Consider the following 72089-nt stretch of genomic DNA (forward strand, 5'->3'; position numbering starts at 1 on the left):
CTGCCATTGTTGTAACAGGGGAACCAGGACAATGACCAGATCCTGACACAATTTTTGGATTGCTGCTGCTACTACATCCCTGTCTGGGATAGAAGCTGGTAAGGCCGATTTGAAAAATCGGCATGGGGAAATGTCCTGAAACTCCAGCTTGTACCAGTGGGACACAATTTGTAAGACCCACGGGTCCAGGCCAGATTGAACCCAAATCTATGGGGTAGGAAATTGGAAAAAATCCTGCCGCGCCCTCTGGACTGCTGCAAAAGGTAGGTAAAAGGAGATGTCACACAATCTCCAGAAACGCAAATGTACAGAAAAAGAGATATTACCACCTAAACGCGCTGTCCAATCAAATTAAAAGCACCAACATAAACATAAATGGGAATATCCCAGCGATGAGGAGTAAATGTTCAATGTCCCAATTGATGAGAAAAAAGAAGAAAGTCTCTAGTCTTGAGAGGAAAAATTAAACATAAGGAGATTCTTAAAAACGGAGGATTCCACGGGGTACACACCGTACTCACGTGGACAAGGGAAGTCAAATGTTCGTGGAGGGTTTTTTTCACATCGAAGATCCACTGGCGGGATGTCTCTATAGGAGAAGTTCTTCAAGCACGAATACCCAATTTCCTTAACTTCTATATATTAAGGTGATGTCAAATCCTCTCAGTGGTCGTCATACAGGGCCCTTCTGAAGGATGGATCCTCAGTGTATCACAGGTTTATAGAAAATAAATAGAGAGACCATATAGTGTAATACGTTTAGATGTATCATATACAGAAAAAGGATTCAATAAGCATAAATCCTCCCTCATTCACAATTATCGTTAGCGATTGTCCTTCAGATAGATATATCCGTGATTATGCCGGATTAGATTACACAACTGGTCAATATAGTGCCGCACAATATATTTTATATTTGATTGGACAGCGCGTTTAGGTGGTAATATCTCTTTTTCTGAACCCAAATCTGACTGAAGAGTCTCAGACGTGCCCCCACCTGAGCGGACTCCCGCAAGGGAGCCCCAGCGTCATGCTGAAGATTTGGCAGAAGCAGAGGTTGACTTCTGCTCCTGTGATCCTGTAGACGCTGTGGACTTTTTTCCATTTCCCCTTCCTTTACCTGCAAAGAAAGGGGAACCTTTGGCCTTTTTGTATTTATTAGGCCGAAAGGACTGCATCTGAGAATGATGTGTCTTTTTAGCCGGCGGAGGAGCATTGGGCAAGAATGTCAACTTACCTGCGGTAGCCGCAGAAACCAAGGCATCCAGCGCGTCTCAAAACAGGGCCTCGCCCTTGTACGGGAGAGCCTCCATATTCCTTTTGGAATCTGCATCAGCATTCCATTGGCGAATCCACAACGCCCTACGTGCTGAAATCACCATGGTAGCGGCTCTTGATCCCAAGAGACCAATATCTTTCATGGCTTCTAGCATATATGCAGCAGCGTCCTTGATATGACCTAACTTTAGGAGTATCTCGTCTCTATTGTGTCAATGTCTGAGGACAGGTTTTCTGACCACTTTTCAATAGCACTACTCACCCACGAACAGGCAATGGTAGGCCTGAGTAGTGTCCCATTGGTTACATAAATAGATTTCAACGTAGTCTCCAACTTGCGGTCTGCTGGCTCATTCAGTGAAGCCGTCCCAGGCGCAGGGAGAATCACCTTCTTAGTTAACCTTGACAGGGCACTGTCTACGACAGGAGGTGACTCCCACCTTTTCCTGTCTTCTGCAGGAAAAGGGTAAGCTACCTGAATCCTTTTGGGAATCTGAAATTTCTTTTCAAGGTTAGCCCAAACTCCCTCAAAGAGTGTGTTCAGCTTATGAGATGGAGGGAAAGTTATTAAATTTTCTTTTCTTTATAAAAGTAAGCCTTCTCCTGTGGTAAAGGAGGGGGCTCTGTAACTTCTAACACCTCCTTTATAGCAATAATCATGTACTGAATGTTTTTTGCTAACTTTGGATCTATTCCACTGGAATCACTAGTGTCGACACAGGAGTCGGAGTCTGTGTCGGTATCAGTTTGTACTACATGTGCAAATGATCTTTTATGTAACCCAGAGGGGTCCCCTGTGGATGAAAAGGCAGAAGTACTAAAAATCACATCTTCGACTGATTTTCTCCAGTTTTCTGCATGAGACTCAGACTTATCCAATCTTTTACTGATATGATTCACACTATCTCGCAATTCTTTCACCCATCAGGCTCATGGTGTGCCGGCTGCGCCACCACATTACAACTCTGTGTCCCTAAAATGGCTCCCTCAGGGGAAGAGCTCCCTGCCTCAGACATGTCACACACGTGCACAAACACACCACAGACACTCCGGGGCTTATAGGGGACAGACCCACAGTAAAATCTGTCAGAAGGACACAGAAAGAGTTGCCAGTTCACAACTCAGTGCTAATGACCAAAATCCCTGTGTATATAAAATGTGCACAGCGACCTGTAGCGCTTTTATACTGCCAATTTGACAAAACAGCACCCAATTACACTGTGCCCCCCCCCCCTTATTTACACCCTGATACTTGGTTCAGAAGTGGAGGAGGACCAGCGTTTCTTCCCCTGCAGCATGTACTGGAGAAAATGGCGCTGAGCAGTGTGCTGGCTGACTGAGGAGGAAGCCCCGCCCCCTGCAATGGCGCGTTTCCCCTCAGAAATTATGAGGTATTTTTTATACTGGCGGGGATGTAGGATAGTGCCACGGCATAATATACTACTTTTTGGCAGTTCAGAGTAGGTTTTCATGCTGCCCAGGGCGCCCCCGCGCCCTGCACCCTGATTTGCGCTGTGTATGGATAGCATGTCCGCGCAGCATTCCCGCTCGCTGTGCAGAACCTTTAGCCGCCACGATGACCGGAGGTCCCTCTGGCAGATCTCCGGTATTATACTCACGCGTCTTCTGACTGCTGGCTCTGTTAGGGGGGTGACGGCGTGCTGTGGGAGTGAGCGCATAGCCGCAGCTAGTGTTCAGTACCCTTCAGGAGCTAATGGTGTCCTGTCAGCAAGAAGCAGAGCCATGAAACTCTTTAGGAAGTTGGTACCTACTTCTTCCCCTTAAGTCCCACGAATCAGGGAGACTGATGCCAGCAGTCTCCCTGAAAATAAAAAACCTAACAAAGTCTTTTAGTGAAACTCAGTAGAGCTCCACTGGAGTGCAACCAATCTGCCTGGTCACATTTTCTAAACTGAGGTCTGGAGGAGGGGCATAGAGGGAGGAGCCAGTTCACACTCTAGAAAAGTCTTAAAGTGCCCATGGTCCACTGAAGTGGACCCCAGCATCCTCTAGGACGTATGAGAAAATCTGACTATTTTGCTCTTTAGATGGCCAAATAAATGTTGATTTATCTCTTTATTGGGACCTCATACGCAAATGCACACAGCAAACTTAGAGGCCCATATGTCAGGAAATATTTGTGGCATATTCCCCAAAAACACAGTATATGCCAAAGATATCCGATGGGTTGTCAGATAAAATGTCTGTCCACCTAATAGGCATGATATCTGACCTTTAGATGTTCAGAGGGTTGCAAAAATAAATAGAGCACATGTAAATCATATTTATCTACTTTCTGAAAACGTGGAAAGTGCAGGGAGTATAATAACATGATTTTTACCAACATGACTCCAACTCTGATACTCTGTGCTGTGGTTCTCACTACTGTGCAGCTGGAGCGGCACATGATAATGTGATTGGCAGCCATTGACTGGTTATTCAAGGCCCCACACAGCGCGAAAAGGAAAGTGGTCATGAATTGGTATGTTGTCTTTACTGGATTGCGGGAGTGCTCGCTGAAATTCAGCAATATTCTGGACATACTATGAGAGTAGTCAAATCTTTTGTACAGTTTGTTTGAACTGTGCAGCAGGATGGTAATGGGGTAGAAATGTCTAGGAATTTGATAATTAGCGTGATGAGGTGAGTACCATCTCCGTGCCTCTAGCTCCCACCACTGTTTATGTACAGAGTGCAAGAGCTGCATGCAAGTACCACGGGAGACTGATCATCAAAAACTAAGGGGTCTATTTACTAAGCCTTGGATAGAGATAAAGTCGCCGAAGATAAAGTACCAGGCCAGCCAATCGTCTACTAACAGCCATGTCACAGGCTGTGTTTGAAAAATGACAGTTTGGAGCCGATTGGCTGGTACTTCATCTCCAGCGACTTTATCTCCCTCCAAAGCTTAGTAAATAGACCCCTAAGTGGCATTTAAGGGTTTAACAGATTGTGTATGTGAGAGTTGGGGGGTACAGTATGTGACAACACAGCTTGTGACTGAGCCATATGTTGAAATACAGATTATAGATGGATTTCTATCATTCCAACAGTCACTATAAACCACGTACAATTGCCATTTGTACCAAAATAGTCTATTCCACGTTTATACAAAGGAGGAAGAATGAACTGCAAAGCACTCGCCATAAGCAACCCGTTTATCTGTATTGGAACTGAAATGTTCCGTCAGTCATAGAAGTTCAAGCAAGGGCAAAGCTGCCCACGACCATCATGGCTGCCCTGACTGTTTCCACCGAGTTCCGTTTCCGTCTGTTCGCGTCACCCGTTTCCTGCCTTCTTCCACGATCTCCGAGGCTGGGCCGGTACCAGACGGGCTGCAGACATGGCGCTGTATAACTTTAAGAAGATCATGGTGGTGCCGTCCGCCAAGGTGAGTTCTCGGGGCTCAGCCAAACGCGGACATCCCCTGCCTCCGGGGGTACCCCAGCTGCAGCTACACGTGTCCACAGGGCCAGGGTGACAGACACGTGGGCATACCTCCCAACATGACCCTCTCCAGAGGGACACAATACTCTGCTTCAGGACTTTTCTCTTAATTTATAATTGCTGACACCTGTGTTGAACAGGTTGGTGGAAAAGAAAGGTGTTTCAGCACAGGTGAGGGCAATCTTACACTAAGAGGGAAGTCCAGGAGCAGAGCATTCTGTCCCTCCTGAAGAGGGTCATGTTGGGAGGTATGCGTGGGGATCTAGCAGCACTCGGTTGCAAGTTTAGACTCATGGGACCCCTGAATTAGCATAATTAAACTTGTTCATAACAAGTTTATACCTCACTCGTCACAGGTTATTATTCCCATTAGATGTCCACATGGAGGTTCTGAACTTGAGAGAGATATATAGATATATACACACACACACACACGTACCTCCCAATTGTCCCGATTTTTGGGGGACAGTCACGTTTTATGGGCACTGTCCCACCCGTGACCCACAGTGTCCCGTAGATGGGAAGGGGCATTTGGGAAGCTTCTGTCACTCTGCTCTGCATAAGCAGAGCAGCAGTAAATAGACACAGGAGGCGTGGCTTGTAATCACAGCATCACCGCAAAGCCATGCCCCTTCCCACAAAGCCACACCCCTTCTTGGGAGTGCGCACGGCTTTGCCGCTCATTTTCCCCGAAACTGAGTAGATAAAAGTTGGGATATATAATCACTTAGTGGGTTTTCATGTATTTAAATGGAATAGTTAAGCTTGGTACGCACTAGACAATGTGTAACGATGCAATGGTCGTCCTGATTTCCCTTGAACCTCTGGACAAACTATATTGTGTGCACACGCAGTGCAATCTTACAAATGACCGAATGATATAATGTGCATTACTAAAGGTGCATACATACTGTGTGTTATTTTAGTCAATATCGCTCATTTTCCCCCTTCTAAGCAATATTGACTAAAATATTGTACAGTGTGTATGCTGCAAACGACGGCCGATGCATGTTCCTGGGGGTTGTTAACGACCCCGTCTGTCGGCCGTACATGCATGTCAATTTTAGCAGGCAAAACTGCATGTACGGATCGGCTGCAGCGTGACGTCACTGAGCGATATCGTTTGCGGTATCGCTCAGTATGTACGTGTACTGTCGGATGGCCCGGGAGGGAAGGGAACACACTGGGGGTAATTCCAAGTTGATCGCAGCAGGATTTTTGTTAGCAATTGGGCAAAACCATGTGCACTGCAGGGGAGGCAGATATAACGTGCAGAGAGAGTTAGATTTGGGTTTGGTGTGTTCAATCTGCAATCTAAATTGCAGTGTAAAAATAAAGCAGCCAGTATTTACCCTGCACAGAAATAAAATAACACACCCAAATCTAATGGGCCCTACACATTAGGCGATGTGCCACCGAGGTGCCCGACGGCCGATACGGGCGACCCAGTGACGGGGGGAGTGAAGTTCCTTCACTCCCCCCGTCACCCGGCTCCATAGACGTGCAGGCAAATATGGACGATCTCGTCCATATTGGCCTGCATGCACAGCCGACATGTCACCAGCGATGAACGAGCGCGGGGCCGCGCATCGTTCATTGCTGGTAACTCCACACTGCACGATATGAACGAGATCGTTCATATCGTGCAGTGATATCGGCATGTGTGTAGGGCCTATAACTCTTTCTGCACATGTTGTATCTGCCTCCCCTGCAGTGCACATGGTTTTGCCCAATTGCTATCAAAAATCCTGCTGAGATCAACTTGGAATTACCCCCACTGTGCGATATCGCTCATGGAGTATATCGCATGTGTATGTGTACCCACCTTCAGTTGTTAATGATATATATGTATATAATATATTGGGTAGTGCGTACACACTGAACGATTTGCTCAAAATCATTCACGATATCTTCTGATCTGACTGCACTACAGTAAGATGAGAAGATGCAAGGAACGACCCACAGGAGCGCTTGTGGATGAGTTATCGTTCCGAGTAGTCTCAAAAAGACAAATCGCCTGATCTATAGGCTAGTCTAGTGTGTACCCAGCTTTACTTGGTGTATATGAAGCGGTCTTATTTAGTTGTATTTGTAAAGTTTTCCTCACGTTGCACTTCGTTCATGCTGGTTTCAGATCATTTACTACAAGTTGTAGTTGATGTAGAGGCTGTCACTATTTGATGACTGATCCACTTTGTGATCCTAGGTATCCAGGTATATATCCTGTAGTTCCCATGCCAGTAAACAGTGACAATCCATTAACTTTTATTTGCAACTTTTGAATGAAAAATTTTATTGAGACTTCTACCTTCTGTAATGCTGTGTTTGTTTATAAGTTATACATTGGTTGTAAATATAGCATTGATTCTGTGTTTTGGTTTCATATATATTCAGGTTTTCACTGCTAATTTATTTTTGGTGATAATGCTTAATCATCATATAAGAAATGAAAGTGATCACCATAGTTTAAAGTAGGGAATGCCCTCTTTAAAATGGGGAGTTGGGGCATGATATCGTAGCTTTTTTAGAGCATGCCCACCTGCTAATGTCAACTTTTGGTTGCTTATTGAAACCATTTAAAGGGCTCACTTCAATTCAGTGCGGATTGCATAGTGCCAGGAGTGAGCAACCGGTTCTATTCAATTCAGTGCGCTGTTATGTTGGGGAAGGACGGTTCTCGCAGGGTGTTTTGCTGCGAGAACCAGCATTCTACGTCTAAAGTGCCCATCGCAATGCTGTTTCTGCTGCGCTAAGGGCAGAAATCAGCATCACGCCAGCGCTTTTGTCGGATTTCTGCTCGCACCCCTGTAGGAGTGCTAGAAAAAATCCTCTCATTGGGTGTCACAGCGCGCTGAATTGAATAGCACCGGGAGCTATTTCCCAGCACTTTTCAATCTGTACTGAATTGAATCGAGCATAAAGAGTTTTTACTCTGTAGTTTTAAAAAAAGAAGCGTGGACTTGTTTTGTGCCAGGGATAAGGTAATTATCTCCATAACCAGTGATCGCGCTGAGCCCAATAAAAAGTGGGTCCCACGGACCCCTCACTTTTGAAAATTGGGGTCCTATCTTCCTTTTCTGGGTCCCATCGGAATGAAGGTTCATATTAATCTTATTAATTATTCAAATATAAAAACAGACTTGATTTAGACACTACAAAAGTATTGCGAGGGGGAGGAGGGGGTGACAATGCTGCTGGGCTGTGTAGCATACAGGACACTCTGCCCCAGAGCTGTAACTAGACATTTCAGTGCCCTTTGGCAGAAAGTAAATTGGTGCTTCCCCTGCCATACTTCAAACCAAGGACAGTGCGCACCAAAAATTTAGGGGTGTGGCTTCATGGGGAAAGAGCATGGCCACATAACAGTACCAATTCACATTACACCACACAGGTAGAGCACGTTATATACACATTGCACCAGGTAGAGCACGTTATACAGATTGCGCCAGATAGAACACCCTATACACATCGCACCAGGTAGAGCACGTTACACACATTGCACCAGGTAGAGCACGTTATACAGATTGCGCCAGTTAGAACACCCTATACACATTGCACCAGGTAGAGCACGTTACACACATTGCACCAGGTAGAGCACGTTACACACATTGCACCAGGTAGAGCACGTTACACACATTGCACCAGGTAGAGCACGTTACACACATTGCACCAGGTAGAGCACGTTACACACATTGCACCAGGTAGAGCACGTTACACACATTGCACCAGGTAGAGCACGTTACACACATTGCACCAGGTAGAGCACGTTGCACCAGGTAGAGCACGTTACACACACTGCACTAGGTAGAGCACGTTACACACACGGCGCCAGGTAGAGCTCGTTACACACACTGCGCCAGGTAGAGCACGTTACACACACTGCGCCAGGTAGAGCACGTTACACACACTGCGCCAGGTAGAGCACGTTACACACACTGCGCCAGGTAGAGCACGTTACACACACTGCGCCAGGTAGAGCACGTTACACACACTGCGCCAGGTAGAGCACGTTACACACATTGCGCCAGGTAGAGCACGTTATACACACATTGCACCAGGTAGAGCACGTTATACAGACTGCGCCAGGTAGCGCACGTTATACAAACTGCACCAAGTAGAGCACGTTATACACACTGCGCCAGGTAGAGCACGTTATACACACTGCGCCAGGTAGAGCACGTTATACAGATTGCGCCAGTTACAACACGTTATACACACTGCACCAGGTAGAGCACGCTATACAGATTGCGCCAGGTAGAACACGTTATATAGACAGAGCCAGGTAGAACACGTTATACACGCTGCGCCAGGTAGAGCACGTTACACACACTGCGCCAGGTAGAGCACGTTATATAGATTGCGCCAGGTAGAACACGTTATATAGATTGCGCCAGGTAGAACACGTTATATAGATTGCGCCAGGTAGAACACGTTATATAGATTGTGCCAGGTAGAACACGTTATACACACTGCGCCAGGTAGAGCACGTTATACACACTGCGCCAGGTAGAGCACGTCATACACACTGCGCCAGGTAGAGCACGTTATACAGATTGCGCCAGTTACAACACGTTATACACACTGCACCAGGTAGAGCACGCTATACAGATTGCGCCAGGTAGAACACGTTATATAGACAGAGCCAGGTAGAACACGTTATACACGCTGCGCCAGGTAGAGCACGTTACACACACTGCGCCAGGTAGAGCACGTTATATAGATTGCGCCAGGTAGAACACGTTATATAGATTGCGCCAGGTAGAACACGTTATATAGATTGTGCCAGGTAGAACACGTTATACACACTGCACCAGGTAGAGCACGTTACACACATTGCACCAGGTAGAGCACATTACACACATTGCGCCAGTTAGTGTTCTATACACATTGCGCCAGGTAGAGCATGTTATACACGTTTTATATGGTACTAGGGAGTAGCGACAGAGGTAACAGGGAATAGGGACAGAAAGAGGCACCAGGGGGTAGGGACAGAAGTAGCAAGGAGTAGGCACAGAGAGAGGCACCAGGGGGTAGGCACAGAGAGAGGCACCAGGGGGTAGGCACAGAGAGAGGCACCAGGGGGTAGGCACAGAGAGAGGCACCAGGGGGTGGGGACGGAGGCACCAGGAGGTAGGAACAGAGGCACCAGGGGGTAGGGACAGAGAGGCAGGAGAGAGTGCAGCCAGAAACCCCACCACCACAACAACACCCTCCAGGGACCAGGCCCCCACCGCTTACCATGGACACTGCCAGCAGCAGCGTAGTCAGGCCGGGGGGTATAGTCCGTGGATCTGCATGAGGCCACACCGCCGCCAGCCTGGAGTCAGAGGATGCGGCCAGGGTGAGCGGAAAATGCGGAGGGGGCGGCCGCATGGGTGAGGAGGTAGAAGAAGTGAATCAACGGAGAGAGCGGCGGCGGCATCCAGCCGGGGGAACAGGGGACCGAACTGCCCCCACCTCAGGTACAGCAGCTGACTCAGCTGTTAATCAGGGGGGAAGGAGGGGAGGGCGGGAGATCACACTCTTCATGGTCTCTGCCTCTTCCAAGTTCCTCCCTCCGTTCCGTCCCTTCCACCGGACTGATTGACAGCACAGGACAGAACAGCGCTGCGGCTCACAGCGCGTCCTGAGGGACCCAGCGGTTTTTTATTTTTGTGTCCCCAACATCAATTCCTGGGTAAAATACGCGCTATAGCGCGTTTTTGCCATCACTGCATAACCCTGCTATATTCACTGCTCGTGTGTGTTAGGTGTGATACCACAACGTGAAAATGATGCTGTTGTAGTTCTCCTAATGCAGCTCCTACATAAATACCTACGGACAATGATGGGTGGGTTTACTAATAACCCTCTGACTGTAGGGTAAGATTAGTCTTTCGCAGGTTCTATTGTCTGAGGGTTAATTTTTAAAGAATTGCAGAAATAATACTATAAAGTCTATTAATACATTTCATGCATTAACAACCAGTTGCACAACCAGCGACAACAGTGATTTGCTTCTTATGTCTGTGAAATATGTTGGGGTGATATAGCCGTAACTGAAGTGTAGATTATTGATCTAGTGGACAGCTCATGTATGAATCTGTCAGTAAAGAAAACCAAAATGTTGCAAACACAGTTCTGTGTTCTTATTTGACTGACTTGTAACAAATGGTTCTAGAAATACTCAACAGGCAGCATACAAGAGCCACGGAGCAATGTAACAAACCTCATGCAGTGAAAAGATGCTCTTATACTGAATTAACCCCACCCAGGAGATGTCAGCACTGTGTAGCGCTTTATACTGTACATGTATCTTGCAGGACTTCATAGACATCACTTTGTCAAAGACCCAGAGGAAGACCCCAACAGTTATTCACAAACATTATCAGATCAACAGGATTCGACATTTTTATATGAGGAAAGTCAAATTCACTCAGCAAAATTACCACGATCGACTTTCTCAGATTCTCACAGACTTCCCGAAATTGGATGTAAGTCAACACATTTTTGAATACGGTCATGAAACAAAATATATATATTTTTTGTTTGAAAATATTATGAGTATGATTGATTTTTACCTGGGGTTACAGCACCGCACCCCACCCTGCACTCAGAAATGCTAACCTGATGCAGTTGGGCTCTTGTGACGTGGGTTTTACTCAAGCTGCCACCACGCAGAGCATTGAATAGTACTCTTGCGATCAGTGGATTCTTATATCACCGTTATTACAAACATGTAGCTGGGTCTTTCCAGGCACGTGAAATTTTAAGATTTACAGAGATACACTGATAAAATTTTAGGATTTATTGAGAAATATCTCCAGAGTTAAGTTATACAGAAAAACAGGTACAATTATAAAATGCACAGGTGGATTTCAAGTAAATAAAAAGAAATAAAGTCAGAACAACCTAACCTAATCTTATGCTGAGGTTTCAGTATATCTGAGTGGAGGGAGGCCACAGAAAGGAAGAAAATGGGATCACTCCTAGCATGAAAGTGAACAATTGATGCAGCTTTCTTCTACTTATTACCTGGCAGCCACTCCAAGAGACAGCAACTTCCCTTGGGTTTTAACTCTTTTGCTGCTGGATATTAATGAATCAGTCACTCACTTCCAAATAACTGTATCCCAGTAGATTGGGGGGAGGGGGGGGGGGGTGTTGGGGCAGCCCTGATTGATACAAAGGTCCAATTAAGGGACGTTCCTATAACATTTTAGGGTTTTCACTTCTTGACCTGGTCTGAAAGATCTGGTTACTTGGGGAGTGAAGCGTGCAGCTTTAGCACAAAACTTTTTAAGACTTGTACGAGATTATCTGTTATGTGACTCCAAAGAAGAGCAAAAACTATTTTCCTCCAGGTGACGCAGTAATTTATAAAATATTTGTTTTGGGAGCACTATAATACCTATACTGGTCATGGCCAGGTTATTAGTCATCGGACAGAGAGCACCGCTTACCCAGGGCACACAGTATGCATACAGTCATAATATGTGACTTTGAGGTATCGCCGTAACCCATGGCAACGCCACACCTGGTTTTGGAGATACTTTTTACGTAGACGCTATGGAGTCGGAAGGTTGTCACATGGAAGCTGATTTGATGAGCTCTATATTCTAAGTTATTTTCAAATTCGAAAACCTGAGGCATATTAAGGAGTTTTAGATATTTGTAGCAAAATTAGAACTTTTGATTTTCCACAATGTATATGAATACTGTCTGGTTTTCTCCACAGGACGTGCATCCATTTTATGCAGATTTAATGAATGTCCTTTATGATAAGGACCATTACAAACTGGCATTGGGACAAATAAACATTGCCAAGAACCTAGTTGACAAGTGAGTTTTGTGTTCCTTGCTTTTATATTTTCTTGTATATAAAGCTTCTCTTTACACTTATCTGACTTGTTTTATATTGTATTCCAGTGTGTCCAAGGATTATGTGAGGCTGATGAAATACGGAGATTCTTTGTACCGTTGTAAACAGTTAAAGCGGGCGGCTTTGGGGCGTATGTGTACGATAATTAAAAGGCAGAAGCAGAGCCTGGAATATTTGGAGCAAGGTATTTAAATGCATTTTGTACCCATGCACTAATCATATTCAGTATATATAGTGTAGTATCACATGAGAATTGTGACACTGGTATCTTCATAGAATGCAAGCCTTAGACAATAGATTATTGTTACAGCGGGTGTACCAGGAATGGCAGACTTGTAATAATACTATATAGTACACCTTGCTCGCTGGTTAAAAATGCACTTTCAGAGCTGACATTCAGTGCAGTCTATGAAGTCAGATCTGTATTGTAGTCTAGGCTTGACCTTGTTCTAAAATATTTGCATGTTGAAGTGTAGTAATCTAATTTATTTTGGTAAAGGGCTGAGCTATAGCAGCGAATGGGCAATTAGCTGCCCCAAAGAAGCACATTCCCATAGGAGAAAAACAATTAACTGATCTAGTTGTGAACATTTGTTTTCTTTTCACAGTACGCCAACATCTGTCTCGTTTGCCAACGATCGACCCCAACACGCGCACTCTGCTCCTCTGCGGCTATCCAAATGTTGGGAAATCCAGCTTTATAAATAAGGTTTGCTTCATTCTAATCTGGAGTCTTTCCTGTGACTGCTAGTTCTGGGAGGCATTTTGTACAACATAAGCACAATAATGTGTAAAATAAGTAGATATGAAAGTATGTGACCTGAAGGCCACATTACTGAAAAATTTATATCCTTGCAAAATATCTATTATATGGTGACTACCATCTCTCTCCACTCCAATCTGTCCTCCTTGCTGCTGCCCGGCTCTTCTACCTCCCCTCTCCTACAAGCCTAACACTGGCTTCCTTTTTCCTTCAGAACCCAATTCAAGCTTCTCACACTCACAAAGCCCTCACCCTTTCCTGTTCCATTTACATCTTGGACCTCATTTTGCCTCACATTCCCGCCTACCCTCGTTTCTCCACAAATGAATGCTACCTTTCCTGCTAACTGATTACTTCCTCCCATTCTCACCTCCAAGATTTTGCCCTTGCTGCTCCCTGCCTCTGGAATGCTCTACATCAGGCCTGTGGCTCTCCAGCTGATGTGAAACTATACATTCCAGCATGCCCTGCCACAGTTTTAGCATTTCCTAATTGTAAAACTGCAGGGCATGCTGGGACTTGTAGTTTTAGAACAGCTGGAGAGCCATAGGCCAGGCATGCTCTACATCTCCCCATCAGACTCTTCACCTCTCTACAAAACTTCAAATGGTCACTCAAGACCCACTTCATCTTCAAACCCAGCCATCTCTCAAACTAACCCCATTCTCACTGTCTTCCCCCTCTGTGTCACCCCTGTCTGTCTGCTGCCCCTGCTTTTAGAGAGTGCAAGTTCTCCCAAGCAGGGCCTTCTTCCCTCATGCTTTAGCTTCCCTTACTTATACTGTCAGCTACTCCATACTTCCGTTCAATGGCACATAACCATTGGTTTCTGCCACCCCGCTGCTTATTTCAATGCTATGACTACTGTCGCAGCAATGTTTATAAACCATGTTTGTTTATCTACTTTGTTAGGCACTGCAGAACCCTTGTGGAGCCAAATAAAGGATGATAATAAAATATTGGCAGGTTTTTTAATATTTTTTGCTAATTTCCGATAATGCTGGACTACATTTATTAGGAGCAGCAATTAAAGAGATGTAATCAGTTAAATTGGGGTGAAAAAAAAAAATACTGGTGGTCTTAACTTTAAATATATCAATAAAAAAGTTCAGGTCTTTTAAGCCATTGGTAGATGTAGGTGTATTGTTGGGGTTTTTTGTGTAAAATGTTTAGTAATGAGCATTGTATTGTGTAACTGCACCGTTATTGGATGTATAGAGGATATAGAGTATATTATGCCAGATTATAGTATACGGCCTGAACACATTTATTTTTTTTCATTATTAAGACACCTAGGACTTGTTTTGAGTTGATCAGTATATAGCACGTTCTGTTTTTCAGGTGACCAGGGCAGATGTTGAGGTGCAGCCCTATGCATTCACTACAAAGTCATTATTCGTAGGACACATGGATTACAAATACCTCCGCTGGCAGGTTAGTAATTCCTATGGCAGATCACATAATAAGAATTTACTTACCGATAATTCTATTTCTCATAGTCCGTAGTGGATGCTGGGGACTCCGTAAGGACCATGGGGAATAGCGGCTCCGCAGGAGACTGGGCACATCTAAAGAAAGCTTTAGGACTATCTGGTGTGACTGGCTCCTCCCCCTATGACCCTCCTCCAAGCCTCAGTTAGGATACTGTGCCCGGACGAGCGTACACAATAAGGAAGGATTTTGAATCCCGGGTAAGACTCATACCAGCCACACCAATCACACCGTATAACCTGTGATCTGAACCCAGTTAACAGCATGATAATAGAGGAGCCTCTGAAAGATGGCTCACAACAATAATAACCCGATTTTTGTAACAATAACTATGTACAAGTATTGCAGACAATCCGCACTTGGGATGGGCGCCCAGCATCCACTACGGACTATGAGAAATAGAATTATCGGTAAGTAAATTCTTATTTTGTCTAACGTCCTAAGTGGATGCTGGGGACTCCGTAAGGACCATGGGGATTATACCAAAGCTCCCAAACGGGCGGGAGAGTGCGGATGACTCTGCAGCACCAAATGAGAGAACTCCAGGTCCTCCTCAGCCAGGATATCAATTTTGTAGAATTTTACAAACGTATTTGCTCCTGACCAAGTAGCTGCTCTGCAAAGTTGTAAAGCCGAGACCCCTCGGGCAGCCGCCCAAGATGAGCCCACCTTCCTTGTGGAGTGGGCATTTACAGATTTTTGGCTGTGGCAGGCCTGCCACAGAATGTGCAAGCTGAATTGTACTACAAATCCAACGAGCAATAGTCTGCTTAGAAGCAGGAGCACCCAGCTTGTTGGGTGCACACAGGATAAACAGCGAGTCAGATTTCCTGACTCCAGCCGTCCTGGAAACATATATTTTCAGGGCACTGACAACGTCTAGCAACTTGGAGGCCTCCAAGTCCCTAGTAGCCGCAGGCACCACCAATAGGTTGGTTCAGGTGAGACGCTGAAACCACCTTGGGGAGAAACTGAGGACGAGTCCTCAATTCCGCCCTGTCCGAATGGAAAATCAGATAAGGGCTTTTTCAGGATAAAGCCGCCAATTCTGACACGCGCCTGGCCCAGGCCAGGGCCAACAGCATGACCACTTTCCATGTGAGATATTTTAACTCCACAGATTTAAGTGGTTCAAACCAATGTGACTTTTGGAACCCAAAACTACATTGAGATCCCAAAGTGCCACTGGAGGCACAAAAGGAGGCTGTATATGCAGTACCCCTTTTACAAACGTCTGAACTTCAGGGACTGAAGCTAGTTCTTTTTGGAAGAAAATTGACAGGGCCGAAATTTGAACCTTAATGGACCCCAATTTCAGGCCCATAGACACTCCTGTTTGCAGGAAATGTAGGAATCGACCCAGTTGAATTTCCTCCGTCTGGCCTTACTGGCCTCGCACCACGCAACATATTTTCGCCAATTGCGGTGATAATGTTTTTGCGGTTACATCCTTCCTGGCTTTGATCAGGATAGGGATGACTTCATCCGGAATGCCTTTTTTCCTTCAGGATCCGGCGTTCAACCGCCATGCCGTCAAACGCAGCCGCGGTAAGTCTTGGAACAGACAGGGTCCTTGCTGGAGCAGGTCCCTTCTTAGAGGTAGAGGCCACGGATCCTCCGTGAGCATCTCTTGAAGTTCCGGTTACCAAGTCCTTCTTGGCCAATCCGGAACCACGAATATAGTGCTTACTCCTCTCCATCTTATCAATCTCAGTACCTTGGGTATGAGAGGCAGAGGAGGGAACACATACCCTGACTGGTACACCCACCGTGTTACCAGAGCGTCTACAGCTTATTGCCTGAGGGTCCCTGGACCTGGCGCAATACCTGTCGAGTTTTTAATCATGTGGAAGACTTCTGGGTGAAGTCCCCACTCTCCCGGGTGGAGGTCGTGCTGAGGAAGTCTGCTTCCCAGTTGTCCACTCCCGGAATGAATACTGCTGACAGTGCTATCACATGATTTTCCGCCCAGCGAAGAATCCTTGCAGCTTCTGCCATTGCCCTCCTGCTTCTTGTGCCACCCTGTCTGTTTACGTGGGTGACTGCCGTGATGTTGTCCGACTGGATCAACACCGGCTGACCTTGAAGCAGAGGTCTTGCTAAGCTTAGAGCATTGTAAATGTCCCTTAGCTTCAGGATATTTATGTGAAGTGATGTCTCCAGGCTTGACCATAAGCCCTGGATATTCCTTCCCTGTGTGACTGCTCCCCAGCCTCGCAGGCTGGCATCCGTGGTCACCAGGACCCAGTCCTGAATGCCTAATCTGCGGCCCTCTAGAAGATGAGCACTCTGCAACCACCACAGGAGGGACACCCTTGTCCTTGGTGACAGGGTTATCCGCTGATGCATCTGAAGATGCGATCCGGACCATTTGTCCAGCAGGTCCCACTGGAAAGTTCTTGCGTGGAATCTGCCGAATGGGATTGCTTCGTAGGAAGCCACCATTTTACCCAGAACCCTTGTGCATTGATGCACTGAGACTTGGCTCGGTTTTAGGAGGTTCCTGACTAGCTCGGATAACTCCCTGGCTTTCTCCTCCGGGAGAAACACCTTTTTCTGGACTGTGTCCAGGATCATCCCTAGGAACAGAAGACACGTCGTCGGAACCAGGTGCGATTTTGGAATATTGAGAATCCAATCGTGCTGCCGCAACACTACCTGAGATAGTGCTACACCGACCTCCAACTGTTCCCTGGATCTTACCCTTATCAGGGAATTGTCCAAGGAAGGGATAACTAAAATTCACTTCCTTCGAAGGAATATCATCATTTCGGCCATTACCTTGGTAAAGACCCGGGGTGCCGTGTACCATCCATACGGCAGCGTCTGAACTGATAGTGACAGTTCTGTACCATAAACCTGAGGTACCCTTGGTGAGAAGGGTAAATTTTGACATGAAGGTAAGCATCCTTGATGTCCCGAGACATCATGTAGTCCCCTTCTTCCAGGTTCGCAATCACTGCTCTGAGTGACTCAATCTTGAATTTGAACCTCTGTACGTAAGTGTTCAAAGATTTTAGATTTAGAATCGGTCTCACCGAGCCGTCCGGCTTCGGTACCACAACAGTGTGGAATAATACCCCGTTCCCTGTTGCAGGAGGGGTATCTTGATTATCACCTGCTGGGAATACAGCTTTCTCCCTGTCAGAAGGAGACGGCGAGGGGGAGACGTCTCGAATTCTAATTTGTACCCCTGAGATATCACCTGAAGGATCCAGGGGTCTACTTGCGAGTGAGCCCACTGCGCGCTAAAATTCATTGAGACGGGACCCCCACCGTGCCTGATTCTGCTTGTAAAGCCCCAGCGTATACTGAGGGCTTGGCAGAGGCGGGAGAGGGTTTCTGTTCCTGGGAACTGGCTGATTTCTGCAGCCTTTTTCCTCTCCCTCTGTCACGGGGCAGAAATGAGGAACCTTTTGCCCGCTTGTCCACGAAAAGACTGCGCCTGATAATACGGCGTCTTCTCATGTTGAGAGGCGACCTGGGGTACAAACGTGGAATTCCCAGCTGTTGCCGTGGCCACCAGGTCTGAAAGACCGACCCCAAATAACTCCTCCCTTAATAAAGCAATACTTCCAAATGCCGTTTGGAATACGCATCACCTGACCACTGACGTGTCCATAACCTTCTACTGGTAGAAATGGACAAGGCGCTTAGACTTGATGCCAGTCGGCAAATATTCCGCTGTGCATCACGCATATATAAAAATGCATCTTTTAAATGCTCTATAGGCAAAAATATACTGTCCCTATCTAGGGTATCAATATTTTCAGTCGGGGAATCCGACCACGCCAACCCAGCACTGCACATCCAGGCTGAGGCGATTGCTGGTCGCAGTATAACACCAGTATGTGTGTAAATACCTTTTAGGATACCCTCCTGCTTTCTATCAGCAGGATCCTTAAGGGCGGCCATCTCAGGCGAAGGTAGAGCCCTTACAAGCGTGTGAGCGCTTTATCCCCCCTAGGGGGTGTTTCCCAACGCACCCTAACCTCTGGCGGGAAAGGATATAATGCCAATAACTGTTTAGAAATTATCCGTTGTTATCGGGGGAAACCCACGCATCATCACACACCTCATTTAATTTCTCAGATTCAGGAAAACTACAGGTAGTTTTTCCTCACCGAACATAATACCCCTTTTTTGGTGGTACTCGTATTATCAGAAATGTGTAAAACATTTTTCATTGCCTCAATCATGTAACGTGTGGCCCTACTGGAAGTCACATTCGTCTCTTCACCGTCGACACTGGAGTCAGTATCCGTGTCGGCGTCTATATCTGCCATCTGAGGTAACGGGCGCTTTAGAGCCCCTGACGGCCTATGAGACGTCTGGACAGGCACAAGCTGAGTAGCCGGTTGTCTCATGTCAACCACTGTCTTTTATACAGAGCTGACACTGTCACGTAATTCCTTCCAACAGTTCATCCACTCAGGTGTCGACCCCCTAGGGGGTGACATCACTATTACAGGCAATCTGCTCCGTCTCCACATCATTTTTCTCCTCATACATGTCGACACAAAAGTACCGACATACAGCACACACACGGAATGCTCTAATAGAGGACAGGATCCCACTAGCCCTTTGGGGAGACAGAGGGAGAGTTTGCCAGCACACACCAGAGCGCTATATATATACAGGGATAACCTTATATAAGTGTTTTTCCCCTTATAGCTGCTGTATAGTTAATACTGCGCCTAATTAGTGCCCCCCTCTCTTTTTTTAACCCTTTCTGTAGTGTAGTGACTGCAGGGGAGAGCCAGGGAGCTTCCCTCCAACGGAGCTGTGAGGGAAAATGGCGCCAGTGTGCTGAGGAGATAGGCTCCGCCCCTTTTTCGCGGACTTTTCTCCTGCTTTTTTATGGATTCTGGCAGGGGTTAAATGCATCCATATAGCCCAGGAGCTATATGTGATGCATTTTTTTTGCCATCCAAGGTGTTTTTATTGCGTCTCAGGGCGCCCCCCCCCCCCCCAGCGCCCTGCACCCTCAGTGACCGAAGTGTGCTGAGAGCAATGGCGCACAGCTGCAGTGCTGTGCGCTACCTTGTTGAAGACAGGACGTCTTCTGCCGCCGATTTTCCGGACCTCTTCTGCCTTCTGGCTCTGTAAGGGGGCCGGCGGCGCGGCTCTGGGACCCATCCAAGCTGGGCCTGTGATCGTCCCTCTGGAGCTAATGTCCAGTAGCCTAAGAAGCCCAATCCACTCTGCACGCAGGTGAGTTCGCTTCTTCTCCCCTTAGTCCCTCGATGCAGTGAGCCTGTTGCCAGCAGGTCTCACTGAAAATAAAAAACCTAATCTAAAACTTTCACTAAGAAGCTCAGGAGAGCCCCTAGTGTGCACCCTTCTCGTTCGGGCACAGAGATCTAACTGAGGCTTGGAGGAGGGTCATAGGGGGAGGAGCCAGTGCACACCAGATAGTCCTAACGCTTTCTTTAGATGTGCCCAGTCTCCTGCGGAGCCGCTATTCCCCATGGTCCTTACGGAGTCCCCAGCATCCACTTAGGACGTTAGAGAAAAGGGAATTTTATAAATTTTAATACGTGTGGCTTCTGTGCTGATATGTATTTGCAAAAAATGTTATACCTACTAAAGTCAATTTGTTAGTGTCTAGCTTAAAGCAAAACGGTTAGCACATATGATTCTTCCTCTTACTGTAACCGTATGTTAACTATCTTTAGATCTGTCTGTCTTGTGAATCTCTAGATCTGACTATAGGGGGTACACACGTAGCGATGTGTACTTAAATTCTAAGCAATCTGACTAGATTGCTTAGAAATGAAGCACACATTGCTCCGTGTGTATGCCCCATAGCAATGCGCGTTGCTATCGCCAGTTCTAGATTGGCCTGCAGGCACAATCTAGTTAGATCGCTCACTTCACTTGAAGTGAGCGTCCAAACCCAAACCCCCCCCCCCAACTGTGTACTGAGTGGGGGGGAAGGGGAGAGAGAGATGTGTGCTGAGCGGTCTGTATTAGATCGCTCAGCACACATCTGTACGTGTGTACTCCATTATCTCTATATGGGTCTGTCTTGTGTATCTCTAGGTCTGTCTGTCTCTGTGTCTTTTCTTGGGTGCTCTTGTGTATCTCTAGATCCGTCTATCTGTAGTTCTGTCTGTTAGTCGCGGTAATTAACTGGGGGTGAAAAGGGTGGCAACACCCAAGGCAATTCAATTACAGTCCCTTTTTGTCACCCGGTAAATTACCTTGTTAACGGGCGTTAACCCATAGAATCTGGGGAAAGTTCCCGGACCTATGTGTAAACACAGTTGCAGCCCGCAGACAGGCTATTTAAAGGGGATTTCTTTTTGAAGCTGCTGAGGCTGGAAAATATCTGCAGGCTGTCTTTGGTGCTAACTGTATAGTCCCTGGGGATCAATTGGTCTGTGGTAAATTACAGTGGCTAATAGAATCCTATCAATCTCTATCGCACTAAATGCATCTGTGTTGTGATTTGGGACACTGCAGGTTGTGGACACTCCTGGTATCCTTGACCACCCCCTGGAGGAGAGGAACACCATTGAGATGCAGGCTATTACCGCTCTCGCTCACCTCCGTGCTGCTGTCCTGTTTGTCATGGATATATCAGAGCAGTGCGGACACACCATAGAGCAGCAGCTGGAACTCTTCGACAACATCCGTCCTCTGTTTGCCAATAAAGTGAGTCCTCCCCCCTTATTGCATGATGCGTACTTGGTATTGTGTGATGGCGTAATAAACTTTTATTTATTTTTCCAATGTAGCCTCTAATTATTGTTCTGAATAAGTGTGACGTGAAGAGGGTCTCTGAACTGACTGAGGAGCAGCAGGTAAGTTTCATTAGTGTACTTATCTTTAAACTATTACACAGTAACAACTATCAAAATGGATTTTGGGGATGGTAACTGCTACATTTTTAATGTCTAAGATGGAAATGTCTGCTATTTACGCGTAATATGCCCACGATTGTAGGGATTGTTACGTTTTGTGTACACATACCCAGCATCAGCGCAATAACATTGACTCCCCGATTGAGTCTGTGGGTCACACAGACCGACCAATTGAACTGAGACAAAGACACCATGTTTTCTGTGTACAGAATTGCAGATGTAGGCAGATGCGTGTCCCGAAAATTTCGACACATCTGTGTTTTTGCCGCCACTTCCCAGAACCTCCCCCAAACGGTCCTTCACTGTTAATCACTTTGCAATTAAATCCTCACTGCAAGCGGCATTACAGTATACCTTGGTGAATGCGCAGTTGGCTAATAATTGCTCAGTTTTGTGAAGTGTCATTGTGTACATATCTGAATCTGGGCCATAGTCTAGAAGAGATGAACCTAAAGTGCACAACTTCTCATATGTAATGTAAAAGATCCCCCACATCTATGAAGTACTGTACTGGCATTCAATTTGCATGTCTTCTAATGAGGCGGCCATGTTGCTGGCTGAATCATAAGATTACTGAGGCATTAGACGATGCACAACATGGATGGAACCATTATGTCAGCGTAACCATCAGCTGAAATATATCCTAGATATTTAGCGACAAGCAGAGCCATCACTTTGTGCCTGCATAGATGTTGCTTTTTCCTAGTATATTAGTTGCCTAAAGTACTACTAATATTGAATATTCTCAACTTTGACAACATCACACACGCCGCAGCCACCTATGACTGCACTGCACTTGTGTTCTCCCTGACAGCCTTATTCCACATCTATGAAGTACTGTACTGGCATTAAATGTGCATGTCTACTGTTGTGGAAGCCATTTTGCTGGCTGAATATTCTGTCATGTTGCCAGAATATACCCCTCTCTCTGAGGATGTTGCCAAAACCTTTAACTGCTATCTTGTGGGGCAAACTGTGTGTAGCAAAGCTTGGAGAGCGATAAAATAGAGAGCGATAAATTACCAACAGTCAGCTTTGAACTGTTATTTTTACATTTGTCATTTGTGTTTGAGAAAATGACAGGAGCTGATTGGTTGGTATATTATCGCTCTCCAAGCTTTGATACATATGCCCCACTATGTCCTATGCGGCCTCACCTATCACTGCTAGAGTCTGCCATGGCTAATCTCTCTGGCTGACCTGCATCTACTGCTGTCAGTTCCTATATTGCTTCCCCATATTCTTTGTATTTCAGTACAAACTACTCTTCCTTGTGCAGCTATGAACTTTTCACAGGACACTCTCCCTCTGTTAGTAGTAGTTGTAATATATATGGCAATGTGTGGGTTATATTTAGCTGTCCCTTTGTAAAGCTGAGTAACCCGCACATTCAGTCTCCCTTTTCATAAATACAAAAATTTCTGTAGCGGAGTACACTGGTATTCCACAGGGAATAACATTGGGGTGTAGAGTTGGATCTTGATCCAAGGCACCAACAGGCTAAAGCTTTGTTCCCAGGATGCACTGCACCGCCTCCTCTATAGCCCCGCCTCCAGGCACTGGAGCCCAGTTTGTAAATTGGTGCCTGCAGTGCAGGTCACAAACAGGTGGGACTGCGCTAGGCAGCCCTGAAAAGAGCTTTTTAGAAGACTTCAAGGGCCGCAGCACTTTCTATGTCTTTATGACATGCTGTACTGCGGCTCCATCACCTACCTCAGCGGCGCTGCATACTCCCGTGCCCTGGTTCCCGGGTACTTGCAGTGGAGACATACCGGTTTTCAGGCACACCACCGCTGTCACTCTCCAGGATCGCGTGGCTGCACTAACAGCAGGAGGTAAGAGGGTCCCCCAGATAGGACCCGCCGGTAAATCGCAATCCAGTCGTGGTCCCAGGAGACGGACCGCGCCGCTGGCGTGGACACTGTTTCGCACAGAGACCCCACTATATCCATCAGGGCAAGGAGCACAGGTCGGAGTTACTAAAATCCATTTATAAAAGGCTCCACAGTACCCGGTGGTGAAGTCCAGCAGAGGGGATAAGGCGCTGACCATTAGCCCCTTCCCCAGATCCGGGCGCCATCTACTGCTGGTGTTCCCACCTTGGAGCTGCAGTTCTCTCTCCCTCACTCCTTTACTGAAATTTTGGGGCCATTACATAGCTGGGCTGATTTCCGGGACTGCTGGGCACTGTCTCCTCTGTAAATCCGCCTGTATCATCAGCGCTGTGCATTTACAGAAACTTAATTATTCTACATGTCATTTTAGACAGTGTTAGTTAAGAACAAGTGTACTGTTATCTGAATATTTAGTACAAGTATTCTGTGATCTACATCCAGTGTTTACTGTGCATTGTTATATCTGTATACATACATACATACATACTTACATGTAATTTACTAGTCCAGTACAGGTTTATTATTTATATGTAATAATTCCTGCATTGTACCTGTGACCATGGACATAGCTACCATAGGTGCAGGGGATGCGGCTGCTATGGGGCCCGAGCCGTCTCTGGGGCCCGAGCCTTCCCCTGCACCCAGCTACTGAGCCCCGGCGCTGGCAGCTTTTTACGTTACAAGTGTGCTGCGCTGCTGTACTGCAGCCACACTTGCTTACCCGGCCGGCTCCGCCTCCCCTGGATGTTAACTAATGCTGGGAGGAGGCGTGGATGAGTATGCAGGGACGTCCAACATCCCCGGACCACGGCCACACCTCCACCCAGCGTCTGTGAAAAGACAGTGGACGGTGCCGGGCTGGCCAGGAGAGCAGATGTGGCGGCAGTGTAGCAGCAGCACACTGCTGCCACAATGGTGAGTGCTCTATAGGGGGTGCCTCCGTGCGGGGTGCGCGTGATGGGGGGGGGGGTGTATTTATGCTATGGGGCCCCAAATGAGCAGGGGGGGGGGGTGTATGCATGGAATTGTGCTATGATGCCCCAAATGAGATCGCTACGCCCCTGCCTGTGACTGAGTGTGCCTATAGTTGTGTGGATTCCTTTCTTGTGTATCACATGTTTTGCTATCACTATATTCTGTACCCTGGGGGCTAGGTGTGTCAGGGTATCATATAGTATATTGTACTACACAGGGTATACTGTTTGTATTTCTCACTTTTTTTTTTTTTCAGTCACACCACTTAAATTCTCTGTGTTCTGTGTTTACTGTCACAAAACACGGGATTATTTGCTGTTTTTTGTGTTTGGCTATATTGTACTATTACGCCCTTAGGCTACATCCCATACAGTGTCTGCTACACAGGGCGGGACATCCACAGACACTCCTGCATCATACAGTGCTGTCGTTACGGATTCACCAGTGGGGTAAGTGTTAGCTGCTGGTTCAGGCGCTGGGTGTCATACATCTCCCAGTCCACCTGTGGCCAATCAGGACCCACCTTGGGCAGCTTTTTCAAATATGCTGACTATGCTTGTAACGTGTCTTACGCCCCCTGTGGGACCTCCCATGCCATTACAGCCACATATTGTCCCTGTAGTCAATACTCCATGGGCGGATACTCTGTCTACCCAGTTACAGCAATTTAAATCAGACTTTGGTTAGACAAAAGTCCACCCACGCTCCTCTGGGGCCCAGGGGTCATCTAAAAGGGCCATTTCTTCCTCCAAATCCACTAATATTTCGGATAATTGTTCCGATGAAGGTGGGGAATATACTGATCTGTCAGACACTGAAACAGTTGCTTCTGATGAGGAATCTACAACCCAGGTTGATGTTCCTGTCCTTGTGGAGACTATCAAGCTGATTCTTCAGATTGATGACATTGAGCCCCCTGTTACATCTAAGAAACCTAATAAGTTTAAACGTCGAAAGGTTGCTAAAGTAGTTTTACCACATTCTGACCTTTAAAATTGACATACGTCAGGAATTCTGGTCATCTCCAGGAAAGTAATTTTCCCTGTCTAAAATGATGCTAGCTCATTATCCTATCCCTGCGGAGTTGAGTAACAAGTGGGAAACTCCACCGCCGGAGGACTCTCATTTCCGTCTCTTGTGGTGTCCTCTACTCTGCCTGTCACCTCACTGAAGGAACCATCAGATAAGCGTGGAGGGATGCCTGAAGTCTATTTACACTCTTACTGGTGCTGTACATAGACCCGCTATGGTGGCCTCTTGGGCGGCAAAAGGAATTGAAGCATGGGTTTAGGCAATTGAGGATGAGCTATCTCAGAATTTCTCTAACGTCCTAAGTGGATGCTGGGGACTCCGTAAGGACCATGGGGAACAGCGGCTCCGCAGGAGACTGGGCACATCTAAAGAAAGCTTTAGGACTAACTGGTGTGCACTGGCTCCTCCCCCTATGACCCTCCTCCAAGCCTCAGTTAGATTTCTGTGCCCGACGAGAAGGGTGCACACTAGGGGCTCTCCTGAGCTTCTTAGTGAAAGTTTTAGTTTAGGTTTGTTATTTTCAGTGAGACCTGCTGGCAACAGGCTCACTGCATCGAGGGACTAAGGGGAGAAGAAGCGAACTCACCTGCGTGCAGAGTGGATTGGGCTTCTTGGCTACTGGACATTAGCTCCAGAGGGACGATCACAGGTTCAGCCTGGATGGGTCCCGGAGCCGCGCCGCCGGCCCCCTTACAGAGCCAGAAGAGCGAAGAGGTCCGGAAAAATCGGCGGCAGAAGACGTTCCTGTCTTCAATAAGGTAGCGCACAGCACTGCAGCTGTGCGCCATTGCTCTCAGCACACTTCATACTCCGGTCACTGAGGGTGCAGGGCGCTGGGGGGGGCGCCCTGAGACGCAATAAAACACGATAAAAATACCTTACATGGCAAAAAATGCATCACATATAGCTCCTGGGCTATATGGATGCATTTAACCCCTGCCAGAATATACAGAAAAACGGGTGATAAGGCCGCCGAAAAGGGGGCGGAGCCTATCTCCTCAGCACACTGGCGCCATTTTCCCTCACAGCTCAGTTGGAGGGAAGCTCCCTGGCTCTTCCCTGCACTACAGAAAGGGTTAAAAAAAGAGAGGGGGGCACTAATTAGGCGCAGTATTAAAACATACAGCAGCTATAAGGGGAAAAACACTTATATAAGGTTATCCCTGTATATATATATATATATAGCGCTCTGGTGTGTGCTGGCATACTCTCCCTCTGTCTCCCCAAAGGGCTAGTGGGGTCCTGTCCTCTATCAGAGCATTCCCTGTGTGTGGGTACGTTTGTGTCGACATGTATGAGGAGAAAAATGATGTGGAGACGGAGCAGAGTGTCTGTAACAGTGATGTCACCACCTAGGGGGTCGACACCTGAGTGGATGTACTGTTGAAAATTACGTGACAGTGTCAGCTCTGTATAAAAAAACAGTGGTTGACATTAGACAGCCGGCTACTCAGCTTGTGCCTGTCCAGACGTCTCCTAGGCCGTCAGGGGCTCTAAAGCGCCCGTTACCTCAGATGGCAGATACAGACGCCGACACGGATACTGACTCCTGTGTCGACGGTGAAGAGACAACCGTGATTTCCAGTAGGGCCACACGTTACATGATTGAGACAATGGAAAATGTTTTATACATTTCTGATAATACGAGTACCACCAAAAAGGGGTATTATGTTCGGTGAGGGAAAAACTACCTGTAGTTTTCCTGAATCTGAAAAATAAAATGAGGTGTGTGATGATACGTGGGTTTCCCCCCGATAACAATTGATAATTTCTTAAAAAGTATTGGCTGTATACCCTTTCCCGCCAGAGGTTAGGGTGCGTTGGGAAACACCCCCTAGGGGGGATAAGGCGCTCACACGCTTGTAAGAACAAGGGCTCTACCTTCTCATGAGATGGCCGCCCTTAAGGATCCTGCTGATAGAAAGCAGGAGGGTATCCAAAAATGTATTCACACACATACTGGTGTTATACTGCGACCAGCAATCGCCTCAGCCTGGAGGTGCAGTGCTGGGTTGGCATGGTCAGATTCCCTGACTGGAAATATTGATATCCTAGATAAGGATAGTATATTATTGCCTATAGAGCATTTAAAAGATGCATTTCTATATATGCATGATGCACAGCGGAATATTTGCCGACTGGCATCAAGTATAAGTGCATTGTCCAATTCTACCAGTAAAATGGTCAGGTGATGCGGATTCCAAACGGCATTTGGAAGTATTGCCTTTAAAAGGGGACATTTGGGGTCGGTCTTTTAGACCTGGTGGCCACGGCAACAACTGGGAAATCCACGTTTGTACCCCAGGTCGCCTCTCAAAATAAGACGCCGTATTATCAGGCGCAGTCCTTTGTTGGCAAGCGGACAAAAGGTTCCTCTTTTCTGCTCGTGAAAGAGGGAGAGGAAAAAGGCTGAAGAGATTACCCAGTTCCCAGGAACAGAAATCCTTTCCCGCCTCTGCAAAAGCCCTCAGTATGACGCTAGGGCCTTACAAACTCAGGCACGGTGGGGGCCCGTTCTCAATGAATTTCAGTGCGCAGTGGGCTCACTCGCAAGTAGACCCCTGGATCCTTCAGGTAATATCTCAAGGGTACATATTGAAATTCGAGACGTCTCCCCCTCGCCGTTTCCAAAAGTCGGCTTTACCGACGTCTCCCTCTGACAGGGAGGCAGTTTTGGAAGCCATTCACCCAGCAGGTGATAATCAAGGTACCCCTCCTGCAACAGGGAACGGGGTATTATTCCACACTATTGTGGTACCGAAGCCAGACGGCCCGGTGAAACCGATTCTAAATCTAAAATCTTTGAACACTTACATACAGAGGTTCAAATTCAAGATTGAGTCACTCAGAGCAGTGATTGCGAACCTGGAAGAAGGGGACTACATGATGTCTTGGGACATCAAGGATGCTTACCTTCATGTCAAAGTTTACCCTTCTCACCAAGGGTACATCAGGTTACGGTACAGAACTGTCACTATCAGTTCAGACGCTGCCGTAGGGATGGTCCACGGCACCCCGGGTCTTTACCAAGGTAATGGCCGAAATGATATCCCTTCGAAGGAAGGGAATTTTAGTTATCCCTTACTTGGACGATTCCCTGATAAGGGTAAGATCCAGGGAACAGTTGGAAGTCGGTGTAGCACTATCTCAGGTAGTGTTGCGGCAGCACGATTGGATTCTCAATATTCCAAAATCGCAGCTGGTTCCGAAGACTTGTCTTCTGTTTCCTAGGGATGTTCCTGGACACAGTCCAGAAAAAAGGTGTTTCTCCCGGAAGAGAAAACCAGGGAGTTATCCGAGCTAGTCAGGAACCTCCTAAAACCGAACCAAGTCTCAGTGCATCAATGCACAAGGGTTCTGGGTAAAAATGGTGGCTTCCTACGAAGCAATCCCATTCGTTAGATTCCACGCAAGAACTTTCCAGTGGAACCTACTGGACAAATGGTCCGGGTCGCATTTTCAGATGCATCAGCGGATAACCCTGTCACCAAGGACAAGGGTATCCATCATGTGGTGGTTGCAGAGTGCTCATCTTCTAGAGGGCCGCAGATTCGGCATTCAGGACTGGGTCCTGGTGACCACGGATGCCAGCCTGCGAGGCTGGGGAGCAGTCACACAGGGAAGGAATATCCAGGGCTTAGGGTCAAGCCTGGATACATCACTTCACATAAATATCCTGAAGCTAAGGGCCATTTACAATGCTCTAAGCTTAGCAAGACCTCTGCTTCAAGGTCAGCCGGTGTTGATCCAGTCGGACAACATCATGGCAGTCACCCACGTAAACAGACAGGGTGGCACAAGAAGCAGGAGGGCAATGGCAGAAGCTGCAGGGATTCTTCGCTGGGCGGAAAATCATGTGATAGCACTGTCAACAGTATTCATTCCGGGAGTGGACAACTGGGAAGCAGACTTCCTCAGCACGACCTCCACCCGGGAGAGTGGGGACTTCACCCAGAAGTCGTCCACATGATTAAAAAACTCGACAGGTATTGCGCCAGGTCAAGAGACCCTCAGGCAATAGTTGTAGACGCTCTGGTAACACCGTGGGTGTACCAGTCAGTGTATGTGTTCCCTCCTCTGCCTCTCATACCCAAGGTACTGAGATTGATAAGATGGAGAGGAGAAAGCACTATATTCGTGGCTCCGGATTGGCCAAGAAGGACTTGGTAACCGGAACTTCAAGAGATGCTCACGGAGAATCCGTGGCCTCTACCTCTAAGAAGGGACCTGCTCCAGCAAGGACCCTGTCTGTTCCAAGACTTACCGCGGCTGCGTTTGACGGCATGGCGGTTGAACGCCGGATCCTGAAGGAAAAAAGGCTTTCCGGATGAAGTCATCCCTATCCTGATCAAAGCCAGGAAGGATGTAACCGCAAAAACATTATCACCGCAATTGGCGAAAATATGTTGCGTGGTGCGAGGCCAGTAAGGCCCGACGGAGGAAATTCAACTGGGTCGATTCCTACATTTCCTGCAAACAGGAGTGTCTATGGGCCTGAAATTGGGGTCCATTAAGGTTCAAATTTGCGGCCCTGTCAATTTTCTTCCAAAAAGAACTAGCTTCAGTCCCTGAAGTTCAGACGTTTGTAAAAGGGGTACTGCATATACAGCCTCCTTTTGTGCCTCCAGTGGCACTTTGGGATCTCAATGTAGTTTTGGGTTCCAAAAGTCACATTGGTTTGAACCACTTAAATCTGTGGAGTTAAAATATCTCACATGGAAAGTGGTCATGCTGTTGGCCCTGGCCTGGGCCAGGCGCGTGTCAGAATTGGCGGCTTTATCCTGAAAAAGCCCTTATCTGATTTTCCATTCGGACAGGGCGGAATTGAGGACTCGTCCTCAGTTTCTCCCCAAGGTGGTTTCAGCGTCTCACCTGAACCAACCTATTGGTGGTGCCTGCGGCTACTAGGGACTTGGAGGCCTCCAAGTTGCTAGACGTTGTCAGTGCCCTGAAAATATATGTTTCCAGGACGGCTGGAGTCAGGAAATCTGACTCGCTGTTTATCCTGTGTGCACCCAACAAGCTGGGTGCTCCTGCTTCTAAGCAGACTATTGCTCGTTGGATTTGTAGTACAATTCAGCTTGCACATTCTGTGGCAGGCCTGCCACAACCAAAATCTGTAAATGCCCACTCCACAAGGAAGGTGGGCTCATCTTGGGCGGCTGCCCGAGGGGTCTCGGCTTTACAACTTTGCCGAGCAGCTACTTGGTCAGGAGCAAATACGTTTGTAAAATTCTACAAAATTAATATCCTGGCTGAGGAGGACCTGGAGTTCTCTCATTTGGTGCTGCAGAGTCATCCGCACTCTCCCGCCCGTTTGGGAGCTTTGGTATAATCCCCATGGTCCTTACGGAGTCCCCAGCATCCACTTAGGACGTTAGAGAAAATAAGAATTTACTTACCGATAATTCTATTTCTCATAGTCCGTAGTGGATGCTGGGCGCCCATCCCAAGTGCGAATTGTCTGCAATACTTGTACATAGTTATTGTTACAAAAATCGGGTTATTATTGTTGTGAGCCATCTTTCAGAGGCTCCTCTGTTATCATACTGTTAACTGGGTTCAGATCACAGGTTATACGGTGTGATTGGTGTGGCTGGTATGAGTCTTACCCGGGATTCAAAATCCTTCCTTATTGTGTACGCTCGTCCGGGCACAGTATCCTAACTGAGGCTTGGAGGAGGGTCATAGGGGGAGGAGCCAGTGCACACCAGTTAGTCCTAAAGCTTTCTTTAGATGTGCCCAGTCTCCTGCGGAGCTGCTGTTCCCCATGGTCCTTACGGAGTCCCCAGCATCCACTACGGACTATGAGAAATAGAATTATCGGTAAGTAAATTCTTATTTTTTCTGACACTGCCAGACAATATCTGTCGTATATTACCACAGCCTCTCACTATATTCAGGAGGCGGCCTCTAATGCAGGAATCATGGCGGCCAAGGCTTCTACTACGTCTATCCTGGCTCGCCGGATTCTGTGGTTGAGGTCCTGGAAAGTGGACCTGGACTCTAAAAAGACCTTGGAGGTGCTTCCTTTCAAGGGAGACATACTATTTGGGGAGGATCTGAACAAGATTGTGACTGACTTGGCGACGGCCAAGACTGCGTTTCTCCTAAGTACTAATCCTTCTGCTCAGAAGGTTAAGCGTACAAATTTTCGTTCCTTTCAGCCGCCAAGCAAAGCAAAAGGTCAGGCATACCCGAGACAGGCTCGTACTTCCAAAATCACTAAGCCCAAATCTAAACAATCCGGGGCCGTCCGTCAGCCTGCTACCAAACAAGACAAGCCTGCTGCATGACTGGGTGGGCCTCCCCCTGGGTGACCCCAGGGTGGGAGGCCGACTTTTGCAGTTTGCCCAAGCACTTAGACGCCTGGGTGCGGGAAGTTGTTTCTCACGGGTACACAATCTCTTTTCAAAAGACGTCTCTCTCGCCAGTTCTGTTCAATGGTTATCCCTTACGATCCGTTGAAAGCGCAAGCTCTACACCTGGTTGTACAATCCCTCCTGGAAACAAGAGTGGTAGTGTCGGTACCTCTGTCCCAGAGAGGAAAGGGATACTATTCGACCCTGTTTCTAGTTCCGAAACCAGATGGGTCTTTCTGGCCTATCCTCAACCTCAAATCATCGAACAAGTTTGTAAGAGTGTCTCAATTCCGTATGGAAACCTTGTGCTCTATTGTGCTGGCCATGGAACCTGAGCACTAAATGGTATCCCTGGACATGCAGGATGCTTACCTGCACATACCTATTGCCATTTTGCATCAGCAGTACCTGCGGTTTGCTATCGGCAACCTTCATTTTCAGTTCCAGGTTCTGCCATTTGGACTGGCCACGGCATCTCAGATTTTCACCAAGGTCTTGGCCGTGATGACTGCTTTCCTCCGTCGTCAGGGAATCAGAATCCTGCCGTATCTGGACGACTTGCTGATTCTGGCAAACTCCCAAGATGTCCTCCTTAGTCAACTGGAGATGTCGGTCCAATTCCGTCAAGCCCACGGGTGACTCATCATTTGGAAAAAGTCCTCGCTGGTCTCTGCTCGGAGCATGGTACACCTGGGAGCGCTGCTGCACACACACAGCCAAAGACTGTTTCTGTCTCCAGAGAAGGTCCTGAAACTTCAGGACAAGATCAGATGCTTCTTCTCTCGCCAGAGAGTGTCGATACACTCGGCGATGCAAGTACTAGGCCTCATGGTGTTGGCTTGCGACATGGTAGAGTACGCTCAATTTCATTCCCGTCCTCTGCAGAGGTTAATCCTTTACACATGGGACGGCCTGCCTCATTGGATCAGGTCTCAAATTATCTCATTGACTCCGGAGGTTCGTCTGTCACTGAGCTGGTGGCTACAGGACCAACCGTTGAGTAGGGGCCGTCCCTTATGGATCTCCACCTGGGTCCTCATGACAACGGATGCCAGTCTGCGAGGTTGGGGTGCGGTGTTGGAGCAACACTCTCCAGCGTCGGTGGACCAGGGAGCAATTTCTCCTCCCGATAAACATTCTGGAATTGCGGGCAGTGTTCAATGCATGACACTGGCCCTGCCTCTGGTACAGAACAGGCCTGTTCAAGTACAATCAGACAACGCCACCACGGTGGCGTACATAAATCATCAAGGCGGCACTCGAAGCCGCATGGCAATAGTGGAAGTGTCAAAAATCCTACAATGGGCGGAACGCCATCTGCCAGCCATATCGGCAGTGTTCATTCTGGGAGTCGTAAACTGGGAAGCGGACTTCCTCAGTCGTCAGGACGTGCACGCTGGAGAGTGGAGTCTTCATCCCCAAGTCTTTCAACTCATAGTGGGACAAGTGGGGCCTGCCAAATGTAGACCAGGTGGCGTCTTGACACAATCACAAGCTTCCAGTCTTCGGAGCAAGGACAAGGGATCCTCATTCGTGGACGCACTGGCAATCCCACGGAACTTTCGGCTGCCGTACGTGTTCCCTCCAGTGTCACTCCTGCCCAGGGCAAGAAAGAGGAATAATACTTCTAGTCACTCCAGCGTGGCCCAGATGGCATTGGTTCTCAGACCTGCAGGGTCTATCGATCGAGCGTCCTCTTCTACTTCCTCAATGCCCAGACCGCCTCGTTCAGGGCCCTTGTGTCTACCCGGACATGGCCAGACTGGCTTTGACAGCGTGGCTCGGATTTATTACAGGGTCTGGAATTCTTACTTCACCTGGTATGCTGCTAAGAATTATGATGCATATACTTTCAAATCTTCCAGGCTTTTGGCTTTTCTACAACAAGCCCTAGACTTGGGCCTTTGTCTGGTCCATATATCTGCCTTGTCGTTGTGGTTTCAGAGAAAAATTGCATCTCTTCCTGACATTCACACTTTCACTGAGGGTGTTTTACGGATTCAGCCTCCCTATGTCCTTCCTGTGGCTCCATGGGATCTGTCTGTCTGTTCTAAATGCCCTACAAGAGTCTCCATTGGAACCTCTTGAGTCTGTGGACCTTAAATGCCTTATGCTTAAGGTCATTTTTCTCTTGGCTATTGCCTTTGCTAGGAGGGTGTCTGAGTTAGGCGCGTTGTCCTGTCGTCCACCCTTTCTGATTTTTCACCATGACCGGGCAGTTCTTCGAACTCGCCCATGTTATTTGCCTAAGGTGGTATCATCTTTTCACCTTGACCAGGAGATTGTGGTTCCAGCCTTCGTCTTCTGGTTTGTCCTCCAAAGAGCGATCTTTGGATGTGGTATGTGCTCTCCGTATTTATCCATTGGGTCCATTGCAGTGAACATACAATGGGCAACAGGTCAGGGATAATACCAGATATGGGAAGAATATGAGATTTGTTCCAATTAATGGATAGGCCTGAGTAGAATCCAAAGGTATCAACAATATTGAGAAGGGAGGTCAGTGAAGTGTCCGCATCATTGAGAAACAGGAGCATATCATCAGCATATAATGCGACAACATCCTCATGCCCATCAATAGTAATGCCTGTAACATCGGGGGAATCCCGAATAAAACTTGTTAGAGGCTCAATGGCCAGGGCAAAGAGGGCTGGGGATAACGGGCAGCCCTGCCTAGTACCACGATGTAGAGCAAAGGGGGACGTAACATAACCATTGACAGACATTCGAGCCATGGGGGTAGGAGTAAAGCAATTGTTATCATTGTATACATTTTGGGCCAAAAGCGAATTTTCTAAGGACTTCCCATAAGTAATCCCATTCCATTGAGTCGAAGGCCTTGGCAGCATCCAAGGAAACCACCACAGCCTCTGAGTCTGAGTGATTCCCCCTTTGCAAATGACAAAACAGCCGTCTCAGGTTCTGGAGAGTAGATTTACCCTGCATAAACCCTGTCTGGTTATCATGAACAATGGTTGTAATTACACTATTAAGGCGAATTGCAAGTATCTTAGCTAAAATTTTGACATCAGTGGCTAATAATGAGATACGGCATTAAGATCCAGGACCGTAGAGTCTTTGCCCGGCTTAAGGATCACTACAATAATTGCCTAGGACATAGACGGGGGCAAGCAACCACCTTCCAACAAGGCGTTAAATATTTTAAAAGATAAGGGACAATATAGGCACTATATTGTTTATAGACTTCAACTGGTATGCTGTCACTACCCGGGGCTTTCTTATTAGGGAAGGAGGCAATAGCTGCCTCAACCACTTCTGTGGATATACTAGCGTCCACAAAATCGATAGTGTTGTGATAATTGGGGCAAATTAATGTGAGAAAGGTACTGCTGCAATTGACTTGGGGTATAAGTAGTTTTAGAGGCATACAGCGAGGAGTAGTAGGATTGGAAAACTTGTGCTATCTCAGGAGTAGTATAAAACAGTGGGGCAGATGTATTAACCTGGAGAAGGCATAAGGAAGTGATAAACCAGTGATAAATGCAAGGTGATAAACACACCAGCCAATCAGCTCCCTTATGTAAATTACCAGTTAGGGGCAGATTGGCTGGTGCATCACCTTGCACTTAACACTGTTTTATCACTGGTTTATCACTTCCTTATGCCTTCTACGGGTTAATACATCTACCCCAGAGTGCCTTGAGGATCACAGATCATTGGAATGGAGCCTCCAGCCCTCTACTCCTGTGCGAGAAAGTACATTTACCATTTATTGGTGGGCATCAGGGCCATCTACGTGTTATGAAAACAGCTGGTTCTGAAAGCTATATTATATATTTATTGTAGCAGTACAGTACACTCTAATCTGGTTCTGTTATACAGAAAATTTTCAAGGAATTGGAGAATGAAGGCCTGCCGGTGTTAGAAACCAGCACCCTCACAGATGAAGGCGTCATTCAAGTGAAAACAGAGGTTTGTATGTTGTAGAATATGGCGCATGACCTGTAACCCCAGTGTCGTCTCCTAGTAAATGTTTTCCCTTCTCTAACGCAGGCCTGTGACCGGCTTCTAGCTCACAGAGTGGAAACCAAGATGAAGGGAAACAAAGTGAATGATGTGCTGAACAGGCTCCACTTAGCGGTCCCAAGTAAAAGAGATGAGAAGGTGAGGGTAATTGTATTTACTTGGTGTATTTGATTAGTTCACTCATGCGCTGGGGTGTATCCAAATACAAGCTGTGTTGCAATAGATAATTTTGTACGGTGCGTGAAACATTGTAAAGAGGAACACACATTTGCAAAGCAATAATGCCATTTATTATTACTGTACAATTTTCCCAATCAATATTTAAAACTGAATCTTAGAACATTTACTAATCACCTTAAACCTACTAACAGTGCAGGCTACATTCTCACAAACATTGGAGTATCCCATGGAACAAATGTTTGTAGGCAATTGGCTCTTTATATGTGGACGTTTTCTGGATGCTTTATTTTGCTACGTTGTGAGTCTGCAAGGTAAACATTAATTTTAATTACCAAGAGAAGTGAGCAGATCATTATTCCTCTATACTCCAGTGTGCTGTGAAGGTCTGACTGTATAGCAGAGTTACACCTAAAGACTTATTGTCAGATCTGGACAGTTGGAATGAAAACCTGGTAATGCATGAGCAGAAATGACCGTTGGCCATTTGCTCCTAAATGCCATAAAACTGACAAAAATGGACGTAGATTTAACCAATTTGTCTGTTTGACCATTTTTGTCTGTTTTCCTGTGTATGGGAGAAAATGGTCAGTTGTCATTTGCTCTCATCCATTACCAGATTTTCATTCCAACCAGCCAGATCTGACACTAAATCTGTAGGTGTATGGCCAGCTTTAATGTAACCTAAACATGCATTCTGTGTGTCTGTTGTTTTAGGAGAGGCCACCTTTCATCCCAGAAGGAGCATTGGCAAGGAAAAAACGGATGGATACAGATGCTCCAAAGAAGAGACTGGTTAGTATTGTGTTTGTAAGACGTACATGACCGATATTGACGCATCACAAGGTTGTCTGACTTGTCTTCACTTTTTGACTATTAGGAGAAAGACATTGAAGAAGAGATGGGCGATGATTACATCCTGGATCTGCAGAGTAAGTGTTGATGACGTTTGAGAATTCCCAGGGAATATATTTGTTTGTTTATTTTTGAAAAGTAAGGTTGAAGGTGTACGTTTGCTTAGTTTTATAAAGGAGCAATACATAATACCTACACATTGCCGTATATAGTACTGTATAACTACTACTAACATTCACTGCTACAGATGTTTGTATATTTAAATGTGTTTTGTGTGTTATCATTTTGTTCTGTCATCAGATATTTCCAGTATAATCTTATGAGCAGTTTAGTTGTCCCTTAACATCATCTGGTAACTATTCCACTATAAATGCAGAAACCTTAAACACTGCACAAGGAAAAAGAAAAAATACAGAAGACTCTTGTGTGGATGCACTCTTATTTTTAGAAATTGATTAATGTGATGATATTAAAACATAACTTTTATTCAATGATTACTCTAAGAAAAAATCCACCAGTTAAGGTCTGGAAAGAATGTATATAGCTAATTGCGTGTGGTTCAGGTCATTTGCATCTCTAAGGGATGCTGATTTGTTAACATGGCTGGTTCGACCTGCTTGGTAGGGTATATATATATATATATATATAGTACCTAGATTGACACGTATTTATAAAAAAATTGGAAATGTTCTGGTTAGTCTATATGCATAGACTACAGGAAGGATGTAGACACTCTTGCTCTACACCCTGTTCCTATCCAACCAGTACAAGCACTGCTTGTATTATTGGGACCTCTGGGGGTCATCAAAGCTCAATTATAGGAGGAGTATAGATCCTGATTAGTGATGGGCCAATCCCGATCTATGACATATCAAGACAAACGGTACTTTGATTAAAGAATATAGTGCAGAAAAAGAAATAATAGGGGAGAAAGTGGTGATCCTGCTGTTGGCTTGGAGTCGAGCAGATCATAAATTACAACACCGGGTATTCTCTGGGGGTCACCCTCACAGGTACTGACCCAGCCCGCCACCGTTTTGCTTCCAAGACTGGTATTATACAGTGTTTATGAGGAGCCAGCATTATAAACCTTGCTCTACAATAGGTAAAGGGACATTCAGATCTTCACAAGTGGTAAAGAGGGCTCGAGTTAAATAAACGCATTTAAAACAAGCTCTTAAAAGCAAATCTACCTGTATCATGCTCCTAACTGAAGGCTGTTATGTAAAGTATAAGAGTCATTACCTGATAGGTGGTAGTGGCAAATCATATATTGCATTGACCTTTTTTTCTCTGACGTCCTAGTGGATGCTGGGAACTCCGTAAGGACCATGGGAATAGACGGACTCCGCAGGAGACTGGGCACTCTAAGAAAGAATTAGGACTACTGGTGTGCACTGGCTCCTCCCTCTATGCCCCTCCTCCAGACCTCAGTTAGAATCTATGCCCGGCTCGAGCTGGTTGCACACTAGGGGCTCTCCTGAGCTTCTAGTAAAGAAAGTATTTATTAGGTTTTTTATTTTCAGTGAGATCTGCTGGCAACAGACTCGCTGCTACGAGGGACTTAGGGGAGAGAAGCGAACCTACCTGCTTGCAGCTAGCTTGGGCTTCTAGGCTACTGGACACCATTAGCTCCAGAGGGATCGAACACAGGCCCAGCCTCGGTCGTCCGGTCCCGGAGCCGCGCCGCCGTCCCCCTTGCAGAGCCAGAAGCAAGAAGAACGTCCTGGAAATCGGCGGCTGAAGACTCCGGTCTTCATTAAGGTAGCGCACAGCACTGCAGCTGTGCGCCATTGCTCCCTATACACACCACATACTCCGGTCACTGATGGGTGCAGGGCGCTGGGGGGGGGGCGCCCTGGGCTGCAATTAGAGTACCTTACATGGCGAACAGCACATAATATAGTCTAATAAACTATATATGTGCAAAAATCCCCCGCCATAATATAAATATAAAGAACGGGTTAAGCCCGCCGAGAAGGGGGCGGGGCTATCTCCCTCAGCATACTGGCCCTATTTCCTCTTCACAGCTCCGCTGGAAGATGGCTCCCCCCTGCAGTTTCCAGGCTCAAAGGGTAAAAAAGAGAGGGGGGGCACTAAATTTAGGCGCAAAACTGTATTGTATAGCTGCTATAGGGAAAATCACTTTCTGTAATAGTGTAAATCCCTGTTTATATAGCGCTGTGGTGTGTGCTGGCATACTCTCTCTCTGTCTCCCCAAAGGACTTTGTGGGGTCCTGTCCTCAGTCAGAGCATTCCCTGTGTGTGTGCGGTGTGTCGGTATGGCTGTGTCGACATGTTTGATGAGGAGGCTTATGTGGAGGCGGAGCAGGTGCCGATAAATGTGATGTCACCCCCTGCGGGGTCGACACCAGAGTGGATGGATATGTGGAAGGTTTTACACGACAGTGTCAACTCCTTACATAAAAGGTTCGATGACATAACAGCTGTGGGACAACCGGCTTCTCAGCCAGTGCCTGCCCAGGCGTCTCAAAGGCCATCAGGGGCTCAAAAACGCCCGCTACCTCAGATGGCAGACACAGATGTCGACACAGAGTCTGACTCCAGTGTCGACGAGGACGAGACTAATGTACATTCCACTAGGGCCATCCGTTGCATGATTACGGCAATGAAAAATGTGTTGCACATTTCTGACATTAACCCAGGTACCACTAAAAAGGGTATTATGTTTGGGGAGAAAAAGCAGCCAGTGTTTTTTCCCCCATCAGATGAGTTGAATGAAGTGTGTGAAGAAGCGTGGGCTTCCCCTGATAAGAAACTAGTGATTTCTAAAAAGTTACTGATGGCGTACCCTTTCCCGCCAGAGGACAGGTTACGTTGGGAGACATCCTGAGGGTGGATAAAGCGCTCACACGCTTGTCAAAAAAGGTGGCACTGCCGTCTCAGGATACGGCCGCCTTAAAGGAGCCTGCGGATAGAAAACAGGAGGCTATCCTGAAGTCTGTATATACACACTCAGGTACTATACTGAGACCTGCTATTGCTTCAGCATGGATGTGCAGTGCTGCAGCAGCGTGGTCTGATAACATTGATTCCCTTGACAGGGACACTATATTGCTAACCATAGAGCATATTAAAGACGTAGTCTTATATATGAGAGATGCACAGAGGGATATTTGCCGGCTGGCATCTAGAATTAATGCAATGTCCATTTCTGCCAGGAGAGTATTATGGACTCGGCAGTGGACAGGTGATGCGGATTCTAAAAGGCACATGGAGGTTTTGCCTTACAAGGGTGAGGAATTGTTTGGGGATGGTCTCTCGGACCTCGTTTCCACAGCAACAGCTGGGAAGTCAACATTTTTACCTCAGGTTCCCTCACAGCCTAAGAAAGCACCGTATTATCAGGTACAGTCCTTTCGGCCCCAAAAAGGCAAGCGGGTTAAAGGCGCGTCCTTTCTGCCCAGAGGCAGGGGTAGAGGGAAAAAGCTGCACCATACAGCCAGTTCCCAAGAACAAAAATCCTCCCCTGCTTCCACTAAATCCACCGCATGACGCTGGGGCTCCACTGGTGGAGCCAGGTGCGGTGGGGGCCCGTCTCCGGAACTTCAGCGACCGGTGGGTTCGCTCACAGGTGGATCCCTGGGTTCTACAAGTGGTATCTCAGGGATACAAGCTGGAATTCGAGACGTCTCCCCCTCGCCGTTACCTCAAATCAGCCTTGCCAGCTACTCCCCAGGACAGGGAGGTAGTGCTGGCGGCAATTCACAAGCTGTACCTCCAGCAGGTGATAATAAAAGTTCCCCTCCTTCAACAGGGACGGGGTTACTATTCCACAATGTTTGTGGTACCGAAACCAGACGGTTCGGTGAGACCCATTCTAAATTTGAAATCCTTGAACACTTATATAAGGAAGTTCAAGTTCAAAATGGAATCGCTCAGGGCGGTTATTGCAAGCCTGGAAGAGGGGGATTACATGGTATCACTGGACATCAAGGATGCTTACCTACATGTCCCCATTTACCCACCTCACCAGGTGTACCTCCGTTTTGTGGTACAGGACTGCCATTACCAATTCCAGACGTTGCCGTTTGGTCTGTCCACGGCACCGAGGGTATTTACCAAAGTAATGGCTGAAATGATGATACTCCTTCGAAAGAAGGGAGTTATAATTATCCCGTACTTGGACGATCTCCTTATAAAGGCGAGGTCCAGGGAGCAGATGTTGGTCGGAGTAGCACTATCTCAGGAAGTGCTACAACAGCACGGCTGGATTCTGAATATTCCAAAGTCGCAGCTGGTTCCTACGACGCGTCTGCTGTTCCTGGGTATGATTCTGGACACAGAACAGAAGAAGGTGTTTCTCCCGGAGGAGAAGGCCAAGGAGTTGTCATCTCTGGTCAGAGACCTCCTGAAACCAAAACAGGTGTCGGTGCATCACTGCACGCGAGTCCTGGGAAAGATGGTAGCTTCTTACGAGGCAATTCCATTCAGCAGGTTCCATGCAAGGATCTTTCAGTGGGATCTGTTAGATAAGTGGTCCGGAACGCATCTTCAGATGCATCGGCTGATCACCCTGTCCCCGAGGGCCAGGGTGTCTCTGCTGTGGTGGCTGCAGAGTGCTCAACTTCTCGAGGGCCGCAGATTCGGCATACAGGACTGGGTCCTGGTGACCACGGATGCAAGCCTCCGAGGTTGGGGGGCAGTCACTCAGGGAAGAAACTTCCAAGGACAATGGTCGAGTCAGGAGGCTTCCCTACACATAAATATTCTGGAACTAAGGGCCATTTACAATGCCCTAAGTCAGGCAAGACCCCTGCTTCAAAACCAGCCGGTGCTGATTCAGTCAGACAACATCACGGCGGTCGCCCATGTAAACCGACAGGGCGGCACAAGAAGCAAGATGGCGATGGCAGAAGCCACAAGGATTCTCCGATGGGCGGAAAATCACGTGATAGCACTGTCAGCAGTGTTCATTCCGGGAGTGGACAACTGGGAAGCAGACTTCCTCAGCAGGCACGACCTCCACCCGGGAGAGTGGGGACTTCATCCAGAAGTCTTCCAGCTGATTGTAAATCGTTGGGAAAGGCCACAGGTGGACATGATGGCGTCCCGCCTCAACAAAAAGCTAAAAAGATATTGCGCCAGGTCAAGGGACCCTCAGGCGATAGCTGTGGACGCTCTAGTGACACCGTGGGTGTACCAGTCGGTTTATGTGTTTCCTCCTCTTCCTCTCATACCAAAGGTGCTGAGGATAATAAGAAAGAGAGGAGTAAGAACTATACTCATCGTTCCGGATTGGCCAAGAAGGTCTTGGTACCCGGAACTACAAGAAATGATCACAGAGGACCCTTGGCCTCTGCCTCTCAGACAGGACCTGCTACAGCAGGGGCCCTGTCTGTTCCAAGACTTACCGCGGCTGCGTTTGACGGCATGGCGGTTGAACGCCGGATCCTGATGGAAAAGGGCATTCCGGTTGAAGTCATTCCTACGCTGATAAAAGCTAGGAAGGATGTGACAGCAAAACATTATCACTGCATATGGCGAAAATATGTTGCTTGGTGTGAGGCTATGAAGGCCCCCACAGAAGAATTTCAGCTGGGTCGATTTCTGCACTTCCTACAGTCAGGAGTGACTATGGGCCTAAAATTGGGATCCATTTAAGTCCAGATTTCGTCCCTGTCTATTTTCTTTCAAAAAGAACTTGCTTCACTGCCTGAAGTTCAGACGTTTGTTAAGGGAGTGCTGCATATTCAGCCCCCTTTTGTGCCCCCAGTGGCACCTTGGGATCTCAACGTTGTGTTGGATTTCCTAAAATCACATTAGTTTGAGCCACTTCAGACCGTGGAATTAAAATATCTCACGTGGAAAGTGGTCATGCTTTTGGCCTTGGCTTCGGCTAGGCGGGTGTCAGAATTGGCGGCTTTGTTCTGTAAAAGTTCCTATCTGATCTTCCATATGGACAGAGCAGAATTGAGGACTCGTCCCCAATTTCTCCCTAAGGTGGTATCAGCGTTTCATTTGAACCAACCTATTGTGGTGCCTGCGGCTACTCTGGACTTGGAGGCTTCCAAGTTGCTGGACGTAGTCCGGGCCCTGAAAATTTATGTTTCCAGGACGGCTAGAGTCAGGAAGACTCGCTGTTTATCCTGCATGCACCCAACAAGCTGGGTGCTCCTGCTTCTAAGCAGACTATTGCTCGCTGGATCTGCTCCACGATTCAACTTGCACATTCTGCGGCTGGACTGCCGCATCCTAAATCAGTCAAAGCCCATTCCACGAGGAAGGTGGGCTCTTCTTGGGCGGCTGCCCGAGGGGTCTCGGCTTTACAACTTTGCCGAGCTGCTACCTGGTCGGGATCAAACACGTTTGCAAAATTCTACAAGTTTGATACCCTGGCCGAGTAGGACCTTGAGTTTGCTCATTCGGTGCTGCAGAATCATCCGCACTCTCCCGCCCGTTTGGGAGCTTTGGTATAATCCCCATGGTCCTTACGGAGTTCCCAGCATCCACTAGGACGTCAGAGAAAATAAGAATTTACTCACCGGTAATTCTATTTCTCGTAGTCCGTAGTGGATGCTGGGCCCCCGTCCCAAGTGCGGATTGTCTGCAATACTTGTATATAGTTATTGCTTAACTAAAGGGTTATTGTTATGAGCCATCTGTTCAGTGAGGCTCAGTTGTTATTCATACTGTTAACTGGGTATAGTTATCACGAGTTGTACGGTGTGATTGGTGTGGCTGGTATGAGTCTTACCCGGGATTCCAAATCCTTTCCTTGTAGTGTCAGCTCTTCCGGGCACAGTTTCCCTAACTGAGGTCTGGAGGAGGGGCATAGAGGGAGGAGCCAGTGCACACCAGTAGTCCTAATTCTTTCTTAGAGTGTCCAGTCTCCTGCGGAGCCCGTCTATTCCCATGGTCCTTACGGAGTTCCCAGCATCCACTACGGACTACGAGAAATAGAATTACCGGTGAGTAAATTCTTATTATTTCATTTCTGTTTTTCTAGAATACTGGGATATAATGAATTCTTCAGAGAAATATGACAGGATACCAGAAGTCTGGCAGGGTCATAATATTGCTGATTACATAGATCCGGATATAATGAAGGTAAGTCCAGCAATAAGTCCCTAATGTAAATGAATGTTACTTGTCTGCCCAAGAAATTGAGATTGCTACCTAGGAACAGTGACATCATTGGAACACAAAAAAACTTAAGTGAGCTCACTAGATCACAGGTTCTCAAACTCGGTCCTCAGGACCCCACACGGTCACCTGTAGATTTTTAAAATGTGACAGTTGGAGACACACAGTGCAGTTGCTGGGTGACATGAAAAAGGTGAACCGTGTGGGGTCCTGAGGACCAAGTTTGAGAACCACTGCACTAGATCATAGGGGTCTATTCATGAAGCAGTGAAAAGAGTGTAGAAAAGGACCAGTAGTGAAGTTGTTCATGGCAACCAATCAGCTTTGAAGGAAGCCTTTATCAAGTACATTCTATAAAATGTAAGGGAGATGCTAATTGGTTGCCATGAGCAACTTCTCCACTGGTCTGTTTTTCCACTCTTTTTCACTGCTTCATGAATAGACCCCATAGTGAGTTGAAAAGCTGCTTTTAAGTTTTGGCTAAACCCATAGTAGAGATGCCTCCCTGCTCAGCTTCACCATTCATGTGATATCATTGTTTGCTTGCTCATTGTCATGATTATTGCTTGTAAGTTTATTTCGTTTACTTCAGTGCTTTAAGGTGTGTATTTGACTAGGTGATGAAGAAGAAACCTATTGTGATCCAAAATGTTCTCCATGTTACAACAGTCCACTTTTTTCCAGTGTTTCCATCTGCACAGATTATATAAACTGCATTCTGTGAGGTAATCACCATTGTGTGACTGACAAAAAGGGCTGCATACAGCAGGGACAGTGGCATGATGTGAGGGAGTAGAGAGGAGTAGGAAGCTACAGGTTCATTGTTAGGAGTGGAGTGTCCCATCAGCTCAGTGTAGGATGATTCTGTCCCATACCTTCCATAGGCTTATACATACAACTCAGTTGTTTAATCAATACTTGGATTTGTTGTCTCCTAAGTAATGCATAGGCCAGTGGTACTCACTGTGTGCCGTGGCCACTTGCAGGGGTGCCCTGGGTCCAAGACCAATTCAAATTATAGTCAATGTGATAGGCAAAACCAATGCTGGTGGCTGTCAATCATAAATTATGTGGACAAACAGAAGCAAATAGTGTCTCTCACCACACAATTAAATCTAAAGGAGACATATAAACACAGTTTACTTTAATATTTCTCTCTAAATTTCTCAATAAGAAACTTTTGGCCTAGGGGTGCCATGAAAAAAATTCTGATACTCTAGTGTGACGTGATTCAAAAAAAGTTTGAGAACTGGCTTAGGATATAATATCTCATATCCAATATTCCTTTTACCTTACATTAGAAACTGGAAGAACTGGAGAAAGAGGAGGAGCTGAAGGAAGCAGCTGGGGAATATGACAGTGATATCGAAAGCGAAGATGAGGAAATGGCAGACATTCGTCAGCTCGCTCAGCAGATTCGCGAGAAGAAAAAACTAAAAGTTCTCCAGTCAAAAGAGAAAGATGTTCATAAGCCACGACTACCAAGAACTGCTAAAAAGGTACGTGCTGGTGGGATTCAGCGGGTATAGGATTATTTTCCTCTTCTAGAAGGATTCTGGTGTGTAAGGGGTGAGTCTTCTCTGTCCCTGCTAGTAAGCTATGTGCTGGTGGGTTTAGAATGAGCCTTCTCTGACCCTGCTAGAAAGGTATGTGCTTGTGGGATCCATAGTGTATAGGATAAATCTTCTATTTTATTTTTTATATTAGCTGCTAGTGTATTGCTTATACTTATAATTTTATTTCTGACATTGTCTATTCTACCAATCATCTCTTGTTTGAGTTTAAGATAAGGTAACTGATAGAATTGTTCATTAAGAAGGCTGTGGGGTTAAAGACTAAGGGAAAGATCTATCATTCTTTCTAAAGAGGGCAAGTGGAAGAGTTTCCCATAGTAGCCAATAAGCTTCATTTATCTAGTACATTCTATGAAATGATAGCTAGAATCTGGTTGCTATAGGCAACACCTCCACTCAAACCCCAACTGGCAATTGGGCCAGCCAAGTCTGCACTTAGTCTAAGCTGATTAGAAGCCTGACTGAGCAGCACCGCCTCCCAGTGCATACTGGGGAAGGCTGGGAGCAACTCAAGCAGCCAAAAGGATGACACCAGGAGCTGGATGCCGTCACCGAGGTGTGCCTAGTACCTTGTCCTCTTCAGGTGGTTTGCTAATTCCCCAGTAAGACTTGTAGAATTAAAATGCTAACTTAAGTTTGGGAAAGAGGACCTACCAGAAAAACTTCTAGATGAAAATGTTCAGATGTCTGTATCACACAGCCCAGTGAAAGGTTGTAATTGTTAATTGTGTGAAAACCAAGCAGAAAAGGAAAGTAAGAGTCGACAAGTAACCATTGGATTTAGGGTTGAGACCATTGAAAATTCTATCTGCTGTTTCTTTTGACTTAGAAGAGAGTAGAAAAGAATATTCTTTATACCAAATTTTAAAGGCATATTGGAGGCCAGTGGGAAAATAGAGATTGTATTAGAATGCATATATTAAAATGCTAGAAAGACCTTGTGTCGTTACTGTTCATTTGTCATATTGTATGCTTGAAATAATGGTAAAGTGTTAATTAGCTACATGTCTTCCTTGTTCTGTTCTAAATATATGTTAGGAGTTGCAGCGGTCTGTAACAGAGCGGGGAGGTAATATTGTGGTGTTAGCAGTGATATGTCGGGTTACCACGGAACGGGCTCTTATTTAAAAAAAAAACAAAAAACCTATGTTTTGGGGGTTAGTGACTGGTTAAATAATAAAAATGATTATTGTTTGGACAAAGTAGAGGGTAATAAGTAACTGGACAGAGAAATCTTTGTGTAATGCTAGGATTGATGATGCTATGTAAAGGGATGTGAGGGAATAGTATAACGCAGACCTATCATGCAGGACAATCTCATGCCGTGCAGTTATGGGGTTGACATGGCATTGTGATATTGCTAAATACACTCTGCAAATATGATTAAATCAAACAATTTACATTTTATTTTGTTTTATATACAGGTCCAACGCAAGACATTAGAGAAGGAGATGAGTTCACTTGGGCTTGATATGACTGAGAAGGATGAGGTAAGACCTGCAGTATGATTTTATGTACGTGGTTATTTAATAGATAGATTTGAATGGCTAGCGTAAGGGGATTTGTACTAAGCTGGTAAATTATTTTTTGGGACACCACCATAGATATAAAGATCTGTTTACTGGGTCTTGTCTAATGGCCACACATATATATATATATTCTCCTTTACCTCCACTATGATTGCAACGTGGTGGCTGGAATATCTCACGGTGATAGTGGCACTTCCTGTAGTATCGGTACAACTTATGGCTGCCAATTGACTGGTGTCTGCAGGTTGTTTATGCTACAGGGGGTGGGAGGTAGTTCTCTCCAGTATGTATCTGGGAATGATTGTGTAATCTTTGTGCAATACATGTGTTTAGTAGTGGATACCTCTGCAATATGTGTGATAAAGTACATTTGCTGCATAAAATAATGCTGTCATAGTTATTCATTATATTATGGGCCTGTACTTCGTGTGCCAAAATTTGTTCTTGCATGCTATCCGGATCTCCGCGACTTGTTCATCCAGATTTGAAATCACAAATCTCCTAGAATTGTGGAGTAAAAAAATTCTGTGGAAACTGTAAATAAACCAAAAAATGCACTTAAAAAGAAAAGTCATTTGAGTTTTTAACCATATTTGGACCAAGTACCATTGGATGTTTGTAACGTTATACTTTGCTTATTACTGCCAGACCCACTATGCAACACAAGCGAGATCCAGGAGCGTACAGAGGAAGCGTAAACGTGACGAGTCTGAGCCACCAACATCTGTCACTCGCAGCCGAAGCAACTCAAAACCACCACGAGACCAGTCTGGAGTTCGTGATGCAAAGGTTTGTGCTCTTTTATTACTGGACATCTAACTAGGATATCTACAGATTGCAAAGTGTGTTGATAGCGTCCTATCCCTTAAGTGTGTCTGTGTAATGCATCAAATGAATTTTCTAACCTGTTAAAATACTTGTGGTTATTGAAGGATTATTTTTCTGCATGGAAGCTAACCATTGAGTATGCTATAGCTTTCACATGACAGGGTTAAGTCTCAGATCCTCATGCTATCCAGAGCTTGGATCATCCAGTGGGCATTGAGGGTCCAGATTGCTCTAGCCCCTGGATTTGTTTTGTTTTTTTACAAACCAAATAGTAATGCGAGTGCCAAACTACAAGCATTCCTCTGGCCCCAGGGGGACTTAATCATTCTCTGATGCTATCCATTGGGTATATCAAGGAGCTGTCGCTGTCCACTCATTGGACTTCTCTTCAGCTTACCGACCACCATTAATAAGCTGCACTCGTTGCCTGACTGTAGCTGCTGAACATTTTTTGGCTCGTAAGAGAGCTCTGTGTTGGCTTATTGGGAAATCCAAACTGCCCTGACGAGCACATAAGAATACACTACATCATTTCCGTAATTGTCATTTCTTTTCGTTGGTTTGACAACAGTACATTACTATGATTAGTTTTCCTGTGGCAATCTGATAGTTTACATTCAGTCCAGATCTGCGCTGCCTGCCTATAACATTTCCTCTTCCCTATTTAGATGGCAAGGAAAGCAAAGAAGATCATGAAGAATTCTCAGAGGAACATGAACAGATTGGGCAAGAAAGGAGAGGCTGATAGACACGTGTTTGATCTGAAGCCCAAACATTTATTTGCTGGCAAGCGGAAATCTGGCACCACAGACCGAAGATAAAGGTCTTTAGAGCAGGAATGGGTTCTCCTACATCCTGTTCCGCTGAGAGGACTTTTTAAAACCTACTATAGGGGGTGTTGAGCTCTCGGTCTACATACAGCTGTCTTTCTTCATGCAGATGCTGAATAGAATGGAACTATCTTAGTGGAAAGAAATGGCCTTCAATAAATTGCATTACATTTTTATTGTATTATATATTGGACTGAGAGTAAGGTGGAACATCTGGCAATGGATATGATATTGTGCAGGGCTTTGCAGAGTCACATGCATTGTAAAGTTTGAAGCCATCTTGCAGTGTATGATAAATAAATATGTAACATCTGATCATATTTATTCCTTACAAATCAACTAAAAATTGTTTATTTTTTAAAAACTCAACAGATTTGATTATTAAGACATGATTTCTGGCATTACATCTGAGAAACACATCACTGACAGTTATTTTGGTGTAGTGCATGTATGTACACCCTTCCAGATCAGCATGAACACTGACCTAATGTCTCTCATCACAACTGGGGACTCTTTACTAGTTAGTGTATATTTAGCAGCTGAGTAATTGCAGCGTTGGTCTATGTACTTGTCTCTGCATTTCAAAAGAAAAGGAATTGGTAATATGTAACAATGATTGATCACATTTGTGTTCCATTCTAGAAGTTAACCTGGTAGAGAGGATTGCCTTAAACAACATTTCTCTTTCATCCACTAGGGGACACTGGAATTCTTCAGACAGTTGGGGTGTGAAGTATGCAGACCGGAGGTAGTACAATCTAAATAACAAATTTATGGACAGATGGCTCCTCCCCCTTCACGCCCCATAATCCTTCAGTTTGAAAAATTGTGCTGGAGGTGCAGCACTGTAAGGAGCTCCTGCTCCACTAAAGATGCATTTTTTTAAAAATAATAATTTCTGTCTGGAGCCAAGCCAACCTATCTGAAAGGTGGGCAAAGGCTCCAAGGTGCAAGAGAGACAAAGATCCTGTCTGAAGGGGTCGGCATCTCAGGGGATAGTAAGCAGCAGCAGAGCGAGTAAACTGGCTGCCTCAGAGCTGAGGTAAAAGTTAGACGCTGGGGAGCATAGTAACAGTCTCCCCCTGCAGTGACTGTTTCCCCGTAGCAGCTGCGCAAAGCCAGGAGGACTAATAGCTAATTAGCGCGTTAAGGACATGAAGGACAGGCTGCTGGGGGCTTAGGAGGTGGGGACCGGAGGCTCCGGAGCAGGTGCAGGGAAGCCGCAGGGGTCGCTGGGGGGAAGACAGATCTGGCGGCACTTACATGTAGTAAGTGATGGTGGAGAGCCACGGAAAGAGGACGCTGACATCCCGGGTGTGGGAGACGGAGCTGGAAGAGGCTCAGTGCAGACTGCATGCGTTATATGATGTCAACACACAATTTCTCTGACGTCCTAGTGGATGCTGGGTACTCCGTAAGGACCATGGGGAATAGACGGGCTCCGCAGGAGACTGGGCACTCTAAAGAAAAGATTAGGTACTACATCTGGTGTGCACTGGCTCCTCCCTCTATGCCCCTCCTCCAGACCTCAGTTAGAATCTGTGCCCGGCCAGAGCTGGTTGCACACTAGGGGCTCTCCTGAGCTTCCTAGAAAGAAAAGTATTTGTTAGGTTTTTTATTTTCAGTGAGATCTGCTGGCAACAGACTCACTGCTACGTGGGACTTAGGGGAGAGAAGCAAACCTACCTGCTTGCAGCTAGCTTGTGCTTCTAGGCTACTGGACACCATTAGCTCCAGAGGGATCGAACACAGGGCCCGACCTCGATCGTCCGTTCCCGGAGCCGCGCCGCCGTCCCCCTTGCAGAGCCAGAAGACGGAAGAAACCGGAGGAAATCGGCGGCTGAAGACTTCGGTCTTCATTAAGGTAGCGCACAGCACTGCAGCTGTGAGCCATTGCTCCCTATGCACACCACACACTCCGGTCACTGATGGGTGCAGGGCGCTGGGGGGGGGGGGGGCGGGGCCTGGGCAGCAATTAGAGTACCTTACATGGCAAAAAGCACATAATACAGTCTAAGAAACTGTATATGTGCATAATCCCCCGCCATAAAAGTATATAAAAAAGCGGGAGAAGTCTGCCGAGAAGGGGGCGGGGCTGGGGCTATCTCCCTCAGCACACCGGCGCCATTTTCTCTTCACAGCTCCGCTGGAAGACAGCTCCCCAGGCTCTCCCCTGCAGTTTCCAGGCTCAAAGGGTAAAAAGAGAGGGGGGGCACTAAATTTAGGCGCAAACGGAGTATATTAAGCAGCTATAGGGAAAATTCACTTTTGTTAGTGTAAATCCCTGTTTATATAGCGCTGTGGTGTGTGCTGGCATACTCTCTGTCTCCCCAAAGGACTTTGTGGGGTCCTGTCCTCAGTCAGAGCATTCCCTGTGTGTGTGTGCGGTGTGTCGGTACGGCTGTGTCGACATGTTTGATGAGGACGCTTACGTGAAGGCGGAGCAGGTGCCGATAAGTGTGATGTCGCCCCCTGCGGGGCCGACACCTGAATGTATGGATATGTGGAAGGTATTAACCGACAGTGTCAACTCCTTACATAAAAGGTTCGATGACGCAGCTTTGGGACAGCCGGCATCTCAGCCCGTGCCTGCCCAGGCATATCAGAGCCCGTCAGGGGCTCAAAAACGCCCGCTACCTCAGATGGCAGACACAGATGTCGACACGGAGTCTGACTCCAGTGTCGACGAGGATGAGACAAATATACAATCCACTAGGGCCATCCGATGCATGATTACGGCAATGAAAAATGTGTTGCACATTTCTGACATTAACCCGGTTACCACAAAAAAGGGTATTATGTTTGGGGAGAAAAAGCAGCCAGTGACTTTTCCCCCATCTGATGAGTTAAACGAATTGTGTGAAGAAGCATGGGGTTCCCCAGATAAGAAACTAGTAATTTCTAAGCGGTTACTAATGGCGTACCCTTTCCCGCCAACGGATAGGTTACGCTGGGAGACATCTCCTAAGGTGGACAAGGCGCTCACACGCTTATCAAAGGTGGCACTGCCGTCTCACGATACGGCCGCCTTAAAGGAGCCTGCAGATAGAAAGCAGGAGGCTATCCTGAAGTCTGTGTATACACACTCAGGTACTATACTAAGACCTGCTATTGCTTCAGCATGGATGTGCAGTGCTGCAGCAGCGTGGTCTGATTCCCTGTCTGATAACATTGATTCCCTTGACAGGGACACTATATTGCTAACCATAGAGCATATTAAAGACGTAGTCTTATATATGAGAGATGCACAGAGGGACATTTGCCGGCTGGCATCTAGAATTAATGCGATGTCCATTTCTGCCAGGAGAGTATTATGGACTCGGCAGTGGACGGGTGATGCTGATTCTAAAAGGCACATGGAAATTTTGCCTTATAAGGGTGAGGAATTGTTTTGGGACGGTCTTTCGGACCTCGTATCCACAGCAACAGCTGGGAAGTCGACTTTTTTACCTCAGGTTCCCTCACAGCCTAAGAAAGCACCGTATTATCAAGTACAGTCCTTTCGGCCTCAGAAAGGCAAGCGGGTTAGAGGCGCGTCCTTTCTGCCCAGAGGCAGGGGTAGAGGGAAAAAGCTGCACCATACAGCCAGTTCCCAAGAACAAAAATCCTCCCGCTTCCACTAAGTCCACCGCATGACGCTGGGGCTCCACATGTGGAGCCAGGTGCGGTGGGGGCCCGTCTCCGGAACTTCAGCGACCAGTGGGTTCGCTCACAGGTGGATCTCTGGGTTCTACAAGTGGTATCTCAGGGATACAAGCTGGAGTTCGAGACGTCTCCCCCTCGCCGTTACCTCAAATCAGCCTTGCCAGCTACTCCCCAGGACAGGGAGGTAGTACTGGCGTCAATTCACAAGCTGTACCTCCAGCAGGTGATAATAAAAGTTCCCCTCCTTCAACAGGGACGGGGTTACTATTCCACAATGTTTGGTACCGAAACCAGACGGTTCGGTGAGACCCATTCTAAATTTGAAATCCTTGAACACTTATATAAGGAAGTTCAAGTTCAAAATGGAAATCGCTCAGGGCGGTTATTGCAAGCCTGGAAGAGGGGGATTACATGGTATCACTGGACATCAAGGATGCTTACCTACATGTCCCCATTTACCCACCTCACCAGGTGTACCTCCATTTTGTGGTACAGGACTGCCATTACCAATTCCAGACGTTGCCGTTTGGTCTGTCCACGGCACCGAGGGTATTTACCAAAGTAATGGCCGAAATGATGATACTCCTTCGAAAGAAGGGAGTTATAATTATCCCGTACTTGGACGATCTCCTTATAAAGGCGAGGTCCAGGGAGCAGTTGTTGGTCGGAGTAGCACTATCTCAGGAAGTACTACAACAGCACGGCTGGATTCTGAATATCCCGAAGTCGCAGCTGGTTCCTACGACGCGTCTGCTGTTCCTGGGTATGATTCTGGACACAGAAGAAGGTGTTTCTCCCGGAGAAGGCCAAGGAGTTGTCATCTCTGGTCAGAGACCTCCTAAAACCAAAACAGGTGTCGGTGCATCACTGCACGCGAGTCCTGGGAAAGATGGTAGCTTCTTACGAGGCAATTCCATTCGGCAGGTTCCATGCACGGATCTTTCAGTGGGATCTGTTAGACAAGTGGTCCGGATCGCATCTTCAGATGCATCGGCTGATCACCCTGTCCCCGAGGGCCAGGGTGTCTCTGCTGTGGTGGCTGCAGAGTGCTCATCTACTCGAGGGCCGCAGATTCGGCATACAGGACTGGGTCCTGGTGACCACGGATGCAAGCCTCCGAGGTTGGGGGGCTGTCACTCAGGGAAGAAACTTCCAAGGACAATGGTCGAGTCAGGAAGCTTCCCTACACATAAACATTCTGGAACTAAGGGCCATTTACAATGCCCTAAGTCAGGCAAAACCCCTGCTTCAAAACCAGCCGGTGCTGATTCAGTCAGACACCATCACGGCGGTCGCCCATGTAAACCAACAGGGCGGCACAAGAAGCAGGATGGCGATGGCAGAAGCCACAAGGATTCTCCGATGGGCGGAAAATCACGTGATAGCACTGTCAGCAGTGTTCATTCCGGGAGTGGACAACTGGGAAGCAGACTTCCTCAGCAGGCACGACCTCCACCCGGGAGAGTGGGGACTTCATCCAGAAGTCTTCCAGCTGATTGTAAATCGTTGGGAAAGGCCACAGGTGGACATGATGGCGTCCCGCCTCAACAAAAAGCTAAAAAGATATTGCGCCAGGTCAAGGTACCCTCAGGCGATAGCTGTGGACGCTCTAGTGACACCGTGGGTATACCAGTCGGTTTATGTGTTCCCTCCTCTTCCTCTCATACCAAAGGTACTGAGGATAATAAGAAAGAGAGGAGTAAGAACTATACTCATCGTTCCGGATTGGCCAAGAAGGACTTGGTACCCGGAACTACAAGAAATTATCTCAGAGGACCCTTGGCCTCTGCCTCTCAGACAGGACCTGCTACAGCAGGGGCCCTGTCTGTTCCAAGACTTACCGCGGCTGCGTTTGACGGCATGGCGGTTGAACGCCGGATCCTGATGGAAAAGGGCATTCCGGTTGAAGTCATTCCTACGCTGATAAAAGCTAGGAAGGATGTGACAGCAAAACATTATCACCGCATATGGCGAAAATATGTTGCTTGGTGTGAGGCTATGAAGGCCCCAACAGAAGAATTTCAGCTGGGTCGATTTCTGCACTTCCTACAGTCAGGAGTGACTATGGGCCTAAAATTGGGATCCATTAAAGTCCAGATTTTGGCCCTGTCTATTTTCTTTCAAAAAGAACTGGCTTCACTGCCTGAAGTTCAGACGTTTGTTAAGGGAGTGCTGCATATTCAGCCCCCTTTTGTGCCCCCAGTGGCACCTTGGGATCTCAACGTTGTGTTGGATTTCCTAAAATCACATTGGTTTGAGCCACTTCAGACCGTGGAGTTGAAATATCTCACGTGGAAAGTGGTCATGCTTTCGGCCTTAGCTTCGGCTAGGCGTGTGTCAGAATTGGCGGCTTTGTCATGCAAAAGCCCCTATCTGATCTTCCATATGGACAGGGCAGAATTGAGGACTCGTCCCCAATTTCTCCCTAAGGTGGTATCAGCATTTCATTTGAACCAACCTATTGTGGTGCCTGCGGCTACTCGGGACTTGGAGGCTTCCAAGTTGCTGGACGTAGTCCGGGCCCTGAAAATCTATGTTTCCAGGACGGCTAGAGTCAGAAAAACTGACTCGCTGTTTATCCTGCATGCACCCAACAAGCTGGGTGCTCCTGCTTCTAAGCAGACTATTGCTCGCTGGATCTGTTGCACGATTCAGCTTGCACATTCTGCGGCTGGACTGCCGCATCCTAAATCAGTCAAAGCCCATTCCACGAGGAAGGTGGGCTCTTCTTGGGCGGCTGCCCGAGGGGTCTCGGCTTTACAACTTTGCCGAGCTGCTACCTGGTCGGGATCAAACACGTTTGCAAAATTCTACAAGTTTGATACCCTGGCTGAGGAGGACCTTGAGTTTGCTCATTCGGTGCAGCAGAGTCATCCGCACTCTCCCGCCCGTTTGGGAGCTTTGGTATAATCCCCATGGTCCTTACGGAGTACCCAGCATCCACTAGGACGTCAGAGAAAATAAGATTTTACTCACCGGTAAATCTATTTCTCGTAGTCCGTAGTGGATGCTGGGAGCCCGTCCCAAGTGCGGAATTCTGCAATACTTGTATATAGTTATTGCTTAACTATAGGGTTTTTTGTTCTGAGCCATCAGTTTAATGAGGCTCAGTTGTTGTTCATACTGTTAACTGGGTATAATTATCACAAGTTGTACGGTGTGATTGGTGTGGCTGGTATGAGTCTTACCCTGGATTCCAAATCCTTTCCTAGTAATGTCAGCTCTTCCGGGCACAGTTTCCCTAACTGAGGTCTGGAGGAGGGGCATAGAGGGAGGAGCCAGTGCACACCAGATGTAGTACCTAATCCTTTCTTTAGAGTGCCCAGTCTCCTGCGGAGCCCGTCTATTCCCTATGGTCCTTACGGAGTACCCAGCATCCACTACGGACTACGAGAAATAGATTTACCGGTGAGTAAAATCTTATTTTTACTTGTGACCATCTTTTTTTTTAGTATAGGCGCACAGCTTGAGTGGGCTCCCCCCCCCCCCCCCCCCCCTTGCCCCCTCCCCGAGGGGAGGATTTAGAGAGAGGCCAGTCACAGAAGGGCATATAGCATAGCGGTATATGTTTTCTGGCAGTACTGGAGGCTGAGGCTATTTACTGTTGATGCTGGTGCTGTTAGAGTAGGAGGCTCTCTGCTGTAATCTCTCTATATACAAGTTATATATAAAACTAATCGTCCAAAGGACACTGCTGGCAGGTCCTGCGGAGGTGGAGCAACAGACTTAACAACCCAGTCAACGCAAGCTGTATTATCAGTTGGTGGCGTGAGGGTTGCTGACATCAGGCTGGTTAAAAAAATATATATATATTTTCTCTAACGTCCTAGTGGATGCTGGGACTCCGTCAGGACCATGGGGAATAGCGGGCTCCGCAGGAGACAGGGCACATCTAAATAAAGCTTTTAGGATCACATGGTGCGTACTGGCCCCTCCCCCTATGACCCTCCTCCAAGCCTCAGTTAGGTTTTTGTGCCCGTCCGAGAAGGGTGCAATCTAGGTGGCTCTCCTAAAGAGCTGCTTAGAAAAAGTTTTTTTAGGTTTAAATCTCAGTGAATCCTGCTGGCAACAGGATCACTGCATCGAGGGACTTAGGGGAGAGATTTCCAACTCACCTGCGTGCAGGATGGATTGGAGTCTTAGGCTACTGGACACTTAGCTCCAGAGGGAGTCGGAACACAGGTCCTCCTGGGGTTCGTCCCGGAGCCGCGCCGCCGATCCCCCTTACAGACGCTGAAGACGGAGGTCCGGAAAGCAGGCGGCAGAAGACTCCTCAGTCTTCATGAAGGTAGCGCACAGCACTGCAGCTGTGCGCCATTGTTGCTACACGTCTCACTGATTCAGTCACGGAGGGTGCAGGGCGCTGCTGGGGGCGCTGCTGGGGGCGCCCTGGGCAGCAATATTAAATACCTTTAGTGGCAAAATAAATACATCACATATAGCCATTAAGGCTATATGTATGTATTTAACCCAGGCCAGTTTTCTTAAAACCCGGGAGAAAAGCCCGCCGAAAAAGGGGCGGAGCTTATTCTCCTCAGCACTCAGCGCCATTTTCCTGCTCAGCTCCGCTGGTGAGGAAGGCTCCCAGGACTCTCCCCTGCACTGCACTACAGAAACAGGGTAACAAAGAGAAGGGGGGCATAATTTGGCGATATTGATATATTAAAAGCGCTTATATCAAAAACAACACCTTCTAGGGTTGTTTATATACATTTATAGCGCTTTTGGTGTGTGCTGGCAAACTCTCCCTCCCCAAAGGGCTAAGAGGGTCCTGTCTTCGATTAGAGCATTCCCTGTGTGGCTGCTGTGTGTCGGTACGTGTGTGTCGACATGTATGAGGACGATGTTGGTGTGGAGGCAGAGCAATTGCCGGTAATGGTGATGTCACCCCCTAGGGAGTCGACACCGGAATGGATGGCTTTAGTTATGGAATTACGTGATAATGTTAGCACATTACAAAAGTCAGTTGACGAAATGAGACGGCCGGAAAACCAGTTAGTACCGGCTCAGGCGTCTCAGACACCGTCAGGGGCTGTAAAACGTCCCTTACCTCAGTCAGTCGACACGGGTACCGACACAGATGAATCTAGTGTCGACGGTGAAGAAACAAACGTATTTTCCAATAGGGCCACACGTTATATGATCACGGCAATGAAGGAGGCTTTGCAGATCTCTGATACTGCTGGTACCTCAAAAAGGGGTATTATGTGGGGGGTGAAAAAACTACCTGTAGCTTTTCCAGAATCAGAGGAATTGAATGACGTGTGTGACGAAGCGTGGGTTAACCCAGATAGAAAACTGCTAATTTCCAAGAAGTTATTGGCATTATACCCTTTCCCACCAGAGGTTAGGGCGCGCTGGGAAACACCCCCTAGGGTGGATAAGGCGCTCACACGTTTATCAAAGCAAGTGGCGTTGCCGTCTCCTGATATGGCCGCCCTCAAGGATCCAGCAGATAGGAGGCTGGAAACTACACTGAAGAGTATATACACACATACTGGTGTTATACTGCGACCGGCAGTAGCCTCAGCCTGGATGTGCAGTGCTGGGGTAGTGTGGTTGGATTCTCTGACCGAAAATATTGATACCCTGGATAGGGACAGTATTTTATTGACTCTAGAGCAATTAAAGGATGCTTTTCTTTATATGCGAGATGCTCAGAGGGATATTTGTACTCTAGCATCAAGAGTAAGCGCGATGTCCATATCTGCCAGAAGAAGTTTATGGACGCGACAGTGGTCAGGTGATGCGGATTCCAAAAGGCATATGGAAGTATTGCCATATAAAGGAGAGGAATTATTTGGGGTCGGTCTTTCGGACCTGGTGGCCACGGCAACTGCCGGCAAATCCACTTTTTTACCTCAGACCCCCTCCCAACAGAAAAAGACACCGTCTTTTCAGCCGCAGTCCTTTCGCTCCTATAAAAACAAGCGACCAAAAGGACAGTCTTATCTGCCGCGAGGCAGAGGAAAGGGTAAGAGAGGGCAGCAAGCAGCCCCTGCCCAGGACCAGAAGCCCGCCCCGGGTTCTACAAAGCCATCAGCATGACGCTGGGGCTTTACAAGCGGACTCAGGAGCGGTGGGGGGTCGACTCAAGATTTTCAGCAATCAGTGGGCTCGCTCACAAGTGAACCCGTGGATCCTGCAGATAATATCTCAGGGTTACATGTTGGAGTTCGAAAGGTCTCCCCCTCGCCGGTTCCTAAAGTCTGCTTTACCAACGTCTCCCTCAGAAAGGACGTCGGTTTTGGAAGCCATTCACAAGCTGTATTCTCAGCAGGTGATAGTCAAGGTACCCCTCCTACAACAGGGAAAGGGGTATTATTCCACACTATTTGTGGTACCGAAGCCGGACGGTTCGGTAAGACCTATTCTAAACCTGAAATCCTTGAACCTGTACATACAGAAATTCAAGTTCAAGATGGAGTCACTCAGAGCAGTGATAGCGAATCTGGAAGAAGGGGACTTCATGGTGTCCCTGGACATAAAAGATGCTTATCTGCATGTCCCAATTTACCCCTCACACCAAGGGTATCTCAGGTTCGTGATACAAGACTGTCATTATCAGTTTCAAACGCTGCCGTTTGGTTTGTCCACGGCCCCTCGGGTCTTTACCAAGGTAATGACCGAAATGATGGTTCTTCTACGAAGAAAAGGCGTATTAATTATCCCTTACTTGGACGATCTCCTGATAAGGGCAAAGTCCAGAGAACAGCTGGAAGTCGGTGTAGCACTAACCCAGGTAGTGCTTCAGCAACACGGGTGGATTCTGAATCTTCCAAAATCTCAATTGACCCCGACAACTCGTCTGCTGTTCCTGGGAATGATTCTGGACACGGTTCAGAAAAAGGTGTTTCTCCCGGAGGAGAAAGCAAGGGAGTTATCCGAACTTGTCAGGAACCTCCTAAAACCAGGAACTGTGTCAGTACATCAATGCACAAGAGTCCTGGGAAAGATGGTGGCTTCTTACGAAGCGATTCCATTCGGCAGATTCCATGCACGGACATTTCAGTGGGATCTGCTGGACAAATGGTCCGGATCGCATCTGCACATGCATCAGCGGATAACACTGTCACCAAGAACAAGGTTGTCTCTCCTGTGGTGGTTGCAGAGTGCCCATCTGTTAGAGGGCCGCAGATTCGGCATACAGGACTGGGTCCTGGTGACTACGGATGCCAGCCTACGAGGCTGGGGAGCAGTCACACAGGGAAGAAACTTCCAGGGCGTGTGGTCAAACCTGGAGACGTCCCTTCACATAAATATACTGGAGCTAAGAGCGATCTACAATGCTCTAAGCCTGGCAAAATCGCTGCTTCAGGGTCAGCCGGTGTTGATCCAGTCGGACAACATCACGGCAGTCGCCCACGTAAACCGACAAGGCGGCACGAGAAGCAGAAGAGCAATGACAGAAGCTGCAAGGATTCTGCGCTGGGCGGAGAATCATGTCATAGCACTGTCAGCAGTGTTCATCCCGGGAGTGGACAACTGGGAAGCAGACTTCCTCAGCAGACACGACCTTCACCCGGGAGAGTGGGGACTTCATCCAGAAGTCTTCCACATGATTGTGAACCGTTGGGAAAGACCAAAGGTGGACATGATGGCGTCTCGCCTCAACAAAAAATTGGACAGATATTGCGCCAGGTCAAGAGACCCTCAGGCAATAGCTGTGGACGCTCTGGTAACACCGTGGGTGTACCAGTCAGTGTATGTGTTCCCTCCTCTGCCTCTCATACCAAAGGTACTGAGAATTATACGGAAAAGAGGAGTAAGAACAATACTGGTGGCTCCGGACTGGCCAAGAAGAACTTGGTATCCGGAACTTCAAGAGATGCTCACGGAGGATCCATGGCCTCTACCTCTAAGAAGGGATCTGCTTCAGCAGGGACCTTGTATGTTCCAAGACTTACCGCGTCTGCGTTTGACGGCATGGCGGTTGAACGCCGGATTCTAAAAGAAAAGGGCATTCCAGAGGAAGTTATTCCTACCTTGATTAAGGCTAGAAAGGAAGTGACTGTACAACATTATCACCGCATTTGGCGAAAATATGTTGCGTGGTGTGAGGCCAAGAAGGCTCCAACGGAAGAATTTCAATTGGTCGATTCTTACATTTCCTGCAAGCAGAATTGTCTATGGGCCTAAAATTGGGGTCCATTAAAGTTCAAATTTCGGCCTTATCAATCTTCCAGAAGGAATTGGCATCAGTGCCTGAAGTACAAACTTTTGTCAAAGGTGTACTACATATACAACCCCCAATAGTGCCTCCAGTGGCACCGTGGGATTTGAACGTAGTTTTGAATTTTCTCAAATCTCATTGGTTTGAGCCTCTAAAATCGGTAGATTTAAAATACCTTACATGGAAGGTAACCATGCTATTGGCCCTGGCTTCAGCCAGGAGAGTTTCAGAGTTGGCGGCTTTATCATACAAAAGCCCATATCTGATTTTCCATTCGGACAGGGCAGAACTGCGGACACGTCCTCATTTTCTCCCTAAGGTGGTTTCGGCTTTTCACTTGAACCAGCCTATTGTGGTGCCTGCGGCTACTAGCGACTTGGAGGACTCCAAGTTACTGGACGTTGTCAGAGCATTAAAAATATATATTTCAAGGACAGCTGGAGTCAGAAAATCTGACTCGTTGTTTATATTGTATGCACCCAACAAGATGGGTGCTCCTGCGTCTAAACAGACGATTGCATGTTGGATCTGTAGCACAATCCAACTTGCACATTCTGTGGCAGGCCTGCCACAGCCTAAATCTGTAAAGGCCCACTCCACAAGGAAAGTGGGCTCATCTTGGGCGGCTGCCCGAGGGGTCTCGGCATTACAACTTTGCCGAGCAGCTACGTGGTCAGGGGAGAACACGTTTGTAAAATTTTACAAATTTGATACTCTGGCTAAGGAGGACCTGGAGTTCTCTCATTCGGTGCTGCAGAGTCATCCGCACTCTCCCGCCCGTTTGGGAGCTTTGGTATAATCCCCATGGTCCTGACGGAGTCCCAGCATCCACTAGGACGTTAGAGAAAATAAGAATTTACTTACCGATAATTCTATTTCTCATAGTCCGTAGTGGATGCTGGGCGCCCATCCCAAGTGCGGATTGTCTGCAATACTTGTACATAGTTATTGTTACAAAGATCGGGTTATTACTATTGTTGTGAGCCATCTTTTCAGAGGCTACTTCGTTTTTTGTTATCATACTGTTAACTGGGTTCAGATCACAAGTTGTACGGTGTGATTGGTGTGGCTGGTATGAGTCTTACCCGGGATTCAAGATCCTTCCTTATTGTGTACGCTCGTCCGGGCACAGTACCTAACTGAGGCTTGGAGGAGGGTCATAGGGGGAGGGGCCAGTACGCACCATGTGATCCTAAAAGCTTTATTTAGATGTGCCCTGTCTCCTGCGGAGCCCGCTATTCCCCATGGTCCTGACGGAGTCCCAGCATCCACTACGGACTATGAGAAATAGAATTATCGGTAAGTAAATTCTTATTATTTTTACTAATATAGTTCCAGCTCTGTGAATCTTTCTGCTCCCTATATCCCTACGGTCTTTCTCTTCCTATTATAATAGGGTGAAAGCACTGCTCTGTGGTGTATATGGTATGTTTTAACATGTCAAAAGCAAGACCACAAATACTTGCTATGCATGCTCAAAATGTGTTAAAAGAGCACTAATATTGGCAGCTCCGGGGTGTGCGACACATGTTTAGGAATGGATGCTCAACCTGGGAGCAGTGGTCCGCCTGCGTCATGGGAAAGTGCCCTAGCAGACATTTCTAAGGAAATGGCGGAATCCCGCAAGCAACATTTCAAATGGGCAGCAGGGTTTTCCAAAACTATGGAGGAATTTCTAATCAGAATTACTCTGCCCGCACAAGTAGAAAAGAATGTGCATAAAGCGGTAAAGAGACCACTACCTCTCTTGCGGGAAGAGTCGGAGGAGGAAGAGGGTCTCATAGAAGACGATGAGGGAGAGTCAGTGGAACAAATTATGGATATCAGTCCTCAGGAGGAGGACACTGAAGTCAAGGGATTAGATTCCCTTATTGAAGAGGTAAAACAGGTCCTTAACTTCAAGGAAGAAGAGGTTAAGGAACCTGAAGTGTTTGATTTATTTGAGTCCCAGAAACTGCTAATAGCGGTTTTTCCAATCCCTCAGACCCTCCAGGATCAGATGGGAGAAGCATGGAAGCAGCCTGATAAACGCTTCCAGATTAAAAAGTGCCATGTCTAAGTGGGAGGTTCTGCCGATTGTGGATGCCTCCCTGTTTAGACTATCAAAGAAGACAATCTTGCCGATACCAAAAGTGACTACACTAAAGGATGTGTCCGATTGTAAGGTAGACACAGCACTAAAATCTATTTTTGTGGCTGCTGGAGCATCACACAGACCCACAATTATTAGTGTTTGGATGTCCAAGGCTATTGCAGAATGGGCTGGTCATATTTTTCAGGCTGTAGAGAAGGATAACAGCCAAGAGGAAATAGACTAGCGGAGCATATCCGTGAGTCGGCTACATACATTTGCCAGGCCACAAAGGATGCTAGCAGAATAGCATCACGCATCTCGGCTTCGGCCATATCGTCCAGAAGGATTCTGTGGCTCAGAGAATGGCAAGTGAATTCTGATTCCAAGAAGGCAGTGGAGGCGATCCCCTTTGTAGGAGAGACTTTATTTGGTCCGGAATTAGACAAGTGGATTTCACAGGTAACAGCGGAGAAATCTAATTTTCTGCCTACACGTATCCTAGGACCACGTCACCGGTCAGAAGAAATTATTCTGGTCCGGTGTTCATTTCATATAGGTCTCAATCCTTTTGCGTTAGAGGAAGAGGTTTTGGCGGTCAAGCTTGTGGAGGCAGAGGTAGTTCCCAAACCACAGCCAGAAAGCAGAGACCCAGCTCACCTTGGGTCTCCTTTGGTGGGCGCACGGTTGGAAAGGTTTCGGGACACCTGTCCTGAAACCTCTCCAACAGTCAGTTCTTTACAACAGGCCTTCCTCGGTGAGTCAGTCAGGCCAATCCTCAATTTAAAAGTTTTAAATCGGTTCCTGAAGGTATACAGGTTCAAGATGGAGTCAATACAGTTGGTTATTGCGGGACTGGAACAGGATGAGTTCATGGTGTCCATGGACATAAAGGATGCGTACCTTCACATTCCGATCTGGCTACCGCATCAGGCTTATCTCCGATTCGCGTTGCTGGACTGTCATTTTCAGTTCCAGGCTCTGCCGTTCGGCCACTCCACAGCACCGAGGGTGTTTACCAAGGTGATGGCGGAGATGATGATGCTACTCCGTAAACAGGGTGTGAACATCATTCCTTATCTGGATGATCTCCTGATAAAGGCATCGTCCAGGGAACGGTTGCTGCAATCCATTGTTCTCACAACACGGCTGCTTCAGAGTCACGGGTGGATTCTGAATTTTCCAAAGTCACATTTGGATTCGACCCGGAAATTGTCGTTTCTGGGAATGATCTTGGATATGGAAGTACAGCGGGTGTTCCTTCCGCGGGACAAGGCGTTGGTGATCCAATCCATGGTCCGGGATGTCTTGAAGCCACCCTGGGTGTCTGTTCATCAATGCATTCGCCTATTGGGAAAGATGGTGGTCTCCTACGAGGCTCTCCAGTACGGGAGGTTTCATGCTCAGACCTTCCAACTGGACCTTCTGGACAAGTGGTCGGGTTCTCATCTCCACATGCATCAGAGAATTCGTCTGTCGCCAAGGGCAAGGATCTCACTCCTCTGGTGGCTTCAACTGCCTCACCTCCTGGAGGGTCACAGGTTCGGAATTCAGGACTGGGTCCTGCTAACGACGGATGCGAGCCTCCGGGGCTGGGGAGCAGTCACTCAAGGGGTGACCTTCCAAGGAAGATGTCGAGCCTGGAAGCCGGCTTGCCCATAAACATTCTGGAACTAAGAGCCGTCTACAACTGTCTTCTTCAGGCGGCCCCTCTTCTAAGAAACAGGGCCTTTCAAGTACAGTCGGACAACGTAACAACAGTGGCTTACATAAACCGACAGGGCGGAACGAAGAGCGGCGATGTCAGAGGTCACAAGAATACTCCTCTGGACGGAAAAGCACGCGTTGGTGCTGTCAGCCATCTTCATTCCAGGAGTAGACAACTGGGAAGCAGACTTCCTCAGCAGACACGATCTCCATCCGGGAGAGTGGGGACTCCATCCGGAGGTGTTCAAGGAAGTGACAGATCTTTGGGGTCTACCCCAAATAGACTTGATGGCCTCTTGTCTCAAAAAGAAGCTTCGGCGTTATTGTTCCAGGTCGAGGGACCCTCAGGCAATGGCGGTGGACGCCCTGGTGTCTCCACGGGTGTTCCAGTCAGTGTATGTGTTTACACCACTCCCACTCATCCCAAGAATCCTAAAGCTCATAAGGAGAACAAGGGTTCAAGCGATCCTCATTGCCCCAGACTGGCCAAGACGGGCTTGGTACGCGGACCTTCTGGATCTACTGCAAGAAGAGCCGAGGCCTCTTCCTCTTCGGGAGGACCTGCTGCAACAGGGGCCGTTCGCCTATCAAGACTTACTGCGGCTACGTTTGACGGCATGGACGTTGAGCGCCTGATTCTTGCTTGGAAGGGTATTCCAAAAGAAGTGATTCCTACCCTCATACAGGCTAGGAAAGGGGTATCGTCTAAACATTACCATCGTATTTGGAAGAAATGCACTGCTCAATAAAATAAAGGGAACACTTAAACAACACAATGTAACTCCAAGTCAGTCACACTTCTGTGAAATCGAACTGTCCACTTAGGAAGCAACACTGATTGACAATCAATTTCACATGCTGTTGTGCAAATGGAATAGACAACAGGTGCGAATTATAGGAAATTAGAAAGACACCCCCAATAAAGGAGTTGTTCTGCAGGTGGTGACCACAGACCACTTCTCAGCTCCTATGCTTTCTGGCTGATGTTTTGGTCACTTTTGAAAGCTGGCGGTGCTTTCACTCTAGTGGTAGCATGAGACGGAGCCTACAAACCACACAAGTGGCTCAGGTAGTGCAGTTTACCCAGGATGGCACATCAATGCGAGCTGTGGCAAGAAGGTTTGCTGTGTCTGTCAGCGTAGTGTCCAGAGCATGGAGGCGCTACCAGGAGACAGGCCAGTACATCAGGAGACGTGGAGGAGGCCATAGGAGGGCAACAACCCAGCAGCAGGACCGCTACCTCCGCCTTTGTGCAAGGAGGAGCACTGCCAGAGCCCTGCAAAATGACCTCCAGCAAGCCACAAATGTGCATGTGTCTACTCAAATTGACAGAAACAGACTCCATGAGGGTGGTATGAGGGCCCGACGTCCACAGGTAAGGGTTGTGCTTACAGCCCAACACCGTGCAGGACGTTTGGCATCGCCAGAGAACACCAAGATTGGCAAATTCGCCACTGGCGCCCTGTGCTCTACACAGATGAAAGCAGGTTCTCACTGAGCACATGTGACAGAGTCTGGAGACGCCAAGGAGAACGTTCTGCTGCCTGCAACATCCTCCAGCATGACCGGTTTGGCAGTGGGTCAGTAATGGTGTGGGGTGGCATTTCTTTGGGGGGCCGCACAGCCCTCTATGTGCTCGCCAGAGGCAGCCTGACTGCCATTAGGTACCGAGATGAGATCCTCAGACCCCTTGTGAGACCATATGTTGGTGCGGTTGACCCTGGGTTCCTCCTAATGCAAGACCATGCTAGACCTCATGTGGCTGGAGTGTGTCAGCAGTTCCTGCAAGACGAAGGCATTGATGCTATGGACTGGCGCGCCCGTTCCCCAGACCTGAATCCAATTGGGACATCATGTCTCGCTCCATCCACCAACAGACTGTCCAGGAGTTGGCGGATGCTTTAGTCCAGGTCTGGGAGGAGATCCTTCAGGAGACCATCCGCCACCTCATCAGGAGAATGCCCAGGCATTGTAGGGAGGTCATACAGGCACGTGGAGGCCACACACACTACTGAGCCTCATTTTGACTTGTTTTAAGGACATTACATCAAAGTTGGATCAGCCTGTAGTGTTTTTTTCCACTTTAATTTTGAGTGGGACTCCCAATCCAGACCTCCATGGGTTAATAAATTTGATTTCCATTGATAATTTTTGTGTGATTTTGCTGTCAGCACATTCAACTATGTAAAGAACAAAGTATTTAATAAGAATATTTCATTCATTCAGATCTAGGATGTGTTGTTTAAGTGTTCCCTTTATTTCTTTGAGCAGTGTATATATGTGTGTGTGTATATATATATATATATATATATATATATACACATGTATGTGTGTGTGTATACTAATGCAAGGTATCTATCTATATATATATATATATATATATATATATATATAATGTTCCCTGGAGTACATTGTAGCTTCTAAATACTGTATGTTGTTTGTAAAGTCTGCTAGCAGTTACTGTAATTATATACAAGAAAGTGTAGATTCCCAGAATGTGCGTACAGCAGCCACTGTGCAGTGCCTTTACTTAAAAAATGGGGTATCGCCATACCTCATAAAATATCTGTGATACTATCTAGCAACTGTGGCCGAGCTAGGCATGGTGTAGGATGTGGTCTGAAGACTCCACAACCCATTAGTTTATCTTATATAATACAATTAGGACTCAAAGGTCCAATGTAAACTATATTAAATGAATGTACACACATATAAACCACAAATTAATTCACATAAATATAATAAAAACAGGATCCTCCCTACTGATTCCACGGTAATTATCTCAAGGAACTAGACACATTAATGTGTTATAAAATCAGGTTAATGTTTTTTTGCTTTTTAGCAATAAATTGGAATATATCCCATATTAAGAATTCATTCAATAATGCAGCTTCTTTAAAGATTAATGTTGTTCAAAAGTTCCTTAGGGAATTCCAAATGACCATAGAGCACATATACAATGTGCTTACTCTTATATCATTGCTTGCACAGTTAATTTCCAAACTTATTTAGCAACAGATGCTCCGCTCATTGGGGCAGAAATAACACTCGGCACTGCAGCGGCTCCGTCAATCGCTCTCCATAGATTAATATTGCAGTAGTGGTAAATGCTTACCGCTACTACGTGAGTCCGAGACCGGCGGCGCTGGGCGTCCCCGTGCGCTGACTGGTTAAGCTCCTCACTCGTAGTGGATGAATGTCGGCCACGGTCCCCGTTTGGCTAGGGAGGCCACTGCAGGTGGCTTAGAATCCAAAAGCTCGGTGCGGTGCGATGCAGTGCAGTAGCGGATGGTATCTGTGGCAGCTACAGGAGTCCTGAACCCTGACGCATTTCTCAACCAAAAAGCACTGGTTGTTTCTTCAGAGGGAAAGGTGCTTTTTTCTGGTGGAGACCCTACCTGACTAGCTTCCCTGGAATCCCAAATATCAGCGTGTCAACTCAAGTTGACGGATATTGAGGGGTGCCTATGAAGAAACAATGTCCACATCGTGGGACTCCCTGAAAAGGCAGAGGGGTCGAACCCTGAACATTTCCTTGAGACCTGGCTTCTGTCAGCCTTTGGCAAAGATTCCTTTACTTTGCAGTGGAGAGGGCCCATCGGGTTCCTACCCATCCTCATCCTCCTGGTGCACAACCCAGAACTTTTATTACTAAACTTCTCCATTATAAGGACAGGGACGTTATACTGCGCCTTACTCAGCTGCAGGAGCATGGAGGTGTTAGGGTGGCGGTATTCCAGGATTTTTCAGCGGAAGTCCAAAAATCCTGTTCTCGGTTTTCCCAGGTAAAGTGGAGACTCCGTGATCTCCAGCTGCAGTACTCTATGTTATTTCCTGCTCGTCTCAGAGTGGTCGCTGGTAACAGCACACACTTTTTTGACACCCCTCAGGCTGCTTCGGCCTGGATTGATCTGCAACCAATGCTGTGTGCTGGCCCTCTGTGACATTGCACTCCTGCATGAGTATCTGTTCTCATTGCTCTGCTGCTTTTACATTATTTTAATGTTTTTCTGTTGCTATGTTGTGCATTGCTACTATGTGATTTTTCCGCCAACCATGTAATCTTTCTAGGTTGGGGGTTCCATGTCCTGCGGGTTATGGGATTGGTTGCCCCATAGTTCTATTTGGCTAATTTTGTTATACAGATGGTTCCATGTTTATCTTGACCTTTAATAGGATTACCTGAGATTGGGCAGTCGGACTTAATCCCCTGCTGTAATGACTTAATCCCCTGCTGTATTGTTCTCTGTATTGTATTGCAGCTGAGAACAATAGATGAAGGGTTTATGTTCATAAACCATGTTGTGCCTAGACGCAGCAAACTAGCCAAGATAACCGTGGACCCATCTGTAGTTAGGCCCTTTTTCTGGGGTCTTTTTACAATGTTGGGGTCTAAGTGTACCTGTGTTGGGTGGGTATGCGGGGTAGGGTGGTTGGGTTTTATTGTTTTTCTTACCAAAACTGTTTTGAGTGTTTTTGTTTGATTGTGCACTTCTAATTCATGTCTGTGCATATGCGTATAATTCAAGTGTGTGGAGGGTCTGGTAACCGGCTGAGGCACTGTTGGTTAGGCGTACTTTTACTGTTAATGCTATATTATGGTGAATGTTATTTCATGGAACGTAATGGGCCTTAATGATAGGGTCAAATGCTCCTTAGACAAAGCTGAAACCTAAAAACAACACTACTTAAAGCTCCTGAATTAAAATGAAGTACCAAGTGCAATAGCACCCGAGCACTACCGTGAGGCACTGTGTGTGTGCCTTTAATTATATCAAACAGTTTAAAAGGGGAAAAACGGCTGCGCTTAGAGCATTGCAATTGGAGCATGCATAAGGAGAGCTGACAAAATATAATGTATAAAAATATTTACTGTGATATCACACTAATGAAAAAATGAAATAAACATATATAAAAATATACAATATGTATAATGAGCGTCTGTACTCTGAAACACCGTAAGTTGTTATAGAACAACAATATCCACACAATAGGATGATCCTTTTTCAAATATAAATAAAGTAGCTCAATTTGGGTTACATAGTGATACTATCTAGCAACTGTAACACTAATGTGGCTGTATATTAGTTGGAATGTATCTCTCCGGAGATTTCTCTCTATGTAAGCAGTAGGTGAAGCTTCAATCTTTGTGTTTAGTGCAGAGGCAGCATGCACTTTACACTGATTGACAGTGGGAGTCCTGGCAATAGGTTAATTAAGCAGATGATGTGCATGTGGTTTTACCTCTCCTGTGGGCTGGTGACACAGAGCGTCCTCGGTGAAAGTCCTCTGAAATGCACACTGATGTGCTGGTGAGGGAGAGGAACAGGGCACAGATGCGTTGACAGGGGCTGCTGCTTGCAGCGGAATGCGTCCTCTGATGGGATGCGGGGAGCGTTCCTGTACTCTCCCGTGGGCTGGTGACACCGCAGGTCCACGGTGAGAGTCCTCTATGATGCCCACTGGTGGTTAACAACAGGGAGAAGCGCGGCACAATTGCACTTGCAGGAGCTGCTGCTGATAGCGGGAAGCGTCCTCTGGTGAGATGCAGGGAGCGTTCCCATAGGTGAGAGAAACTGGTGAGCAGAGTTTTAAAGAGGGAGGAGTCTAACGCGTTTCGTCACAAATCACGTGACTTTCTCAAAGGGAGCATTCTCTTTGAGAAAGTCACGTGATTCGTGACGAAGCTAGTTAAGCTCCTCCCTCTTTGACACTGCTCACCGCCTTCATCTCACCAGTTTCTCTCACCTACGGGAACGCTCCCTGCATCTCACCAGAGGACGCTTCCCGCTATCAGCAGCAGCTTCGGCAAGCGCAATTGTGCCGCGCTTCTCCCTGTTGTTAACCACCAGTGGGCATCATAGAGGACTCTCACCGTGGACCTGCGGTGTCACCAGCCCACGGGAGAGCACAGGAACGCTCCCCGCATCCCATCAGAGGACGCATTCCGCTGCAAGCAGCAGCCCCTGTCAACGCATCTGTGCCCTGTTCCTCTCCCTCACCAGCACATCAGTGTGCATTTCAGAGGACTTTCACCGAGGACGCTCTGTGTCATCAGCCCACAGGAGAGGTAAAACCACATGCACATCATCTGCTTAAATAACCTATTGCCAGGACTCCCACTGTCAATCAGTGTAAAGTGCATGCTGCCTCTGCACTAAACACAAAGATTGAAGCTCCACCTACTGCTTACATAGAGAGAAATCTCCGGAGAGATACATTCCAACTAATATACAGCCACATTAGTGTTACAGTTTCTAGATAGTATCACTATGTAACCCAAATTGAGCTACTTTATTTATATTTGAAAAAGGATCATCCTATTGTGTGGACATTGTTCTTCTATAACAACTTACGGTGTTTCAGAGTACAGACGCTCATTATACATATTGTATATTTTTATATATGTTTATTTCATTTTTTCATTAGTGTGATATCACAATAAATATTTTTATACATTATATTTTGTCAGCTCTCCTTACGCATGGTCCAATTAAAATGCCCTAAGCGCAGCCGTTTCTCCCCTTTCAAATGCTCCTTAGTTATGAAACAACTTAAGGCTCGTAACCTGGGTAGAGTTTGTCTCATAGAGACCAATTTAATCGGTAGCCGTGTACTTTCCCTCAAAAAGCCCTGGGTGGGATGGGCCTTTCACTCTACTTTTCACCCAAATGCTAGAGGTGTATCTGTGTTAATACATAAAAGCATGGGTTTTATATGTCAAAAGGTCCAAATTGATCCATCAGGCTGTTATGTTTTTCTAGCGGGTTCCATTCATAATATTCCATTTCTGTTATTGGCGGTGTATATCCCCCCTCCCTATACACCTGCTTTTCTTATTAAAGCCAGTGTGTTTATTCAGGATTTCCCCTCTGTGCCTATTATGTGCATTGGCGATTTTAATGCTGTTATGAATAAGTCGATGGATCGATGGAGGCCCGACCCGCAGCATGTGCGGACTGGGGATACCGCTTTTGCATGTATGTTCTCTGAACTAGGCCTGGTAGACGTTTGGCACTTACGTTTTCCTACTGTGCGTAACTATTCCTGTTTCTCTAGTTCTTATGGGTTTTTTTCTAGGATAGATATAGCCCCTCTTTCTCGTCAGCTGCTCCCTTCTGTGATGTCCATTGAATAATTGGCTACAGGGATCTCGGATCACTCCCCAATTCTTTTGTCTATCAACCTGGGCGGCCCTACAGGTGCGACCTTCTGGAGGTTTAACCCTTTTTGGTCGTCACAGATGGGTGCAGCTTCTGACCTTCTGGTGTTATGGGAGCAATTTTTTGTTAATAATCCGATTGAGACTGGAGCTTTGCTGATTTGGGATTCTTTTAAGGCCTTCTTGCGAGGGTCCCTGATTTCTAGGGTTGCCCAATTGAAGTCTGCGGTTTTCAATAACAAGTCTGAGACAGAGTTGGAGAGACGTAGTGTGGAGCTTGAACAGCTGTATCTGTGGTATGGTTTACAGGCAGATAGGGTGGAATGGCAGAAAGTCCATAAGCAATGAACGGATTTGCTTCTTGACAAATCCAAACGGCATTTACTGTTCCGTGCTCATGATTTCTACATACAAGGTGACCGCTCCGGGAAATTTTTAGCTTATTTAGCTGGATGGGGAGTCGTCCCCCAC

At 47.0% G+C, this 72089-nt stretch overlaps 1 protein-coding gene across 1 annotated transcript; it reads left to right on the forward strand.

Annotated features, from left to right (window-relative positions):
- Positions 1-4520: 4520 nt before the first annotated feature.
- GTPBP4 (GTP binding protein 4) lies at positions 4521-49175 on the forward strand. Its single transcript, XM_063921937.1, has 17 exons — positions 4521-4669; positions 11028-11198; positions 12443-12546; positions 12634-12770; positions 13195-13295; positions 14691-14783; positions 21309-21500; positions 21584-21649; positions 35817-35906; positions 35988-36098; positions 36855-36932; positions 37018-37069; positions 43963-44063; positions 45401-45598; positions 47098-47163; positions 47851-47991; positions 48699-49175. The coding sequence occupies exons 1-17, from the start codon at positions 4622-4624 to the stop codon at positions 48849-48851; spliced, it is 1902 nt and encodes a 633-aa protein (XP_063778007.1). The 5' UTR covers positions 4521-4621; the 3' UTR covers positions 48852-49175.
- Positions 49176-72089: the final 22914 nt, after the last annotated feature.

The sequence above is a fragment of the Pseudophryne corroboree genome, chromosome 5, assembly GCF_028390025.1.
Source record: "Pseudophryne corroboree isolate aPseCor3 chromosome 5, aPseCor3.hap2, whole genome shotgun sequence".
In the NCBI taxonomy this organism is placed as follows: Eukaryota; Metazoa; Chordata; class Amphibia; order Anura; family Myobatrachidae; genus Pseudophryne; species Pseudophryne corroboree.

Bases quoted from the DNA above. Each gene is read 5' to 3' on its own strand.
- GTPBP4 (XM_063921937.1), top strand. From the start codon at position 4,622: ATGGCGCTGTATAACTTTAAGAAGATCATGGTGGTGCCGTCCGCCAAG. The intron at 4,670-11,027 runs GTGAGTTCTCGG...TGTATCTTGCAG, and splicing joins TGGTGGTGCCGTCCGCCAAG to GACTTCATAGACATCACTTT. The intron at 21,501-21,583 runs GTGAGTCCTCCC...TTTCCAATGTAG, and splicing joins GTCCTCTGTTTGCCAATAAA to CCTCTAATTATTGTTCTGAA.